Below are 72089 nucleotides of genomic sequence, written 5' to 3' on the forward strand. Positions count from 1 at the left end.
GCTCTTTAGATAAAATTGTGGTCACTGTGGGAAGCTAGTTCGATTTTGACAGACTGTACAGACATGACTATAGTTATTCTTAGTTATGTTATTAGGCTGTATTTTCATATATTTTGATCCACAATTTTGTGCACAGGGGCCTCTGCTTTCCAAATCTGTGCCTGGGCTCATGGCTTGTCATTGTCAGTTTGCTGGTTCCTGTTGCATGTAATCACTGAATTTGGACTGCAGTACCCATTTTAAACGCTTTATGTCAATGTTACATATTGCTCCTATAAACTAATATGACAAAAGAAAATAGACCATGATGGAAATATTACAACTTAGGCTGTTAGATGTTTGCACAACCTCTATATGCATCCTTTGAAGCTGGTACTTGCGTGTCAATGGCAAAAATAAAAAGGCCAGAGTCTCTATTCATATATTATCCATACTAAATTATGACAAAATGTCAGGCCAAGGAGAGTTTGTAGTAAAAATGTGATCTTCCCCAACATTGCGCACCATTGTGAGTAAAGAAACAGATCAATACAGATCTAAACCAAAACCAGTCAAGCTACTGTACAGAGTTCCTCCTCCTCGCTTGTAAACAGCGCTGCTCTTCTGGCTGTGATGCACTTTCCTAAGTTCTCGCATGATTACGTCACACATGCGTACTGCTCCTGACCGGAAGCATGATTTAGAGTTAAAAAGTACTTAAATATTTATCTTTTTTTGCACCGCGTCATTTTAGAAGACATTAATTCAACAGCTGGTGTTGTATAGATGAGGTTTATACTGACTGTGAATTTTGAAGCTTCCAAAGAGAAATCTCAGTTCACTTGCATTTTAAGGGCCTACTGAGCTGAGATATTTTTCTGTTTTTCTTCAAATGTGTTCTGGCGATGAAAGTCATACACACCTGGGATATCATGAGGGTGAGTATTTTCATTTTTGGGTGAACTATTCCTAACTGATCTCGAGGCAGTTCAGCAATAACTTAGGACATGAAATCAGACTGATTCAAACAAGAGTTCAACAGAACAGAACATTCAAACAGAACAGTTCTGTGGTAGCCAAAGTCCAGTTCTGCGTGTTTATGAAACTGTGCATTACAAACAAGAGATTGTCTCGACTTCCTAAATCATGTGTGTGTGTGTGGATACCGTTATGGGGCCATGTGGTGGCGTTGTCAGGCCCCTTCTGAAACCCACAGGTGTAAGCTTTATGTGAACTTGTTTGATTCCAGTGTGCATGTATACCCTCACCCAGAAAATTATTATGTCTGGGATCATGTGTGTGTAATTTTCCACATTGAGCCAGGCTGGCAATTGCATGTGGACAAAGATAGACCGTTAGAGTGATGTCACGAACCCCGCTCCCTCGCTCCGCCCCCTCGAGCTTCCACGCTCGTTCCGCCCCCTCGAGCTTCCATGCTCGTTCCGCCCCCTCGAGCTTCCATGCTCGTTCCGCCCTCTCGAGCTTCCACGCTCGTTCCGCCCCCTCGAGCTCGCACGCTCGTTCCGCCCCCTCGAGCTCGCACGCTCGTTTTGGCCCCTCGAGCTCGCACGCTCGTTTTGCTCCCTCGAGCTCTCACGCTCGTTTTGCTCCCTCGAGATCTCCTGCTCGTTAGCAGGTCTCTCTCCTCGGGCTCACATGCACGCTCCTATGGCCAGAACATTATGACCACCTGCACTCATCTCAATCACCCCTTTATTCATTTCACCTGCACTCATCTCATCACCTTTCATTGTTTACACCTGCACCTTCCCCTATAAATACCACAGCACATCCGTTTCACGGGTGTTGTGGTATTGTATTTAGTTTCCCGTGTCTTTGCCCCCGCTAGTCTCGTCTAGTTTTGATCTCCTCTTGAACTCCTCTTGATTACCCCCTTAGCTTGCCAGCTCCTCGTTCCCCTAGTACCCCTGTCTACTCCCTTTGTTAGTTTACCCGCCTCTCGATCCTGTTTACCCCGGCTTTGACCCTCGCTCCCCTCGACTACTCTCCCGGATTTGCCCCCTTTACTCTCTTTGATTCCCCGGCTTTTGACCCTACGCTTCCCTCGACAACTCTTCACTGGATTTGCCCGTTTGTACTTTTGCCTGCTTTTATTGTTAACAATAAAAGCAGTTTTTGACTTACATTGTGACTGTCTCATCTTGTGTGTGTGTGTCCGGGTTACAGAATAACCAACCTCACCGAAGACAGTCACAATGCATCACGCGGAGAATTTGCGCAGCTCACTAGAGCGGATGTTTTCAGCGCACTCTGCCCCAGGATCTACCGGTGGGAGTCATGATCACGTGCTCACAGCCCAGGGCCAGCAGGTACGTGCGATTTTTGATTTGTCACCCTGCTTCACCTGTGTCTGCCCCTGAGCCCGTTTATGCTTCCCATGCATATTTGAGCGCCGTGAACTCTCCACCCCCGGAGAGGTTTTTTGGCTCTTCGGACGCTGACCAAGGGGTTTTGATGCGAGGCAGCGTTTGTGTAACTCATAACCCCGCCCTCGACATTAAGGAGCCAGCGGCCCGACTCTTGGGGTTGCGTCAGGGGAGTCAACCCTTGGAGGTTTTTGTTATGGATTTTTGTGCCCTGGCGTACCAGGTGAATTTTGATGAGGTGGCTCTGAAAGACATTTTTCAATGTGGACTGAATGAGCCAACCTCATCATTCATGCCAGGTGGTCGCTGCTCTCTCAACCTGGCTCAGTTTATTGACCTCGCCCTACTGTACGCTGGTTCCTCGTTTACTGTGGGGGAGGCAGAAACTGAACCAGCGTTCCATACCACGGCCCCCGTCTTGAAGCCTACCACGGCCCCCGTCGTGAAGCCTACCACGGCCCCCGTCTTGAAGCCTACCACGGCCCCCGTCTTGAAGCCTACCACGGCCCCCGTCTTGAAGCCTACCACGGCCCCCGTCTTGAAGCCTGACACGGCCCCAGTCCTGAGGCCTGTCACGGCCCCAGTCCCGAAGCCTGTCACGGCCCCCGTCCCGAAGCCTGACACGGCCCTAGCCCCGAAGCCTGACACGGCCCTAGCCCCGAAGCCTGTCACGGCCCCAGTCCCGAAGCCTGTCACGGCCCCTGTCCCGAAGCCTGACACGGCCCTAGCCCCGAAGCCTGACACGGCCCCAGTCCCGAAGCCTGTCACGGCCCCAGTCTCGAAGCCTGGCACGGCCAGCGAGTCAACGCCCATGCCTGCCACGGCCAGAGAGTCAGCGCCCATGCCCGCCACGGCCAACGAGCCAGCGCCCATGCCCGCCACGGCCAACGAGCCAGCGCCCATGCCCGCCACGGCCAACGAGCCAGCGCCTGTAGCCTCGTCCATCCCCATGGCCACGTCCCCTGTTGGCCGAGGACACAAGAGAAGGAAGAGGGCCCCTTCTCCCCAGTCTCGTCTTGTGCTCAAGACCGCAGAGGCGCCCTCAGAGTCTTCCACGGCTCTGCCGGGTTCTGCTCTGCCCCCAGGGTCTTCCACGGCTCTGCCGGGTTCTGCTCCGCCCCCAGAGTCTTCCACGGCTCTGCCGGGTTCTGCTCCGCCCCCAGAGTCTTCCACGGCTCTGCCGGGTTCTGCTCCGCCCCCAGAGTCTTCCACGGCTCTGCCGGGTTCTGCTTCACCCTCAGAGTCTTCCACGGCTCTGCCAGCCTCTGCTCGCCCTTCAGAGCCCTCACGGCCTCCGCCTCACGAGCCTCCCAAGGCTCCTCCTCCCAAGCCTCCCAGGGCTCCTCCTCTCGAGCCTCCCAGGGCTCCTCCTCTCGAGCCTCCTAGGGCTCCGTTTCTGGAGCCTCCCAGAGCTCTACCTCCCAAGCCCCCCCAGGGTTCTGCCTTTCAAGTCTCTCGAGCCTCCCAGAGCTCTACCCCTCGAGCCTCCCAGAGCTCCGCCTCTCAAGCCTCCCAGGGCTTCTCCTCTCGAGTCTTTCAGGGCTCCCCCTCCCAAGCCTCTCAGGGCTTCTCCTCCCGAGTCTTTCAGGGCTCCTCCTCCCCTCGAACCTCTCAGGGCTCCGTCCCTCGAGTCTTTCAAGGCTCCACCCCTCAAGCCTCTCACGGCTTCGTCTCTCGAGTCTCTCAGGGCTCCTCCTCCTCTCGAGCCTCTCAGGGCTCCGCCCCCAAGCCTCTTGAGCCCTCCAGGACTCTGCCACTAGAGCCTCCTTCGGCTCCACCTCCAGAGCCTTCCAGGCCTTCGCCCCTAAAGCCTCCTTCGGCTCCACCTCCAGAGCCTTCCAGGCCTCTGCCTCTAGAGCCTCCCACGGCGCCACCGTCATTGGCTCCACCTCCGGAGCCTTTCAGGCCTTCGCCCCTAAAGCCTCCTTCGGCTCCACCTCCAGAGCCTTCCAGAACCCCACCTCCAGAGCCGCCTACAGTGCCGCCTCTGACGGCACCGCCTTTCACGGCTCAGCCCGGACTTCCTGACCCTCTCCCTGTCCTGTGGCCTCTTCCCTGGCCTTGATACTGCCCATTGACCCCATGGACTGTCTCATTTCCCTCTATGCCCCTTGGACTGCCCTCAATTTTGTTTGTGTGTTTTGTGGGTTGTCTGTTCAGGGTTTTTTGTTTGTTGGGTTCGTCCAGCACCACTTCCTCGCAACCGAGCGCGGCCGTCAGGAGCCGTCCGTTTTAGAGGGGGGAGTAGTCACGAACCCCGCTCCTCGCCTCCGCCCCTCGAGCTTCCACGCTCGTTCCGCCCCCTCGAGCTTCCACGCTCGTTCCGCCCCCTCGAGCTCGCACGCTCGTTTTGCCCCCTCGAGCTCGCACGCTCGTTTTGCCCCCTCGAGCTCGCACGCTCGTTTTGCTCCCTCGAGATCTCCTGCTCGTTAGCAGGTCTCTGTCCTCGGGCTCACATGCACGCTCCTATGGCCAGAACATTATGACCAACTGCACTCGTCTCAATCACCCCTTTATTCGTTTCAGCTGCACTCGTCTCATCACCTTTCATTGTTTACACCTGCACCTTCCCCTATAAATACCACAGCACATCCGTTTCACGGGTGTTGGTTATTGTATTTAGTTTCCCGTGTCTTTGCCCCCGCTAGTCTTGTCTAGTTTTGATCTCCTCTTGAACTCCTCTTGATTACCCCCTTAGCTTGCCAGCTCCTCGTTCCCCTAGTACCCCTGTCTACTCCCTTTGTTAGTTTACCCGCCTCTCGATCCTGTTTACCCCGGCTTTGACCCTCGCTCCCCTCGACTACTCTCCCGGATTTGCCCCCTTTACTCTCTTTGATTCCCCGGCTTTTGACCCTACGCTTCCCTCGACAACTCTTCACTGGATTTGCCCGTTTGTACTTTTGCCTGCTTTTATTGTTAACAATAAAAGCAGTTTTTGACTTACATTGTGACTGTCTCATCTTGTGTGTGTGTGTCCGGGTTACAAGTGAGTGCATGTAAAATGGCTCCACCCTGTCTCCTGAGACCCCCGGAGACTCTACTAACTGATTTTATGGCCAGTATGGTCAAGGCTATAGGGCATAATCAATCTAATGATAATGCCAGCAAACTTGTGATTTATATACAATTACACCAATATTGGTAACCCAATAGCAATTTAGTATGTACTACAGCAAACCTTTATATATTTCTTTAAAACAGTATATAGGCATATTAACAATTGTAAATGCAAAGTAACAGTGTATTTAGCAGCAGTACAATGAAGATTTCAGAAAATCAATTCACAATTCACACATGAAAGAAGACATCAATGTGTATACTTGAAAACCATTGGCCAGAGAAACCACTGTACTGCATGCTATTGAAAATCAATATACAGGAAATACTTGAAAGCCAATAAATAAGCTTAGAAACCAATATACAGTATGAGTGATCATACCAATATATTCTAAATCAATACCATTACATATTTGCACAATTGTTTTATTTTTTGAACTGCATGCCATATATTTGTATCTAATTGTTGCCTACTGTGCATCTTCGTAATTCTTTGAAGAACAAACACCAGATAAAGATACAATGAGGACTCACAAACCTTTTACGTTTTAAAAGTGCATTTACTTGGATTTACATACAGATTGTTAGTCATTGTTGATTTATATCTGCCATGAGATGCTGTAGTGAGAATTATCTGATTACTATTGAATGCAATATGTAATTTTCGTTCAAACCTGTACTTTGACTGCACACCAGAGATCAGTGTTGGATAGTTGGTTTTATAGAGCTTTTCAGCCATGACATCAATGTGTAGGCAAACCCAGAAATCTATTTTGCCATGGGCTCCCTCTGGATTTCCCTATGGGGTTTTATAATGTGAATTTTAGATTGGAGTAAAATAAGCTCTGTTGTAAACATTACATGATGATACGTGTAAATTTTGTTCTACAACATAGGCCTATATTACACACTTTCATACCTCAGACATGAATTTGGAAGCCACCATGTGATTTAAAAAAAGTATACAATTCAATACAGGTTCCAAATTGTTTGAGGTATGAAAGTGTGTAATATACACTCACCTAAATTATTATTAGGAACACCATACTAATACTGTGTTTGACCCCCTTTCGCCTTCAGAACTGCCTTAATTCTACGTGGCATTGATTCAACAAGGTGCTGAAAGCATTCTTTAGAAATGTTGGCCCATATTGATAGGATAGCATCTTGCAGTTGATGGAGATTTGTGGGATGCACATCCAGGGCACAAAGCTCCCGTTCCACCACATCCCAAAGATGCTCTATTGGGTTGAGATCTGGTGACTGTGGGGGCCATTTTAGTACAGTGAACTCATTGTCATGTTCAAGAAACCAATTTGAAATGATTCGAGCTTTGTGACATGGTGCATTATCCTGCTGGAAGTAGCCATCAGAGGATGGGTACATGGTGGCCATAAAGGGATGGACATGGTCAGAAACAATGCTCAGGTAGGCCGTGGCATTTAAACGATGCCCAATTGGCACTAAGGGGCCTAAAGTGTGCCAAGAAAACATCCCCCACACCATTACACCACCACCACCAGCCTGCACAGTGGTAACAAGGCATGATGGATCCATGTTCTCATTCTGTTTACGCCAAATTCTGACTCTACCATCTGCATGTCTCAACAGAAATCGAGACTCATCAGACCAGGCAACATTTTTCCAGTCTTCAACTGTCTAATTTTGGTGAGCTCTTGCAAATTGTAGCCTCTTTTTCCTATTTGTAGTGGAGAGGAGTGGTACCCGGTGGGGTCTTCTGCTGTTGTAGCCCATCCGCCTCAAGGTTGTGCGTGTTGTGGCTTCACAAATGCTTTGCTGCATACCTCGGTTGTAACGAGTGGTTATTTCAGGCAAAGTTGCTCTTCTATCAGCTTGAATCAGTCGGCCCATTGTCCTCTGACCTCTAGCATCAACAAGACATTTTCGCCCACAGGACTGCCGCTTACTGGATGTTTTTCCCTTTTCACACCATTCTTTGTAAACCCTAGAAATGGTTGTGCGTGAAAATCCCAGTAACTGAGCAGATTGTGAAATACTCAAACCGGCCCGTCTGGCACCAACAACCATGCCATGCTCAAAATTGCTTAAATCACCTTTCTTTCCCATTCTGACATTCAGTTTGGAGTTCAGGAGATTGTCTTGACCAGGACCACACCCCTAAATGCATTGAAGCAACTGCCATGTGATTGGTTGATTAGATAATTGCATTAATGAGAAATTGAACAGGTGTTCCTAATAATCCTTTAGGTGAGTGTATATTGTAGAACAAAACGTCCACATATCATCAAGTAATGTTTACCAAAGATCTTGTTTTTAATCATAAATCTAAAAATCCTATTATAAAACCCCATAGAAAAATCCAGATGGAACCCATGGTGAATTATCTTCTGGGTTTGTAGATTACAAACTGAACAGCTCTATTGCTTTGTCTAATAAGTGATCGCAATGCCATCTACTTATTTACATCTTGACCAAAACAAAGCATTATATTATCTGAACTGATATTATGGGTTTTAAGTTTGTTGCAAAAATGCAATTTTCTGCTATGTCTTATAGGAAAAGTTCACCCAAAAATGAAAATGCTCTCATTCACTTACCCTGATGCCATCCAGATGTGTATGACTGTCTTTCTTCAGCAGAATGCAAATTAAGATTTATGAAACATTTTGAAGATCTGTAGGTCCTTATAATGCAAGTAAACAGGTTCAAAAGCATATCTAGGCAGCATAAAACTAATCCACTCCAGTTGATCAATTAATGTCTTCTGAAGCAAATCGATAGGTTGTTGTACCAAACAAATCAATAATTAAAACTTTTAACTTTAAAAATGTCTTCCTGCCAGCATTCGACGCTTTAGTGTCGTAAGAGCTATGGCACGTTCACGCCAGAAGTCGGAAGTGCACACTTTGTATACAAAAGAGGAGCGAATGTCATGCGAGAGTTAGTTCATTTAAACAGAAATACAGAGCTGGGAGGAAGCAACGCTTTAAAGTTAAAAACAATTTATTTATCAATTAGTTTCTCACACCAATCTATTGATTTGCTAAAGAAGATATTAATTGATCAACTGGAGTTGTGTGGATTACTTTTATGCTGCCTAAATGTGACATTTGGACCATCAAAAAGCTAGCATTTACTTGCATTATAAGTACCTATAGAGCTTCAACATTTTTCTAAAAATCTTAATTTGTGTTCTGCTGAAGAAAGGCAGTCATACACATCTGGGATGGCATCAGGTTAAGTGATTAATGAGAGTCATTTAATTTTTGGTTGAACTATTCCTTTAAATCAAATTTGTACACTGTTGCACAGAAATGTCTGTTTTCAAACCTATAGTGTAGTTTTGAATCTGATGGTCTTGTTTGATTTGATCAAGTAACCAAATACATATATGTGCCGATGCTGTATGTGTTTAGCCTTTGTTTTCACAACACCCATTTAAGGAAATAAAACAAGTTAATTAAATAATTGCTGAGCTGAAGTTTCATTCAACCCCTAGTGACTACAAAGCAGAAGTTTTTATCTGGTACATAGATTCACACATCCACACCCACATGTATTTTGGCACAATGTCTGGACTTTTAATAACATAAATAGAATAAAAATGAAGTTACATTGCAGGATTTCATCTAGTTAGTGACATACCCTCTATGGATAATGGCTGTCATAACTGATAAGAAGTCAAAACATTTGTGCTAGACTTTTATTTTTTTATACATGCTAACAGCCAGATTCCACCCCCCCTTCTCTCGTTCCCTTTTTCCTCAGGAAAAAAAAAAGAAAAAGGTGATGAACTATAACATACCAACTTTAAACAGCTAGAGCTTAACTTTTAAATTCTAACAACCAGCCTAGTTCTGAGATATAATTGGATGAGTAGCCATCTGACAAACAAACAGTTTTCTTTCAAGTGTACATGCTTGTGCAATGTGCATTCTCTGGGTTTGGACTTGTTTTAGCTCAATGTCTCCAGCTGGAAACAGCAATGCCAACACCCATATATGGCCACATGGTTTATAAAGATGATGTCATCACCATAGTCCTGAGCAGAGAATCCCCTCTGCCCTTGTACACAGATGCAAGAGAAAGAAAGTTAAGTGAGGAGGAAAGAGAAAGAAAAAGAAGATACAACCCTTTTTTAAATGCTGTAAAAGGAGGCATTTGAAGTATGTTTTTAAAACGTTTAGAAATAAACATCAAGTGCATCCATTGCAGTGGGTGAAAAATTTGATTGCAGACCAAATAGAAAGAAAGAGAAAGGGGTGGAGAAAGAAGAATTGTTACAGCTGCCTGGAACTGTGACAGTACATACAAGCAAAAACACAACTAAGGGTACTTTTACCATGGGAAAGTCAGGTAAGTGTGCAATTCTTGTCTTTGCATCTGTGATATTATGGAATTAATATCTCAATTGTCTTTCACTGCCATCCTCTGAATGATGTTTTGTGAGCACAGTTTGTGTATATGCCAAATTGACCACGCTGTATGTGTGCTTGTTGTTGTGTGTGCCAGGGATTGTTAGTCACTCAGTCTTTTCTTTGTTTAAAAGAATGGCATCATGCTGTTGGATTATACCTCGGCAATAGTCACAAGCACATTTGTTTGGTAATATTCAGAGCTAACATTGCTTTCAATCAATTTGTACACTTGAATGTTCAAGCCCTATATAGCTTCACTCAAAATAGACTAACATGCTTAAATTAAACTTCAGTAAAATGATACATAGCAACTTTACTTGAGCTTAGAAAGGATGGCTGTGCCAATGCAAGCCAGAAAGGCTGCAGACATACCTGTACATAGATATGGCTTGGTGATCTTGCTGAAAGGAATAGTTCGCCCAAAAATGAAAATTGTCTCATCGTTTACTCCAGATTTGAGACTTTTCATTTTTGGGTGAACTATTATTTTAAGATATGTGTATATTGAGGATACAGGCAGTAAAGAAGAAAGTCATATGGGTTTGAGTAAATTATAAAATGTTCATTTCTTGGTTGAACTACCCCTTATAACACAGTGTGTGGCTTTTTAGTTTACTTAACCCAACCCCCCTCCCGCCACACAGTTAAATTTGTTTATTCTCAATCCAAACCCCCACCCGCCCCACAGTCGTACTAGCGTAAAATGAATACACTTATGACTCACATTCTTAGAAAGGATGTTATAGCTGTACATCTGTGTTTGCTTTATTTACACTAAGAGAAATTGTCCTGCTTTCTGATCATTGCAGCCTCCAGGCTTTTTTGTGAGGAGGTGCTGAAGACTCATAATGATTACAGGAAAAAGCATCAAGCCCCATCTTTAAAACTCAGCAATAAACTGAGTCGTGAGGCAGCCCGGTGAGACCTCTTAAGAGACCTCTCCAATATATGTTTGTTCTGCTCTTTGCTATTTAAAGGGATAGTTCATGGAAAATGTTAAATTCTGTAGTAATTATTTTCTTTCTCCTGTGGAGCTCAAAAGTCATCCAGGTTCAGAACAACATGAGGATTTTCACCTTGGGGTGATCTATCCCTTTAAATCCACCTTGTTTCATTTCCATGGGCTTCTTAGTCATGTTACTCCTGTTAAATGCTATTCAATTAAGCTTTCACCAAAGATTTATCCGGTTATGTTCTCAGCTTTAAAAGTTTTGTTTGTGTTCACATGCATGTGTCTTGTAGATATGCAGAGAGCCTTGCTAGCACACGGATTCTGAAGCACAGCGTTGAGTCTAGCAGAGGAAATTGTGGAGAAAATTTAGCTTGGGCATCTTATGATCAAACAGGTATGAACCCATGTCTAATGTGTCCACTTCATGTTTCCCGGCACCTCTCACAGAGAATGGCACAGTGTGTCTTAGGTCAAGCTTTATTTCTGCATGCAAACCTTTGATAACCTTTGATCGCCCTGTAGACAGGAGCTGTACTTTAATTTATGACAAAAAGAGACTTGCCTTGTTTATTCAGGTTCATTGATGGAAGGCTTGTGTGGGCTGCTGGTTTTAGGAGTTTGAGTGAGATATTTCACACCAGGTTTTTATATTCAGGCTATAATATAGCAAAGGTGTTGAAAAGTAATTGGTAGTCTCTTCTCTTCTCAACAGCTGGGACTCATTATGCATTGACTAACTTATGTTCGGCCTAATGTTGATTACTAAGTGGAATGGAATGTCTGACCACTCTAGGGTGATTTGCACTGTCAATAAATGTATAGCAGTCTGGGTCATATAAAGTTACATGAATATTCTAGGTTCAATACAAATCGACTACCGGTACATTTGTGGCATAATGTTGATTGCCACAAACATTATTTTCAACTCATCCCTCCTTTAATAATAAAATAAATTAAAAAGCAAATGTCTGGGTTGCAGACAATGGAAGCGAATGGGGCCAATCTGTAAATGTTAAAATACTCACTGTTTCAAAGTTTAGGCAAAAGACAAACAATTTGTGTTTTAACATGATTTTATTGTGATTAAAATCACTTGCTAACATTTTTTGTGTAAAGTTATTTTCAATTGCAGTGACAACATTGTCAACAAACCCTAAAACGACTACATAAATGCCAATTTAAACTACTTTAAGCTTTTATACAATTATAAGCTTCACATTTCTGCCTTGCTCCCCATTCATTTTCATTGTAAGTGCCTCACTGCATCCTTGATTTTTGCTTTTTTCAAAGAAAAGGAGGGATGAGTCAAAATAGCTTTTTGTGGTATTCAACTTTACACAACAAAAGCTGTCATTTGAGCTTAACTTGTCTTGAACCCAGAATGTTATTTTAAGCTTAATAGAAAAGTTAAAGATATCTGTATATGTTTGTGTGCATGTGCCAACAGGTAAAGACGTGTCAGATCGCTGGTATAATGAAGTTAACCAGTACAACTTTAACCAGCCAGGATTCTCCTCTGTCACGGGTAAGAATATTTACAGTAAACGACATTAAATACATACAAAAGATTACAGTGCAAAAGGAGGTGATCGTTATTTCCTCATTTATTTCTACTCCCATGTCTTTGATTTTGAAGACTCTATTTTGCCTCAGAGAGTGTAATGCTGTTATCTGGATAAAGCAAGTGATCTTTTAAAATATATACATTTTAATAATTTTTTCTTATCTGGAAGGATTTAAAGGGATTGTTCACACAAAAATGAAAATTCTCTCAATTTACTCTGGCCATCACAGAATTGTACGTAATCCTTAAGACTTCATTGGTTAAATCCACATCTTCAGAAGTAATATGATAGATGTGGGTGAGAAACAGATACATATTTCAGTCAATGTTTTACTATAAATCTCCACTTTCTCTTTCACTTCCAAATTCTATTTTATTTAATTTTTTTTGTCGATTCACATTCTTTGTCAGTGTTTTAGGTAGGTTACTCCAAATAAGTAATAAATGACTAATTAGATTAGTATTAGATTACTGTACTAATTATTCCGTCCGAAAATTAAATTAAATGACTCATTACTGTTCTAAAACACATATCAACTTTGACCAGATGCACAATAAAATATAGACATAAAATTATTATTTTAATTCTTTCAAATAGAATAATAAATTATTCTTGAACTGTTCTTAAACTGTGCCTAAATGGTTAATAAAATATAGACATAAAATTATTATTTTAATTCTTTCAAATAAATTCTATAACATCAAATAAATTATTCTTGAACTGTTCTTAAACTGTGCCTAAATGGTTAATAAAATTTAAAAAATGCGTTGACAATGAACAATGATATCATTAGAAGTTAAATTTCGATTTCCAATACAATATTGTTTTATATATAATTTTTGAAAGTCTATACAGTAATGCAAATACATCATAAGTAACTGTAATTAAATTACAAAAAAATGAAGAGTAATCCCTTAATTTTCATGGAAAAATACATTTAATTACAGTAATGCTTTACTTTCTAACGTGCTACACCCAGCACTGTTCTTCGTGCATATCGCCACCTACTGGTCAGGGCTGGTCAAAGGTGGAGCTTTATTGGAATAAAAAGGTCTTAAATATTGATCTGTTTCTCACCCACACCTATTATATCACTTCTGAATACATCGATTTTTACCACTGGTGTCATATGGATTCATTTTGTGCTGGCTTTATGTGACTTTTGTAGATTCAAAGTTCTGGTCACCATTCACTTGCATTGTATGGACCTACAGAGCTGATTCTTCTTAAAATCTTTGTGTTCTGTAGAAGACACATCTGAGATAGCATGTGGGTGACTAAATGATTAGAGAATTTTACTTTTTGGGTGAACTATCCCTTTAAGTTCTGAGAAATAACTCATTTTTATCAGAATGAGTCATTCTAAGCCCTCCCACTAACAGGAAGTTCCCTATAAATTCAGCTGTCAGAAGACTCTTTTACCACTTATAACTGTATAACATTCCCTCAGCTTACATTTATTTCACATCACCTCACTGGTGATTAATCAACTTCAGACTGCACCACAAGAGGCAGAACATATTTGAAAGATGATACAGTAAGAGTAACCAATCTAAAAAAAAAAAAAAAAAGACTCTTTGTACTGCCTCTAAACCTGTAAGATGAGGGAAGGAAACCTCTTCAGGAAAACCAGAATCTCTAACTCCACTCAAATGTTTCCAAACAGCCTTGCAGGTTATACATATTTAACTCAGTACTGACATAATCATCATGCAAGACAAACTCTTCATAAAAGCAACACAGACATCCTTATCCTTGCAAAAAATGCACATGAATTTATGTAAGAATCGTCTTTATGTTCTAGGTCATTTCACTGCAATGGTGTGGAAAAGCTCAAAGAAAATTGGTGTGGGTAAGGCTGTGGCCTCAGATGGTTCTACCTTTGTAGTGGCACGATATTTCCCTGCAGGCAACATCACCAATCAGGGCCACTTCCAGGCCAATGTCCTTAACCCTAAAAGCTGATCCAAATGTAACTTGGCACAATGAGAACAAGGGTATAGAGGGAAACTGAAAGCACTGAGGACGAAACACTATCCAACACGATGACTGCACAGTGCAGGCTTTGGTTGGCTTGAATGCACATTACTTGAATAAAGTAATTTAATATTATTCAAGGCATTTATTAACTTTAATTCTATGGGAGCTAACGTTAAACTCAATGCTGCAAGATGAACGGTTAACTGTTCAATGAAAGTACATTTTCTTAGTTTTAAGACCTAAGGTGAAACCAGTCCAGGATTAAAACTTATAAAATTGGTTAACTTCAAGTTGGTGCCAGATATCAATGGGAAAAAGGGGTGTCACAATAGAAGTATTTAAAATAATTCTATGAATGACATGGTAACATGTCTAACTACATACAGTACCTCTAACCTACTTAATCTGTTGTCAGTGTTTCTTTGGGAGACATGTTTATTCAGATTTTTAAAAGAATACTGAATTTTAGTAATGTTCACAACTTCATGCCATAGCCTGATAATTTTTAAGTGCCAAGTATGAGTTTTTTTTGTAATCCTTCTTGTATTGATGTATTAATGTTATGAATTAAAATCACAAGTGTTCAAATGGTCTAGAACATGTCATGTTTTCATTTAAAGTGGTTAAAATATTAATTTTAATCTGTACAAGATGGATCCACTAACAGTCGAGCTACAACTGAACCATAATTTGTTTGCATAAATCTGACTCCTACACAAGTACAAGCAGGTTCTCTATGTAAACCCCTTTCTAAAATCAATTTCAATTTAATTATACTGCCATCTGCTGGGTGCATAATTCTACTCTTGTGCCTGCCAGATCAAATATACTGTATTTATGTATCATAAAATGATCAGGAAAACTTCAAGTCAGATTCAAACCAGCAATCTTGAGGATACCAGCTTTTATTTCTACAATTTTCTGCTCTAACAACTGAGCCATTAAGGCAATATTAAAAGTAAGTTCAAACTGTATTATGATTTAAGAATCAAACAGCTATAGTTTTAACAGATTTATTTTCAACAGAATTTTGGGTGGTGCAATATAGCAGCATTACTAGGGAAACACGCAAAGGGCAGAGATGATGTCTTTTCCTCTCTTACATTGTCAGCTCCTAAAAACAGATACAAAAGGTGAAATATCAGGCCTGTTCAACCTGAAATCTCCTACATTGTATGACACAGCCAATGGTACCCATGAGAAAAACAGATTAACAAACATAATAATTAACACATTAAAAAGTAAAATGTAAAAGCGCAAATGTGTATGAACTAGTTTCTCTAGACTTGAAGGCAATTCAGTGTAAAGGGTAGTATTGCACTGGATATTGGAACTTTGAATGGCTTATATATAAAAAAAAAATCTCTCACCATGATGGCATTGACAATATCGTTCTTATTGTGACGCAGCGCATGGACAGCTTTAGCTCGAGACACATTGGCCTGTGCCATTACCAGCTCGATATCTCTCTGCTCCAGCCCACCCTCATCCAGCTTACAAATGGAGAAAGAGAATGAGGTTCACCTTAATGCATTCAATTTATTCAATCAATTATACATTTATAATTAGTTTTATATTTATATAAAACTGTACCTCCTCTTCTTCCTCACTCTCTTCTTTTATGGTCAGGCTGGGTGTGATGTCTGATGGCAGAGGTGAGGGGTCGAGAGGAACCTTAAATTTCTCTGCCGCTGCCTTGTGTACCTGCTGTGACAGGTCTTCGATCTTACAAAGAGAGAGACAGACAGACAGAAAGCACTGATAAACAACAATGGACACTGATCAAATTTTAACTTAATTTCTCAAGGAAATTGTGCCACTGTAGCAAGCTTTTGGGAAATATTGCTTATTGCATGTAATGGAAATCTTTCATGGGAAATACCAACCTTTGCCTCTCCAAATACTATGTAAATATCTGATGCAGGACTTTTGAACACATCTGGGCGTGTAATAACAAAGAGTATGTTCTTGGACTTCCGAATGGTGATCCGTGTCACTCCATGGATCTGTTTCAGCCCAAGCTTTGACATCGCCTTGTAATGATAACAATTACATAGAGGAAAGTCAGAGATTACCTGCACAATGTGGTTGCATAAAAATAAACTTGGTGTTCTCTTTGATGTGAACTTTAAGACCTCACCTTTCGTGCTTTTTTCTCACTTCGACTCTGCTTAGCCCTGCTCACCGATTCATCAGCAGGAGAGTGTGGTAACTGAGATAAGAGTACATATTGTACATAAACACTGTCTCTTCAGAACATTAAACTACATAAATTGCATAAAATACAGGTTCAGTTGTGCTTGTTTACAATGCATCATACACAAGTATATGTACAGATGCCATATACTGCTGTTTATGAAAATGGCTTAGCAGCTACCCACCTGTGGGTTTGAGGGTCTAAGCAATGTTTCACTGGGTTCCTCCAGCTCAGGCACTGAATCATCACTATCGGTTTCATTACCTGAACCTACTAAAGGAGAGGGAATATTTAACAGGGATAACCCATACAGAAATCTGAAATGTTACAATATTCATTATGTAAAACATATATAATATATTCAGGTATGGTTGTCACAGATATAGAAAATCACATATTTGATCATGTACATCTGTACAAAAATGGCAATTTTCATGTATGAAACTTATATTATCATAGTGGAATTGAATGTGAACACACAGTATATGCCCAAATGTGTGAAGTATAATTTTACAGAAATGTTCACCTATGGACATACAGTATATCAAATAATATAATATTATGTATAGAAATTATAATTTTCAAAGCAGAAAAAAATGATTTGCAAAAGTTAATAAGGTATTTCAAGAAAGATATACAGTATAAGAAAGATGCTGAGGGTAGATGATGTACATACTGCAATTTTTGAAGGGGAGATCCACATCCTCTGGGCTTTTTGATATGTAGCTAATTGGGCACACATCTCGTTCTTTACTCTGTTGCTTTTGAGATTTTACCAAGTCTGGTCTTGGACTGATGCAAGGTAGGGTCTCTCTTTCAACTGACTGATTCAATGATCTTTGAGCACAGGTACTGCCTCTTTGTCCATTGGATGTTGTGGACTGGGACTGTTCTGTTCGGTGTCCTTTACAAACTACTCAAAAATAAAAGAAATAACAAAGGACATGTAAATAATTTAAATACCTGCACTTCCTGGGATAAAACATGAAACACATCTGTAAAAGTACCCTGATAAAAAAAACAGTGGTTCACTGGTCTTAGAAGAAATTTGGGTAATTGTCAGACTGGGACTCCAGCTGGCCCACCAGCTTGGCTAGACTGAGAGCAGCGAGATTAGCTGCAGACCATCTTAGCCAGGCTGGGAGTCAGTTGAAAACAGCTAGATTATCTTAAATCAGCTAAGACCAGCAAAACAGCTTACGGTGGTTTAAGCTGTGTGTGTTCAGCAGGGTAAACAAACAAACAAAAGTTTACCTGGAGGGTTCTCATGTCTGGATGGCTTTGCCATCATGACTGTTTTCTCACTCTCATGATGGCATGTGTCTTGAATAGGAAGCAAAAGTGGTTTTTGCTCCTCTGATTCCCATGATTCTAATTCCATAGTGCTAACTCCAGAGGACTGAAGGGCACTTTGAAAGTCAGAAGGGCTTGGTTTTTCATCTGGATCTAGTTGAGTATGTGAGGAGAGAGCACATATTTTGGAGATGTCATGTATGGGCTGTGACTCCTGTTTGTGGGTTGAGAGGTCCTCCTCCTGAATAACTTTGGATGTACATCTGGGAGAGACCCTGTCTTGTTCTGAGCTTTCCACACAGAGGGATATACTGCCCCCTACATGATTGTCATTGTTGTCTCCTGTGCTTTCCGTCAAACCTACTACACACTTTGGAAGTTCTTTTAGCCCATCAGGACTTGTAAGGTCTTTTGTCTGAGTTGCAACAACTGACTCTGTACGAACAGAATCGTTTGGTTCAATACAACTACTATCAGGAAAGTGAAAAATCAAATCTTCTGATGTTTGAAAAGGTTCAGTGTTCTCTACTATACAGACAACCTCTTTTTGCTGCACTTCAGCAAATACCTCTCTCAATGAAAATATATCAGAGCTTGATATTTGATTATCTGTAGCCTTCATTTCCTTATCTTGGCACTGGGTCTTTTCTTTATCCTTTGAGACTGAAACTGCAATGTTGGTTTCAAGAGCATCAATTACCTTTAGTTTTGAGGCATGAAAATAATTGGTATCTGGCACTTCTTTTAGTGTTGCCTCTTCTCTTTCATCATCAAGAAGAGCTGATGTATTTGAACCTTCATCAAGCTTTATGTTGCTCTCCAGAACTTGAATTTCCTCCGGAAAATCTTGTGCCTCTCTGTTCTGACATATTTTCAATTCATTTTCTATGTCCTCATGGGTGACAAATTTAACACTCTCCTGAACCTGAGTGCCAGCTGTAGTATCTTGCTCTTGGTGTTGTCTGACAGTGGATTTAACATTTAAAATGTCATTTTGGATGTTTGCCCCTACTTGACTGACATCCTGCCTTACTGCTCCATTTTGAGCCCCATCTTCAAAATATGATGTTGCCTCTTTATGAGCAACAGATATTTGTTGGAGAATTGTTGCTTCTGAGGTGCCAACAATCTTTACATTGGTTGATTTCTTTCTAACTGTAAAATTGCCAAATGATCCCCCTTGCAAGTTGAATGTCAGCTTGTTTTCTGAGAAAGTGTTTGCTAGGCTAATTTGTTGAGGGTTTGAATGACACTGATTTGAAGACAGACCAAGATTGTCTGATTGGGTTGAAATCACTGTTATAGAATCACTTTGTTCATGGGAAACGGTCGATGTTGAAATGGAGACCATGTCAGGTTGTTGACCAGATTCATGATCCTGAGATGTCAGTTTAGACGTTATTTCAGCACTTCCTTCACTAAATATGTCTGAAGACAAATTCTCTGGAATGTTGAAGTCTGTGTTTGGAATCTGATCTTTCACATCTCTCCCATCACTTGAAAGCATATTAAATGTAAGTTTTGATGGAGCACTTAAAATTATGGGTTTGCAAGTTTTTTCAGGATCATTCCATGATGCAATCAGACACTTTTCTGAACTGCAATGTATGAGTGGATTGCTTTCTGGATTTTGAAGGTTATTTGCATCATCCTCACCCCCTCCTGCCTCTGAAAGATCCTGAATGGATCTCCAACTGGCAATGTTTGACTCAACCACGCCAACTTCAATATCAGCCATCTTCTCTTGGAGGTCACAATATCTGTTGTTGTCCTCATCATCACCCATTATGTCTTCTCCAGCAGCAATGTTATGAGCAACAGACAAACCCTTACTGTGCACTGTTCTGGCTATCTCACACAGCAGATTTTCAGCCTCAAAGTCACAGCATTCACCTAAAGACAAGGGATCCCTTGGTCTCCAACTCTCAGAGTAAAGTTCATTTTCTGTCATGTTGATCTCAGCATTCTCTTTCTTTGGTGAAATGACAAGTCTGCTGTAAGTGGAGCAAGACATATTTGAAGAGCTATGGTTTATATCATCATTGCCAGGTTGATTGTCTGTTAGATTGTCTTGATTCATGGAATGTTCAAATGGTAGAACATCAATTGAAGTTAAGTTATCTGGTACATCAGAAAGTTCAGGATATGCACAGACTGGAATGTTTGTGGGGCTGCAGTCATCAAGGTATGTTAGCTGGGGGTCTCCCTTATTTAAGTCATTGGTTGCCGTTTCAGCCAGCTTTTGTGATGTGTCCATCAATTCCATGCTATTTCCATTTTTCATATCCAGTTCCTGGTTAATGTCTACATTATTTTTGTAGCATATGTCAGCGGCTGAGGCCCCTTCCACACATGAGTGAATTTTACTATATTTTCCTATTGCATTGTCTTGATCAACTGTTGGATCATTGATGATGATCTGCTGTCCTTTCTCTTCAGTTAATGTGACTGTTAAGGGATCTGTGCTATGTTGGTTTTCCTCTATTGCTTCAATATTTACAGGTAATCCTTCTGCAAGCTCAGCCTTTGTTTCTGGGGATTGTGGTGTGATTATGCTTTCATCATGAACATTGCATTCTGCTAAATTTTCTTGTGATTCTACATTTGGGGACTCAGATGATCCAGAGGATATCTCCATTTCACTGTCTCTGCTTGAGGATTCTGGTTTGGGGTAGCTCACTGACTGCACAGGTTCATCTAGACCAAGAAACTGATGTGCAAGTTCAGCATGCTTTTCTGTGCTATATAGTTGGTCATCTTCATCCCCATTATAAGAAGTGGAATCAATAGACTCCTCTGTGTCATCCTGATAAGCAAAGGACTCATCTACTCCCTCATTTATTGAGTTCTCTGAAAGGGAATTTAGGAAAGAAGCTGAGGTGTCATCTTCATTTGGGTCTTCCACACCCCTTCCATCCCTCCCATCTGCCTCTTGCTGTTGTGCATCATTGCTGAGATCCACATCTTCATTATCATCACCACCATCATCATCTTTATCCTCCTCATCATCATACTCATCTACATCTGCTTCCTCCTCTCCAGCAGCATATGCATCAACATCATTCCCCTGCTCATCCTCTGTAGGGAACAGTGTTATCTCCATGGAATCAGCCTGTAATATCAAGCTTCCATGAAAAGGCAACATGGAGGCAGGAATCATTGCATCTCCCATGGGTCCATCCTCTCTGGAGTAGCCATGGAACAGTGGAGCAGAGGATCCAATCTCAAGATATAAACTGTTGCTATCTATGTTTCCAATCTCTGAGGAGAACGCAACTGGGGTTTCGCTCCCCATGTCATGTGCAGTAGACAATGCTGTCAGCCTCTGATTGAGGAGAAAAGAAGTTGTATTCTCTTCTGGTGTTAGAGGGGGGTCCAGGCTTGCAAATGGCTCTGGCACACAAGCATGAAATTCCAGTTCCAGAGTATGATGTAGATTATCCGAAGCATGGGTTACACCAGGTGCTCTCTGGAAATCTTTTGGCCCTGGAGAGCCCTCAGACATGCTGGCCTCTTCCTGGTAGTCTGTGTGTCTCCTGCTGCTCTCATGTGTGGAAACATGTTCCATCACCCAATGAGGCTTACAGGTCTCCCTAGACAGCATATCATCTTCAGAGGCCACATCTTCGAGCAACTCTTGTATATCAGGATTACACATGCAAGCATACCTCTCAGTTCCAATTCGCTCATCTCCAAGCTCATCACCGATCTCTGACAGGGACCCCACGTAGCAAGCAGGAGCCTCTTGCAACTCTGCCTCAGCTGTTATATTTGGGGAGCAGGAATGTGAGGTGCTGGAGGTGTATGAGGTCCAGCTTCCTCCCTCAGCTGTGATGTAGGAGCCAGAGGGAGATGTAGGAGGGGAGCACAGATCAGATTCATCAGTTGGGGAACCAGGACTTTGGCTCTGGCTCCCTGAGTGCCATTGTTGCTTTAGATGTGAGCAGTAAGCCATCTTAATGGGAGTTGAAGGGGCTGTATAGTATTGATCAGGATCCAGACCTGGAAGGACACCAATGCATCGTGGGTCAACAATATAGGGAGGCTCGGAAAATGACCAGGAAGGCACTTCACCCTGAGATAGAGACAGTGGCTCTCCCTCATTGTCTGGGAAAAGAGTACTGCTGCCTGTCAGTTCATCATCTTTTACTTTGGATTCTAGGACTGGACATTCATGTAGGTGACCGATGGTTGTCTCTTGTTCTGGGTTTGAAGTTAATCTCTTACCCTGGTCTACAATGGGACTCAATTGACCAGTGTCTAGTTTTGCTTTCTCATCTAGCACAACCTGATCTTTCTTGAAACATTCTGAGGGCTGGTGTCCTGAACTAGGTGTTTCTTGGCATATCTGTTTTCCTAGCAGCATTCCACTTTGTGTCTCCATATTTCTCAGTAGAGCTTCTTGCCCCATTACAACCCTTGAGTCCATGGTCTCTGGCTCCTGACAGTCACTCTCTATTTCTGCTCCAGTTAGGACTTTTATACGTTCCATTTTCACAGGACCTCTTCTATAGGCTCCTTTACCAAACCGCCCCATTGGTTGGCTGATAGTTCCAGACCGCCCTTCCAGTTCAAAACTTGCACCTTCAGGCTGTGGACGAGGAAAAGTGGTGGGTTTGGCCATGACTATACGGGGGCCAAATGGAGTATATAGTGGGGAGAGTTTGGGAGGGCTGCTAGGAGAAGGACTGGAGACACCGTCAGTTGGAGTTGAGGCTGAAGAGCTGGATGTTTGACCAGACAGATCTAAAAGGTTGAAGAATGGAGAAATATGACATTTAGTATCTGCTTAGATTGACCATTTATGCCCAAATGTTATGAGTTTTATAAATACATTTTGATACATTTCTGTATGAATATTCAGGGTAAAGGGGCCTGAATCATCAGCACCGTGGGGAGCATGTTAATGTCAGTGTTGTAATTAATGTCTTCAGAAAACAAGGCTCTTTTTGCCTGCATGGCAAACTCAGACTGACATCATGGATTTAAAAGGGAGCAAAATAGGCAGCAGTGTCAGTAGAAAACCCTCTTATTCCTCTCCGGTTTTCTAATACTCCTGCATGCATTCACATAATATATTTACATGAAATGGATAGAAAAGTAAACATTTTAGGAGATGGATAGAACAGATAGGAGTCTTATAGAACAGATAGAAGATAGAATATCCAACAGTCAATTTATATATATTTTAGAATTGTATTATTGATGTAATGCCCTTACTGTAAAGACCAGCTTAGACCTGGATGAATTTCCATGATGGTCCTGACTGGTTTATGCTGACCTAGCTGGTAGACCAGCACAGCCATAAAAACAGCCTGCAAGCCTCAGCAGAAAGAACATGCTATTTGAGCAGGATTTTTTGTTGCAGGTAAAAATCTTGGCTGTTGAAGAAGTCTTGCTAATTAAGTTAGTTAAGCAGCCTATCTGCTTAACTAAGTGTGGACACCAGCACACCACCATCCTATGTTGGTGACCAGCACCATACAACGTGGTGACCAGCAATGTTTGCTGTAAAACTGTGAAATGCAATATGTTTAATAGTCTGTGGGGAGTTATTTAACAATCATTTTGCCAGGCAATGATAGTCACAAAGTTCATTATATTCAGTGGACCCATGACATCCAATACTGTGCATGTGTATGTGTGTTATATTTGTTTCTAAAATGATTAGCACATAGTTATCTTTCCCAGCTCCTTACACACTACACCAAAATGATGATGTTATTCTCCCTACATCCAAATAACCTTCCACTAGACCCTCCAATACTGTGGATTATCATCACCATCTCTTTTTATTAACTTTGTCTTACATTGCCATTCATCGTTCATGTCCTCAGTTTTATTGCTTAATGATGTGTCACACATACAGACAGTATTATGATTTTCGAAATACAGCACTTAATAGGTTGTTGACAAGGGATTTGAGAGAAAGATATCCTAGTATTGTCCTTACAACAACAATGACTTTGAGGCCTAACATAAAAGCAGATTAGAAACTTCAACAACACTCACACAGGCACAGTTAAAGACAAATGACATGAAGTCAAGTTACATAGGATTGGGGATGTACACATGCAAGCACACGTCCTGTCTTTATAGAGTTTATCTATTTATTTGTAGTTCTTAAATCTGAAAGATAATTATCATGGATTTTTGAGCCATGGATTCCCTCTGGAATGTCCAATGGGTTTTTAAAAAGTGATTTTTAATTAGAGTAAAACAGTGTTTGTGGTTACTAATACTTGAGGAGACTTTTCAAAAGTGAACTTTGAAGCTGTTGTGTGCTTTGCACGATGCAACATAAAGATTACAATCATTTTTAGTTCCTAGAGATTTTGTTATTGATGTATCAGACAACCATTGTAGACCTTGTGTATATTATGTAGCCTACAAATTGATGTTATGAACGAACAGCTCATATATATATATAACATTTTCATGTTTTCTCACACATCTATACTTATTATTTATCATGTTTTTCTTTTCTCATTTGTCCATTGTCTTCTTTGTCTCACCATGCGCATCACTCAAAACTGCTTTAGGCCTCTCTGGTTTCCCTCGGAGTATCACAGTCCTCTCCCTCTTGTCTCTCCTTCTAAAAATGTCATCAATGGCCAGAGCCATCATATTGTGTCATAACTGTGTGTATCATTGTGTATTTCACACGCCCAAACCTTTTGAGCTATATTGTATATGTATTGGTGTATACTTGACAGTGTGTTTGTGTATGTGTGACAGAAGGTTGATTGTTCTGCTAAGTCATGACTTGAAAAGATAACGTCACCCCTTCTGTTTTCTGCACAAGGCAGCACTGTTTTGGAGCTGTATGCAAAGTGACTGTGTGTATGTGTGAGGAGCCTTTTGTTGCATAACAATTATAGAACAAAATTACAGAACAAAATCACTATGGGGCAAAGGAAGTCTATATAATTGCATGTGCACATCATGGGTGTATTGCAAGTAACTGCACAAATAGCTTCACATGTAAATAGGTTGGATACACCCAACAAAAAGAGGCTTTTGCTTGTGCCGATTGGATCAAATGCATGCTCATTTACAGTACAGTCCTGAGAAGACTACATTAGTAGATCAGCTCAGACCTTTTTTGTGTGTGCTATCAAGTTTGCACAGCTGTTTTTAATACTTCGGTAAATCAGGCCCTTTGTCTTCTAAAGTTACACTTGCTTAAAGGGATGGTTTACCAGTTTTCAAATGCCTTCCCAAAAGTGTATAGACCTTATTCACACTAGCACCATCTTTGCTTCCCTTTAATGGGAATCAAAACGAGGCTGTGAGGAACAGACTTGCCATCTCTTCAATGGCACAAATGGTAAAGCGGTATAAAGCTCCAAGATCAAATCTTATTTTCCACAACTCAAGTTGTCTGGAGTTCTTTGTATACTGAATGTTCTTGGACAGGTATTTAATCAATTTGTTGTCTGTGGAATGATCCAAAAACACTTTTAACTACAGTACAGCCCATTGAAGAGACTGTAGGTCTATCCCTCACAGCCTCATTGTCATTCCAAAGATGGCCCTATGGATAAGGTCTATGACTTTCTTCTGCTGAACACAAAGAATTTCATAAGAATATTCCAGTGCTGTAGGTCCTCACTGGGTCTGTTCCAAAACTTAGTGAGCTGCCTCGCTGTGTCCTGCCTACATACAGTGTTCTATTGCAGCATCCTTTTCTTAAATGATGCCTCATAAGAGGTGGCTACATAGGTGGCTGCTCCATGCATCATTCATATAACGCTCCTCAGTGCATGGGACACTCGAATTGCAACTGATTTCAAAAGATATCTTGAATTTATCTCATCACAGTGCATTCTGAGATCGTCTACCCAGGAAAGGATACATACGATGCTACCTTAGAATTTGGCCAAAACGAGGTTCCTTAAGAGGTAGTATAATTAAGATACCTTCCTTTTAGAACAGCCTTTGCATCGGGTGTGCACCTATGATGCCTTAAAATGCTGCCTCCGGTGGACGTTCACTAGGTTTTGGGACAGACCCTATGTATCTTATTGCCCTCTAGCGGTTGAAGCATAGAACTGAAAGTTACTTGCGGAGGAACAATGTTTTGGTAATTATGCGAGCAAGGATTTGGCTCTGCTCTTCTGTGTGGATAAATCTGATAGTTTGAGTAGTACTTATCAGAGCGAATGTCTCTAACGATAACAAAACTCACCCCATCCCCTCAAAAAATTAAAATAAATAAGTAATGAAAGGAAGGAAAAGATGGATATCCTAAAAATATGTCTTATTAGCAGGTAAGCAGCATATCTTCCACTGTTGTTTTGAGTATTTGAAGACAATTGTTTCAAAATAAATAACATTACAAACTTTTTTAGGCAACGCTGATATTAGACAACGATTGCTAGTCAATAAAGTAAAACGGTGGAAACTATTATAATTTAGCTAGCAGGCAAATAGTCTAAGGTAGTAGGAGGGTACAACGCGGCTAAATGCACCCCTTAAGGAAATTTAGAATTTTTCATGATCACAAAATGTGTCAAGGTCAAAAATGAAATTATTTTTTACTGAATATTGATGGAGCAACATCATTTGTGTGAAAAGAAATAATAACGGAAGGTTGTTTCGATTAAAATTTTTATTTAAAAAAAAAAGAAGCCTTTTTAACCACACTAGGGGTAAAAGGCCCCCCTCTTGGGTTAAAAGGCCCCTAGGGGGTTTAAAGTGATATTGTGTACATAACGGCACAATTTTTCAAATAATACAAATAATTTTGAGACACTAAGATGGCCTTTAAGATAATGCTTACTTAGCTACTTAGAAAAAGTAAACTGTTTCCTGTTAATTTCAAACAATTTCATTCATTCAAAAATTTAATTTGGCATTTTATTACATCTTAAGTATTCCTTAAACTAATCTCTATTATGATTGGATGAGTCTATGTGAGTCCACTTTTAAATGTTTCTCATAACAAATCTATTCGCCCCAGTTAAAAAAAAAACCCTGTGTATTATAGGGGCCTCTGCAACAGGGGGGCTTTTAACCCAAAATACTTTCCTTTCACTAATTGGACAGTTATTGAAATTGTTTTGATTTTAAAACCTTAAACAAAACTGAAAATGATAAATTAGTATTTTGTCTCAAAAGAACTGTTAATTTCAGGGATTTTCATTAGCTACATAAATGTGCTAAATTTGAAAAAATATTAAACATTAGATCAATTTACCTAAAAAACAACCTTTAGACATCACACACATCTCATGGAACATTTTCCAGTGTACAGTGACAAACAGGTGTTTAGGAAAGTGCAGTGGTAGTTTTTGTTGCAGTTTTGTGTTTTGGGAGAAAGTAAAATCAACAGAGCCTTTTACCCCTCCCAGGGCCTTTAAACCTGTTGTACCTTAACTGGTTTAGAGATTGTGTAGTTACCAGCATAAAGTAAAACATTTTCCCATTGTCCTTCCTTAAAAAGGAAATCAAGCACTTCAGTACCACTATCCATAATAAAATGCACCATTAGAGTGGAACTACCACACTAAGTGATCTACCGTGCTAACTATCAGTAGGCCTACAATACAATTTCTTACCTGTCGAGCGAGGAAAACTACATCTCTGGGTTTGTTTTAAATCCATTTTTGGAGTTGTCGCCACTTCTGAAAAAGCCAAGTCGATGTTGTTTTGTGTTTTCTTATTAAGCTTGCAGACTCTTTTCAGTTGGAGGTTTCTTTATTTAGAAAAGGAGTAATTCCCCAGAAGGTTAGCTTTCTGAATGATCCATGGTGAATGTTGCTCATGTGTTGTGGCTACAAGCTTTCAGCTTCAAACTAATGCCATACCTATCCCCGCACATACAGGGCTGGATGATATGACGATATATATTATGGCGACGATATAAAGTGTCAACCGATAGAGATTTTGCTACATCGTGTATATCGCGATATGTAAATATCCATATGCCCAGTGTGGGGTTATCTATCAGTGAGCAGGGCTTCACGTGAAACAGAGAATTAAAAAAACATAGACAGGGGTTTTCTGTGGCCACCCAAGCAAATGCAATGACCTTCATCGCGTTTTGCACTTTAAAAGCTCTAAATATTCTTCTAATCTGACAAGCGAATGTTTCACGTGACAGTGGTGCGCGTTGCCTCTGGAGATCGGAAATGTCTGCGAATCCAGCAGGCTTTCCGATATTTGTGCTCCAGAGACAGGAGTCAGGAGAGCTCAGAGCGGGAACATTCGTACTACTCAATCATTTTTGACACAGAAAAACCCCAAGTGGATAAATACATTTCCAGAAAAATTTAATCTGTAAACTGTTTCGAACTACGATAATAACTCGTAATACAAGCAAACTGTTTTACCACCTCAAAAACGAAGCACGCAAAATAATATCATGAAAGCCAAAAGAAGAAATCGGCATTAACGTGGTCATTTATTTATTTAGCAAGAAGTTATATTTATTTTATATTTATTTTCTTTATATTATAAGTTCCTTGAGCAAAGTTTATAATTAAGAAAATATTGGTCAACAACATTTTAGACATTTGGCATACTTTGCATTTTGGCAAGGTTGATTTTTGAAAACAAGTTGATTTTTTATGTATTTATTTATTTACTTTGACATTGTTTGTCTTGTTTGTTGTTGGTGTACTTTCTCATTAAATAAATTTTGTTTTTTCCTAACAAAATTAATCTTACATAGTGTAGCTTTAAATCCATATCTTCAGAAGAGATATAAGTGTGTGTGAGACAGAGATTGCTATTTTCTTTTTACTATCAATTTCCACTTTCACATTCTTCTTTTGTTTTTGGCGATTTGCATTCTTCTTGCATATCGCCACCTACTGGGCAGGGAGGAGAATTTATAATAAAAAAAGACTTAAATATTGGTCTGTTTCTCACCCACACCTATCATATAGCTTCTGAAGCTATAGTTTTACCACTGTAATCTAGATTTATTTTATGCTGCCTTTATGTCCATTTTGGAGCTTAAAAATGTTGGTTCCTTTTTACTTTAATTGTGAGGACCTGAGATATCCTTCTAAAACATTTTTAAATTGTTAAAAACAAATTTGTGTTTGGCAGAGAAAGAAAGTCATACGCATCTGTGTTGGCATGAGGGTGTGTAAATGATAAGATAATTTTCAATTTTGGGTAAACTATGCCTTCAAGACATCTCAAATCTCCTCCTCAAGTGTGTATGTGAGTCTTTGTCTGACCTCTATCTTGACTGCATTTTGCTCTCAGACCCCTGCTGTTTTCCATGTAGGACGAGCAGATGATGCAACCACCTCTTTGGATCCAAAATCTAAAACGCTTTCTACCCTCAGCCATGGACAGGAACAACCGAGCAGACAATTATCTCCTGCATCATCACCATAACTAAATGCAACATACTGGGCTATTCACATAGTAGGTTTAGCTGTTTTTCTATGTTAACAGGTGCTACGGATGTCTTTGACCATGTCTCACTGTCTTCAGCATCTTGTGTCATGAGCCGTGATGCTGACTCATTTTTTAAGACGTTGTGTCATATAAAAACTGTAGTAGTTTTTTCCCATTGAAAAAGTTTTACTCCTAAAGAAAATAAATGTAATTTTGACATGAGATGACTCTAGTCATATCAGTAACCTAATAAAAGCTTTTTTATTCTACAGTACATGGGGCAGGGGCACCCTCATGGGGCTGCCATTTTAGAATCACAAGACCGTCTGAATACTACTCGCTTAATCTCAGTAACCATCTTGTTATTGGAAACTTTCACTCTTGGATTAAAATAATTATGGCTGATTATGAATAGTGAATTTCTACAATGCCATCTGTAACTGAAAACGATTGATTTTGTATGATGCTGCATCCACACCACTAGGTTTCACTGTATGTCCAAGATGACACAAGCAAAAAGTTACTGAGTGCACTTTTAAAGGAAGTTAATCTTTTAAAAACATGTCTTGAGACATTTGTGTTCTACTCCATTCGGTTGTGCTTTGTTTAGCTGTTTTTGAATGCAAAAACACGTCCTGGTTGAACAGCTCCTTACTTCATTTTACTATGTCGGCTTGAACATTGATCTCAAGACCGGATTTTTATCAAGGTAGAAATGTTCCTGTTTTCTGTACTGGAGTTTATTTAACAGTTATTAGGCTATATAATGGGAAAAACAGATTGTTCAAATTGAATACAAAATTACAAGGATAATTCATAATATAATGTTTGAGTGGCTCACTGAAGCCGAGCACCGATTGATAAAAACAATGCTGTTGTCTTTAGAGGCAAGTGTGAAACATCCCTGGTATTGAATTGATTTCCCAATGGAAGGTCTCTTGTGTCAGTAGCAGCATGGTACTTGCAAAAATAAATAAATAAAATACTTTAACATATAAAGTTTTAAAAATACTTTTTAAGTTTCATTACTTTTAGTCTGTCTGTCTGTGAGACAATAATTGTCGGTTGTGTTTGGCAGTGGCCTCGTTAACACACATGGTCAACAGGAATCACACAGATCAGCCTTCAACACAGACACATTAACCCCCCTTGTCTTCCAGTCTAATGCCTGACCTGTCTGATTCCTTGGTATGTATGCATGATGTAACTGATGAGGACTGAATAGAAGCAGGTCAAGTAAACCCTCCTTTCAGCTTATCTAGCTCTTATATTGCAACTGTGCCAACAGATTTTATTCAATTAGTGATTAGACCAGTAGTCTTTGATAGTTTCAATCCTTTCATAATGGCTTTAAATATTTAAAAGCAGCTTAAAACCAATGAAATATAAATAAACCCATATATCAAAGAAATAAAATCAATTAATCAGTTTTGAAGCAAAGTAGCCTGTGTCTAACAAACAAACAGTCAAACCAGTAGCCACACTTTAACAAGCTTTCTTCCTCCACTGCACCAAAACTATTAACTCCACACAATCAGTGACCATCTTCCCAAATACAAACCACCTTTACTATTACAATAAAACAGCATAACAAAAACTGTGCATATGCATAAGGTGCAGCAAAGTTTATGTTAGAATTAATTATTAAGCAGTTAATCAGTTTAGTGTAGTTCAAATATAAATTGAACATTCTTATGCTAAGAAAAGCCACCTGTAATTTGCAAGAATATTTATTTTTCTTAAATAACGTATGGGTATCGTTCCCACTCTTATTGCCTTTCAAATCAAGCAAACAGACATACAGTACCCCTAGCATGAAGATGTTATCCTAAACAAGTAACATATTAGCTCAAGGTATTTCAAGCAGGCATGTCAAGGACACCTAAGCACTTGTCCTAATACGGCCTTGATTCCAAGTGATGCTGTAACTTTGGGGCCTGAGAGTGATGCTGTGTCATGCTCCTGTATTTGCTGGCAGGATTGTGTGTATATGTATGTGTGTATGAACTACAACTGCTTTTTGACCATGCTGTGTGATGTTTCTGGGTGTGGCTGACCTCTTCCTGTTCTCTCTCATCTAGGCTCACTGTCCCAGTGGATTAATTCATTAGACACATGATTTCAGCCACGCATGACGCATCCCATCATGCACAAATTCAGCCTACCACTCATTCCACATTTCTCCTTCTCTGTCCCTGGTGTATTATGCTGTAGTGAGGTGCGAGCTCACCTGCTCCTGGTAGCTCTGATTGTGAGTCTCCAGAATCCATCTGGCCCTGTGTTGGGCCGCTCTGATGTGCAGTTTCACCAGGCATATCCGTGTGCCACAGCTTCTGACGCACTCCCTAAAAACAGACCTCAGAGGAGAGGAGCCAGCAAATGCAGGAGAGTGAAAATAAGTGTAGGCTGATGCCTGCTCAGAACAAAGATGCCGTCCAGTGAATATGCAAGATGATCCGTGCTCAGTGCGTGTGCGTTTATGTCAGTGTGCATGTGTGAAAGAGAGCTGCAGAGCCACACTGGTAACAGCATGGGAAATCTGAGCTTGAGCTGCAGTATTCTCTCTGATTAGGAGAGTGCCCGCCCCAATCCGACTCTCTCTCCTCCTCTTCCTCCCTCCCTCTCTTGCTTTTCCTCCTGGTTTTTCCCTTCGGTAAGTGGTCTTGGACAATGATGTCAGCAGATTTCTGTATCTCTTTGGAGGCTGGAGGAGAGTAACACAAAACAGCGCAGACAAAGAGAGCGAGGGAGGGGGAGGGAGAGAGAGAGAGAGAGAGAAAGGGAAAAAGAAAGAGGAGGGCCTTTATATGAAATGCAATCTAATATACAGTTTCATGAGAGATATACTGCAGAGAAACAGAGATCTCATTCTAATCTCCACATTTCTCTCTCTCACTCTCTTAGGAGTGAAATGTACACCATTGCTACTTTGGGAGTATGGCATCAGTTTTGGCAACACATCTTTAAAAAACAAAACAAGAAAGTGCACAGGCACAGATGAGTGCAATTGGATGCTCATCATGTTTGGATGTGATAGGTAGTTAGAGTGAGATATATCAGCCTTGAAAATCATTGTAACTGAGCTTTACGAAAGTGAGACTGAGGACCACTGCAGCGCTATGTTTCCACGGCAACCATGGGGGAGAACTCATGGATGTTACAGAAAGGGAATCCAATATTTAGCAGGTTCCGGCACTGGCAAGACTTGGGGAATTTCCTGAGTCTTTCTTTTCTCTCTCTCTCCCCCCTTCTCAAACATTATATTCTTATACTGAAATTTTAGGAATTTTCTTTGTCTGCAAATAGTCTGTAAAAACACAGAAATAGTTTGAAAATACTAAAATACTGAAGAATAAGCGAACTATGCTAGACTACAGACAGACAGACAGACAGATATATAGATATGTTCAACATGATCATGTGGGAAGTAGGAATGTTGTTTTCAAAAGTTCCAGAACTCGACTGGCAAAATTATGATTACTCACTGACAAGCCCCCACTCCCATCAGACATTTCTGCATCGGCTCAAGCTTGCTAACCTTTCCTTTGTGGTGCAAACAGAAGCATGTTGTGTCAGCAGTGTGGGAGACCTGGGTTCGTATCCTGCATTACCACTTGGAAGTAATCACGTTTTGCATAATCTGTGAGGACTGCAAGTCAGCATCCACATTTTCCCCTCTAATTTAAAATTTTTACTCCACTAATGGTTAGGTTTGGGGGGGTACGGTTTATAAAATATGCATTCCTCTTCAATGTTTTACATAGTATACATCTGAAAACAACTTGCATTTGGCACCACTCCATGGAAAATATACCTGGAAAATGACGCTCACGCATGCCCATACTCCCAACACCTCGAACCGCTTTGGACACTTTTTCAGTATACTTGTCATTGCAGTCTCAAGGCACAATCATTATTTTCAGATTGATTACACTTCCTAGTGCTTGATGCATGCACAGAGCACTAGGAAATGTAATCATGCTTGAAATCTGGATTGCCAAAGAGACTGGTGATGATTTATAGTGAAAAAGGAGTTCTATTTTGGTCTGTTCTTACCCAAAATCGATAGGATTTAAATGATATGGATTAAACCACCGGAGTCTAATGGATTACCTCTATGCTGCCTTTGTTCTTTTTGGAGCTTGAAATGGTCACCATTCACTTTCATTGTATAAACAAACAGACATCAAAGCAGAATCAAAAGTGAAATGGGCCCTAAATGCTGATATACTGTTAAAAAGAGATGATAGGAGAGCTCCATCTGTCATATATATATATATCACACATATACATAAAATCCAAAAAAAAAAAAAATCCAAATAACTTGACAGATCTTTATTATAAAGGGTTTAAACAATGTTTTCCATGCTTGTTCAATGAACCATAAACAATTAATGAACATGCACCTGTGGAACGGTCATTAAGACACTAACAGCTTGCAGACGGCAGGCAATTAAGGTCACAGTTATAAAAACTTAGGACACTAAAGAGACCTTTTTACTGACTCTGAAAAACAGCAAAAAAAAAAGATGCCCAGGGTCCCTGCTCATCTGCGTGAATGTGCCTTAGGCATGCTGTATAGAGGCATGAGGACTGCAGATAAACTGCAATAAATTACTATGATACGCCTAAGGAAGGACAGATAATCGTCCTTGCTGTAGCAGACCACGTGTAACAACATCTGCACAGGATTGGTACATCCGAATAATCACACCTGCGGGATAGGTACAGGATGGCAACTACAACTGCCCAAGTTACACCAGGAATGCACAATCCCTCCATCAGTGTTCAGACTGTCCGTAACCGGCTGAGAGAGGCTGGACTGAGGGCTCGTAGGCCTGTTGTAAGGCAGGTCCTTACAGACATCACCGGCAACAACGTCGCCTATGGGCACAAACCCACCTTCCCTGGACAGGACTGGCAAAAAGTGCTCTTCACTGACGAGTCGTGGCTTTGTCTTACCTTGATGGACAGCGTTGACACTTGGTTAGGTCAGTTCAGTCAGACGTCAATATGCAAAAAAAAAAAAAAAATCCTTGAAGAATGAGGAAGTGGACCTCTGAAGAATGGTTGGACTTATGTTTATCGTCAAAGGAATGAGCCTACACTGAGGCCTATACTCTGGAGCAGGATCGATTTGGAGCTGGAGGGTCCGTCTTGGTCTGGGGTGGTGTGGCACAGCATCATTGGACTGAGCTTGTTGTCACTGCAGGCAATCTCTACGCTGTGCGTTAAAGGGGAATACATCCTCCTCCTTCACGTGGTACCCTTCCTCCAGGCTCATCCTGACATGACCCTCCAGCATGACAATCCCACCAGCCATACTGCTTGTTCTGCACACGATTTCCTGCAAGACCATGACCAGTGAAGAGCCCATATCTCAATCCCATTGAGCACGTCTGGGACCTGTTGGATCGGAGTGTGAGGGCCACCCGGTTACTTTTGACCTCCCTTTGTTCAGGGATACATTATTCCATTTCTGTTAGTCACATGTCTGTGTAACTTGTTCATTTTATGTCTTAGTAGTAGAAAATATTTATGCTCATACAAAAATGTACACGTTAAGTTTGCTGAAAATAAAAGCAGTTGAAAGTGAGAGTTTCTTTTTTTTCCTGAGTTTATATATCTCTGAGGATATAGCAGCTCCTGTCACCTTCCCTATAACCTAATGACAAGAGGAGCCAGTAGAGATCAGCTTCCTCATTCTTCAAGGATTTTTTTTTTTAACAGGGTCTTTGCATAATAACCAAGTGTCAACTCTGTCCTTCAAGGTAGGAAGAATAGAAAGGCAAAAACAATAATGCAGCCAGTCTGTTTCCTTTTGAACTGATTTCCCTCACTTGGCCTACAAACAACTACTGTTTATTTATGTAAAAGGAAGCGAGTTAAATGGTACTCTAATAAAAGATGAACAAGTGATTTCATGGGGTCTTTAAGATAACATTAGATACCGATTTATAATCTAATCTATTTATTGTTGATGTATAAGCTCAGTATTTGAACACTAACAAAAGGATATTGTTGTCTGTTCATTATAATCTAAAGTAGTTCAACAAAGACAAGTTTCCTCAGAATGGTATGCTCATTTTATACAAAGTATATTGAAGACGCTGAACATCACAGTCTGACTGTAGACTGACAGCCAACACTAGAAGAAAACGTCTGGCAAAATACAGCAATGAGTCACTCTTTGATGACAACATACAATTGATTTTATTGATACCACACACTGACCTTAAGCACGGTGAATGTATAAATGGAAAATTCCATTCTCTGCACTACCTCAAGTAAAATATAAACCTCTGAGATTTTCTTTCACGAGGACGGTCTATTCTTCAATAAAGTCCAACTACAGGAAGGACCTCCAGTTTGACATGACAGCAAATAACAGGAGCACAATACTGACAACAGGTCTTAAGGACTGAACATTCCAGAGCTGGGTAATTAATGGGTTATATGCTAAACAAATGTTCTATGGAATTTTATTTCATCCTATATGTTTAGGTAAAATTGTTAAGACAGCTCTTTATCAAATAACAGGTACATCCGTAAATGCACATATAACATGCAAGTCGAGTAGAGTTGATATAATTATTAAAGGGACAAATCACCAAAATATAAAAAATCTGTCATTTCCATTTTCTGGAACACGAGATGTTAGGTAGAATGTTAGGGACTGACAGCCTTAGTCACCATTCCCCTTCATGGCATCTTTATGAAAGGTGAAATTCATTGAAAGGTGGCGTAGGCTATCAGTCCCAAACTTTCTGCCTAACATCTCAAGAGTTCCACGGAAGAAATAAGACATATAGGTTTGGAACAACATTCTGGTAAATGAAGACAGAATTTAACATGTTTGAGAACTACACCTTTGATATTATTTTCCACCTTTACTAATTAAGAGGAAATGCAGAGGGGTACTCTCTGTCTGTAATGAAAGTATCTTTTAAACTGAAAATCTCAGTTTCTGAGTAATCCCCTCTCTGTAAATATTTTCAACCTTAACAACTGTCTCCTTGGAAACAAGGAAAGCCTTAAGTGTTGTCTAGGTAACTGCATTAAAAAGGAGGTGTATGTATTTATTATTAGTGGTAGTAGAAAGTGGTTGTCCTGGTGCTTTTGAGGACAACAATGGACAATGTTTTAGACAATGGAAGCAAAGATATGATAATTGAACGTGGTTGAAGAAGAATGGTTTCCCCTGTGGTGAACATCACTTATGTCAGCTCAGTCACACTCTTGCACTTTAGAGCATATGCTTGCCTCTTTGGCTGCAAGAGTGCTTTTTGGGAAGGCAATAGATTCCTTAATGTTTCTTCTAAGCATTTACTGATTTATGGAGGTTCTGATTTTTCTGCATGCAGAGATTACAGCTCCCAGACATATGTTTGATTTCACTCCTTTATTCCACCCTGATGTTCAGATTTTGCCATCATGATACATGTGGACAACAACATTTCAGTCACAGTTATATATGTGTTGTAGTACTCATTATCCTTCCCTCATATGTAATGTTATTGCCTGGGTCAGTAGTGCCGCCGCCTGTCTGAAAGCATTTAAATGTATTGATTGGTTTGATGAACAGTTGGTCCATCATCTCATTTTGCCATGTCCTCAGCCACTGCCTTCCATAACTTGTCCTTTAGGTAGGCCACTTTCTGCCTATCAGACTTCAGCTCCTGCCATTCAAAGTACGGCACCTGCAGGGAAGGACACATGAGAAGTGAAGCTCTGTCAAATCAATATGCTGGACAGTGAGAACCACTAGAGTCCAAACCAAATTAGGCAAAATCAATTACAGAGAACAAAGGAATGAAAGAACTGAATCCTGCTCAATTAAATGGTTGCCGGATCTTCTCATTACTACTCAGAAATGCTACAAATTTGTCAGCCATGTGCTCTACCCCAGGACCTAACAGGATTGGCCTACATGCTGCAGACAGAGATTGAGACCTGTTCTGCAGTTCTGTCTTACTGACGCTATTTATATCCCAAAGCCTGAGTGGTCTGCCTGCCATGTAACTGCTGTGACAATAGGGATAGAGCTAATTAGGCTAACTGCACTGGTACTATAAAAGCTTTTAAGAAAATAAGATCATGTTCTTGTGTGAACTGGACACAGTTGTTATGAGTTAGAAAGCCCTTAGTAAATGATGGACAGTTAATACTTCAGTCTAACCCCTAATGCCCACGTAACTGATCCTAATTAAACAAAATTAAAGGAAAAAATAAAGGAATAGATCACAAAAATGCATCCCTTGCACATGAATGAGCACTGTGAGAAAAGTTCATTCACAGTGTCTCGCATGTTCAAGCTAGAATTTGCGTTGTTTTTAGCACTAAACAACAGAAGTTCTCATGTGAATGTGCATGCCACTGTGAACGAGCATATCTCACAGTGCTCAATAATGTGTAACAATGTCAAGACTTAACTTGTGGGTAGTTTTCTAACCAAAGTTGATTTCATGCCTTAACACTTGGAATAGGTTGCTTGAGTCACATTGTCTACTTTTATAATACTTTTGTGTCCTTTAAAGCTTTAAAGTGAGGAATTATTATGGCTGCACAAGGATGAGAAAATGAATATTTGTTAATTATTGCCCTTGATATTGTAGCTATGATTATTAAATGTCAATTAATAGAAGCTACACTGAATACTTATTTGTTCAATTTCATGCCACATTATTTACTGTATGTAGGCTACACATCCAAAACAAGCTGAGAACTGGTGAGATAAATTATTGCCATTTTATACATCAGTAAATCAACTTCACTTTGGCCCACTTAGTGGCATGTCAAAACTAAACTGTTCTTTTTTAATGAATTGTACACAGATATTGTGCAACACCTCAATTTCAGAACCCTCCCATTATAATAAATAAAGCTGCAACTAACTGCAGGTTTGCTGTTTGAGTACTACAGTTCAGCACAAGCTTACTGATGCTTCGCATTGAGTTCTGCATATGTTCAAAATAAAGCCGTTTACGCCGCACAATAAATAATTTATTTTCACTGCCTCTATGCCATGATTATAAATGGGAGAATTCTAGTTTTGTTGCATTACTCTTTGCAGTGTATTTATTACCATCTACACATAGAGAAAGTCAAACATAAAGCATCTGGGGATCAGTTTAAATCTTGTGCAAAACTTGGGATTGGTTGTCATTACTTATAGGACTTTAGACTAATTTAAGCGTCTCTGATTCTCCATTGCCATTTCTTTGCTCAATGGACATGTCTGAGGTTGGTTAGTGTACTCAACCGCTGCAAAACACATTGTAAATAGAAACCTTTGATGCAACAAAAGTTAACTTTTTTTGTAACTATGTAACCGTCAGGGTTTACGATTATTTAAGAACGTGTTCTTAGGGGGCCTGGGTAGCTCAGCGAGTAAAGATTCTGACTACCACCCCTGGAGACGCCAAGTTCGAATCCAGGGCATGCGGAGTGACTCCAGCCAGGTCTCCTAAGCAACCAATTTGGCCCGGTTGCTAGGGAGAGTAGAGTCACATGGGGTAACCTCTTCATGGTCGCTATAATGTGTGGTTCTCACTCTCAGTGGGACACGTGGTGAGATGTGCATGGATGCCACAGAGAATAGCGTGAAGCCTCCACGCATACTACGTCTCAGCGGTAACACGCCCAACAAGCCACGTGATAAGACGGTCTCAGACGCAGAGGCAACTATGCCACCATGAGAACTTAAAGCACTTTGGGAACTGGGCATTCTAAATTGGGGAGAAAAAAAAAAAAAACTTGCATTCTTGCCATAATTTAATTAATTGTGCAGCCCTAGGAACCACCCACTACCATTACATTGAAAGATGGCCCGCGACATTCATTAAAGGAATATTCCGGGTTCAATACAAATCAAGCTCAATCAACATCATTTGTGGCATAATGCGGATTACCAAAAAAAAAAAAAAAAAAGAATTAAGGGTTTTAGGGTTTGTTGACTAAATATTCATGGCAACGAAGTTGTACAATTGGCTATAACTTCACACAGAAAAGGTTAGCAAGTAATTTGATAACACTAAAATCATGTTAACAGGTATATTGTTTATGTCTTGTGGTTAAAATTTTGAAACAATGAGTATTTTACAGTTAAAAAATTGGCCCCCATTCACTTCAATTGTAAGTGCCTCACTGTAACCCAGATTTTTACTTTTTTTTTTTAAAGTAAATGAGGGAAAAGTAAAAACTTTTGAGGTAATCAATATAATGCCACAAATGATGTCAACTGAATTAAACTTGTATTGAACCTGGAATATTCCTTTTAAACATCTCTCTCTGTGTTAAGCATAAAAAAGTCAGTCATATGGCTTTGGAACGAATCCTCCATTATTACAGAATTGTATTTTTTGGGTAAACTACTCCATTACAGTATGCTTACAAATATAGCTTAGACCTATTTCACGCATGTTCAAACATTATTACACGGCTCTCTAGAATACTTGCTTCTAATCAAAATATTTGTGAGAATTTGACCATTGTCCCTGGCAACCAATCTCCTACAATGTTAGTTTGACTGAACTGTATTACTGGCATAAAACGATCAATGAGTTGCATGCACACATTAAACTGCTGACCTTGCAGCTTATAAAACTTCCATTAGCTATGATAGAGGATAAGAGATGAAAACCTCTCTTTACTCTGTACATCTCACCTCCACCACTATAAACCCAGCAAGCTGTAGGTGACGTTTCTGCATGGCAAAGCGTCCCAGAAGATCCTTACTCCTGAGACAAAAATTAGGAAAATCCCAAGCCACAAATGCTATCCTGCAATATACACAAACACATTCACATTCAGAAAATACATATATTCAATTGAGAACTTGTGGAAAAATCTGTAAAAACTTGCTTCATACGTGTGTTTTTACTTTTACTTTCACACCCACCGTCGTGCACCAGCAGGTAAGACAACAGTCCCACCGCCTCCAGGTAAATGAGGGGCTTTTAAGTTCTCCAAGTCTATAGGCTTATTTTCTGAATCTACAACAAGCTCTCCATCTGTAATGAACACATCAAACTCGCAGATTACCAGGGGCTGCTAATGAACTGGATGTAAACATAAGCTAAAACATAACGCTGTACGTATGCAATTTCTGGCACGAACAGTCCATATTCACCTATTGTCCAGCCGTATACTGTTTTTACAGCAGTACGGAGAGCCTGTGTACGTGCGTTGGTCAAGCTCTGGAGGGCTGTGTATAGGCCACTCCGTAGAGGGTTGTTTGAGTCCACTTCGCGATGGGAAGTAGGCAGCAGCACAGCAGAAGTGACAGTTGTGACTCCAAGAGGCTCCAGCTGAGCATAGGCAGAGATTTGCAATAATTTCTGTTGATAGTTCTCGGTCCGGCCCACACTACCACCTGCTGGACAGGTCAGGAGATGATGTAAGAAGTCAGTGCAAGTAGACATTGAAGATGTCATGCCATCATGTGATTCAAAAGACTTTTAAACTTGTATCCTAGTGTGACATAGAAACAATTGAAATGCAGATATAGCAGTAAACCACCAGAGAATTGTTTTCTCAAAATTGTATCATTACATTCAATCTAACACACCTGACAGTTTCTTCTGAAAGGCAGGCTTTGTAACAGAGGTGATGTAATCAGGCTTGGCCTGGTTCAGCACACACAGTGACCAAACAACATCTGTTTTCAGAAAGGGCTCTAAATTTTGAAAGGAATTGTCCAAAGCTGTATGCACCTACAACCATATAATAAAATACATATATTATCAATCCTGTGTAAATACACACACATATACAGTTGAAGTCAGAAATTTACATTCACTTAGGTTGAAGTCATTAAAACTCCTTTTTGAACCACAGTTTTTATATTAGCAAACTATGGTTTTGGCAAGTCGCTTAGGACATCTACTTTGTGCATGACAAGAGTATAAAAACACCATGGGACCACGCAGCCATCATACCACTCAGGAAGGAGACGCATTCTGGCTCATTGAAACTAGCGTAGTTTGGTGCAAAATGTGAAAATCTATTTCACAACAGAACAACAGCAATGGACCTTGTGAAGATACTGGAGGAAACAGGTAGACATGTATCCATATCCACAGTAAAACAAGTCCAATATCGACATAACCTGAAAAGCTGCTCAGCAAGGAAGAAGCCACTGCTCCAAAACCACCATAAAAAAAACCAGACTACAGTTTGCAAGTGCACATGGGGACAAAGATATTACTTTTTGGAGAAATGTCCTCTGGTCTGATGAAACAAAAATGTAACTGTTTGGCCATAATGACCATCGTTATGTTTGGAGGAAAAAGGGTGAGGCTTACAAGCTGAAGAACATCATCCCAACCGTGAAACATGAGGGTGGAAGCATTATGTTGTGGGAGGAACTGGTGCACTTCACAAAATAGATGGCATCACAAGGAAGGAAAATGATGTGGACATACTGAAGCAACACCTCAAAACATCAGCCAGGAAGTTAAAGCTTGGTCACAGATGGGTCTTCCAAATGGACAATGACCCCAAGAATACCTCCAAAGGCCCCACTGAGAGCGAGAACCACATTATAGTGACCACGAGGAGGTTAACCCAACGTGACTCTATCCACCCTAGCAACCGGGCCAATTGGTTGCTTAGGAAGCCTGACTGGAGTCACTCAGCACGCTCTGGATTCATACTTGCGACTACAGGTGTGGTATTCAGCATTTTTACTTGCAAAATTTCACATTCTTAAAATAAAGTAGTGATCCTAACTGACATAAGACAGGCAAGGTTTTCTATGATTATATGTCAGGACTTGTGAAAAACTGAGTTTAAATGTATTTGGCTAAGGTGTATATAAACTTCTTACTTCAACTGTACATACACCAGATTAATGCAGTTACTTAAAAAAAGGATATTGCATAGACATACCCTATAAACACACATACATCAGATTAATGCAGTTCATTAAATCAATAAGAGAATTCTAGAATTATTTATTTAGAACAGCTTTATTTTACCCCTCTTATTGGTTACCTTTGTGTAGAATTCCTCCCCTTTGCTGAGCTGGAAGTTCAGTTTGGCAAAAGACATGAGGAGATTACACACCTGCAGAGTGCTGTACTTTTCACTATTACTTGCGTAGTGCTGAAAAAAAAAAAAAAAATGTCACAAATACATTTGACTGAAAACAGGTTGCATTATGTGCAGTGTCAGAACAATGCAGCAGATGATGTGAGATGTTGATGTACCTGAGCAAAGCCTTCAAACAGAGGCAGGTGGAGCCACTTGAGGAAGGCCAGAGACTTGGCACAGCGTGTGACATCAAGTGAACTCAGTTCAGATAACCTAGGTAATAACTCCGCAGCTATTCTCTGGAGTACCTGTGTCTGGTGAAAATTCAGCTTACCTTTATTTGCAAGAAAGAATGAGAAGACAATTAGGAAGGCATTTTTTATATTTTCTTTGGAATTATTCTATGCTCAGTCCATGGATTCATTTCAGAACTAAACTTTTATAATGGTTTTAGTTAGTATATTTATAGTTATAATACATACCAGGAGTGGGCAGTATGGCCAAAATCACAGCAATTTTGTATTTGGGCTGCGAATCACGATTATACTTTTTACTAATTTACACGATTTACTAATTAATCACACAGTTTTCTGTGATGAATCATGATTAAATTGGTACATGATAATTACAACAAAGTGAATATTATATTATTACAATCATAAATATTTTATACTTTATTTATTTTAATTATTTAAATGTTAATTATTTTGTATTTTTTTGCAGATAAGAGTTAGACACATTTGACATGTATTAATCTTTGATACAAGTAAACTAAGCAAAAAAGTAACTTGTGCAGCTTTTATGTTCAGCAAAGTTAACGTGTAAATATTTGTATGAACAAAAAGATTTAACAACTAAGACAAACTAAACTGTAACTAACAGAAATTGAATAATGTGTCCCTCTCCCTGGTTTGCCAGTTCTTGCTGTGAGATGTTACCCCACACTTCCACCAAAACACTTGCAAGTTCCAGGACATTTCTGGGGGGAATGGCCCTAGCCCTCACCCTCCGATCCAACAGGTTCCAGATGTGTTCAATGGGATTGAGATCTAGGCTATTCACTGGCCATGGCAGAACACTGACCTTCCTGTCTTGCAGGAAATCATGCACAGAACGAGCAGTATGGCTGGTGGCAGTCATGCTGGAGGGTCATATCAGGATGAGCCAGCAGGAATGGTACCACATGAGGGAGGATGTCTTCCCTGTAATGCACAGTGTTGAGATTGCCTGCAATGACAACAAGCTCAGTCTGATGATGCTGTGACACACTGCCCCAGACCATGATGGACCCTCCACCTCCAAATCGATCCTGCTCCAGAGTACAGGCCTCTGTGTAACGCTCATTCCTTCGACGATTTATGCAAGTCCGACCATCACCCCTGGTGAGACAAAACCACGACTCGTCAGTGAAGAGCGCTTTTTTGCCAGTACTGTCTGGTCCAGAAAAGGTGGGTTTGAGCCTATAGGCGACATTGTTGCCGGTGATGTCTGTTAAGGACCTGCCTTACAACAGGCCCTCAGTCCGGCCTCTCAGCCTATTGCATACAGTCTGAGCACTGATGGAGGGATTGTGCATTCCTGGTGTAACTTGGGCAGTTGTTGTTGCCATCCTGTACCTATCCAGCAGGTGTTATTTGGGTGTACCGATCCTGTGCAGGTGTTGTTACATGTGGTCTGCCACTGCGAAGATGATCAGCTGTCCTTCCTGTCTCCCTGTAGCGCTGTCTTAGGCATCTCAAAATACGGACATTGCAATTTATTGCCCTCACCACAACTGCAGTCCTCATGCCTCAATGCAGCATGCCAAAGGCACATTCACGCAGATGAGCAGGGACCCTGGGCATCTATCTTTTGGTGTTTTTCAGAGTCAGTAAAAAGGTCTCTTTAGTGTCCTAAGTTTTTATAATTGTAACCTTAATTGCCTGCCGTCTGTAAGCTGTTAGTGTCTTAATGACCGTTCCACAGGTGCATGTTCATTAATTGTTTAAGGTTCATTGAACAAGCATGGAAAACATTGTTTAAGCCTTTTACGATAAAGACCTTATAGTTATTTGGATTTCTAAAAAATTATCTTAAAAAATATAGAAATACTGAAAAAGGGACGTTTCTTTTTTGCTGAGTTTATATGTATACATGCCATAAAATTAGTGGACATGTTGCAAATACAATGTTGGCAAAATTAAGAAACTTAAGTGTACATTGACAGTGCATTATTAGTCTATACATTCAGATATAAGTTTAATTTGCTGAAGTTTAAAATCTGAAAACTAATATTTTCTCTGGATCTTATTCAGTCTCTACAAATATTGTTGAAATCAGAAGTTTACATACACCATAGCCAAATATATTTAAACTCAGTTTTTCACAATTCTTGACATAAGCATAGAAAACATTGCATGTCTTAGATCAGTTAGGATCACACATCTTTTAACTTGTCAAACATTTTGGGTAGCCTTCCACAAGCTTCTCACAATAAGTTGCTGGCATTTTGTCCCATTCCTTCAGACAGAACTGGTGTAACGGAGTCAGGCTTGTAGGCCTCTTTCTCGCACACACTTTTTCAGTTTTGAACACAAAATGTTCTTCTGGATTTAGGTCAGGGCTTTGTTATGGCCACTCCAATACCTTGACGTTGTTGTCCTTAAGCTATTTTGCCACAACTTTGGAGGTATGCTTGGGGCCATTGTCCATTTAGAAGACCCATTTGCGACCCAGCTTTAACTTCCTGGCTGATGTCTTGAGATGTTGCTTCAATACATCCACATAATTTTCCTTCCTCATGATGCCATCTATTTTGTGAAGTGTACCAGTCCCTCCTGCAGCAAAGCACCACTACAACATGATGCTGCCACCCCCATCCTTCATGGTTGGGATGATGTTCTTCGACTCACAAGCCTCACCCTTTTTCCTCCTAACATAACAATGGTCAATATGGCCAAAGTAAAATTTTTGTTTCATCAGACCAGAGGGCATTTCTCCAAAAAGGAAGATCTTTGTCCCCATGTGCACTTGCAAACTGTAGTCTGGATTTTTTATGGTGGTTTTAGAGCAGTGGCTTCTTCCTTGCTGAGCAGCCTTTCAGGTTGTCGATATAGAACTTGTTTTACATTGGATAAAAATACTTGCCAACCTGTTTCCTCCAGCAATTTCACAAGGTCCTTTGCTGTTGTTCTGGGTTTGATTTGCAATTTTTGCACCAAAATACATTCATCACTAGGAGAATGCATCTCCTTCCTGAATGGTGTGAAGACTGCGTGGTCCAATGGTGTTTATACTTGCGTACTATTGTTTGTATAGATGAACGTGGTGCCTTCAGGCGTTTGGAAATTGCTCCCAAGGATAAACCAGACTTGTGGAGGCCCACACATTTTCTGAGGTCTTAATGATATCTTTTGAGTTTGAAGGTAGGCCTTAAAATACATCCACAGGTACACCCCAAATTCAGTACACCTCTTATCAGAAGCTAATTGTCTAAAGGCTTGAGATAATTTTCTTGAATTTTCAAAGTTGCTTAAAGGCACAGTTACCTTAGTGTATGTAAACTTCTGACCCACTGGAGTTGTGATTTAGTCAATTAAAAGTGAAACAATCTGTCTGTAAACAATTGTTGGAAAAATGACTCATGTCATGCACAAAGTAGATGTCCTAAGCGACTTGCCAAAACTATAGTTTGCCAATATGAAATCTATGAAGTGGTTAAAAAATGAGTTTTAATGACCAACCTAAGTGTATGTAAACTTCTGACTTCAACTCTATACCTGGCTGCAGCTTGCTGAATGGCCACGCACTTCTCAGTCTCTATTGTGCACACGCCGGGTGTCTCATTCTCGGTTTTGCTTTTGACAGTGGTTCAGATGGAAATGCATTTTTGGGTGATGCAAAGAGATAAAACAGCATGCCTGTATATCTCGAACAACTGGTCTACTGCTTGTGGGTGAAATCTTCATTCTCCGTATCGTAAATTGCTCCCATGTTTATTATGACCAGGACATGCATCGTGCATAATGAACACGCACTGCTGCAAACGATCAGTTTCTGTGTTAGGATATGCTGTTGAGTTGAGCGTGTAACAATATATATATGCCAATGTTAGCCACAGAAACTGGGGAAAACCATAAGTAAAGTTTTGCTCTTACAAACAGATGTACAAAGGTGCCCGAGTTAGTTCCTGGCAGGCAGCAGATGCCCTTAACCCTCCCTAGAACCTATAAGGATAAGCAACCTGCCAAGAACAACTCCAAAAATCTCTCTCTTAACACATGAAGTTTCAGGAAGTAAAAAAATGGATACAGCATTAATTGCGTACGTTTTTTTATGCGTTAAACAAATTATATTAATCACTGCGATTAATGCGCTAAATTTCCTAGCCCTAATTTAAGTCATATCATGAGTATTTATTTTAATCAGGCAAATTGAATATTTAACAAAAGAGAAGTATATAATTTGATAATTTTCCATATGAACGCAGCAAGGTGCAATATTTCACCACAACCCTACATATTTGTCAGGTGTCATAACACCCCTTATGTATTCAAGATTCAATACAAGTTAGGCTCAATCAACAGTAAATGTAGCATAATGCTGTTTACCACAAATTAATTTGTATTCATCCCTCTTTTTCTTAAAAAAAAAAAAAGCAAAAATCTAGGTTACAGTGAGGCACTTACAATGGAAGTGAATGAGACCAATTTTTGGAGGGTTTAAAGGCAGAAATGTGAAGGTTATAAAAGTACTTTAATATTTTTTTTCTGTTAAAACTTTAGTCATTTTAGGGTTTGTTGACATTACATTGTCATTGCAACCAAGTTGTTAAATTGTCTTTAACTTTACAAGAAAGGTTTAATAAGTGATTTTGTCGCACGTTTGTGGCTATACTTTTGAAACAGTGAGTATTTTAACATTAAACAAATTGGCCACATTCACTCCCAATGTAAGTGCCTCACTTTAACCCAGATTATTTTCTTTTTTCCTTCTTTTTTTTAAAAGAAAAGGTACAAATAATTTTTTGTGGAAATCAAGATTATACCACAAATGCTTTGGATTGATCTTAGCTTGTATTGCACCCGGAATATTCCTTTAACAAGTTCTTCATCATCTTGACTTGTTTTGGACATGTCCTGCTCTGTTTTTTTGCATTGCTCCACATTTCCTCTACATTCTCAAATGTAAATGATGCCAAGCATTCCTGCCCACTGAAAGCTATGCAAATACACAGATTAGCCACAACATTAAAACCACCTGCCTAATATTGTGTAAATCCCCCCCTGTGCCACTATAACAGCGCCAACCCAAATCTCAGAATACCATTCTGAGATGCTATTCTTCTCACCACAGTTGTACAAATTGGTAATCTGAATTACCATAGACTTTGTCAGTTTGAACCAATCTGGCCATTCATCAGTTACAGATATACACAAACCAGCTCGCCTGGCACCAACAATCATTCATGTGATTATCTAATCAGCCAATCTTGTGGCAGCAGGGCAGTGCATAAAATCATGCAGATACGGGTCAGGAGAGTCAGTTAATGTTCACATCAACCATCAAAATTGAGAAAAATTTGATTTCAGTGATTTGGACCATAACATGATTGATTGTGCCAGATGGGCTTGTATATGTATTTCTGTAACTGCTGATCTCCTTGGATTTTCACACACAACTCTCTAGAATTTACTTTGAATGGCGCCAAAAACAAAAAATATCCTGTGAGCGGCAGTTCTTTGGACGGGTATGCCTTGTTGATGAAAGGTCAACAGAAAATGGCCAGACTGGTTTGAACTGACAAAGTCTACGGTAACTCATATAACCATTTTGTACAATTGTGGTGAGAAGAATAGCATCTCAGAATGCTATTCTGAGATGCGGGTTAGCGCCGTTTTGATGGCATGATGGGGACCTACACAATTTTAGGCAGGTAGTTTTAATGTTGTGGCTGATCGGTGTATTTTAACTGCTATATAAAACAGCCCTTGTTTATACAAGTCTAATCAAAAACTCAAATAAGAAAGAGCTCAATAATAGCATATAAAAACCTGCTGACCATAAGCATATGCTATGTCAAGCAGCAGTGGTGTATTCAGTTCAAGGGAGGGTTTCTGGTTCAGATGATATGAGAGTGCCCGCAACAAAGAAACCGCTCTTCTGTTTTGAGAGGCCAGTGCAAACGCCACCTTGCGGATATCCTCTGCGCTGAAGTTTTCAGACAACTCCAGGGCCTGGACAGCACAAGGCACAGCTAGGTGTTAAACAAGCCTAACACAACAATGTTAAAAACTAAAAAAAAGTGTGTATTCACCTTGTCCTCTAGTTTGTCCATGAGTGAGGGGGTGAGGAGAGAGGCACGGCTCATGAGAATGCTGATGGTACGAGGATCGCACAGCTCAGTCCAGCGCAGCTCAAGTTGTTTCAACAGGGTATTGGTAAGAGCTTCATTTTCCTGCCTATCAAAAACCAAACCCCAATATTAACAGAACATACATGCACTGTCAGGGCTAACCTTTTGTCTCATGATTTATTCCATTTAAGTAACAATATTGGTTCTATACTTTTTCAATGCCTGAATAAATCAAATATCCCAATCATATACCTGTAAACCACACAGAAATTACATTGTTGACATCAAACATTTTAAAAACTTAAGATTTTTAAAAGTGAGCATAATAATTAAAATATAAAACAGTCCTAATATTTGATGTGCTAAAATCTATGACCAACATATGAAAGCATATGAATCCTACCCTCTACTGCGCTGAAAGGCTACCCAATCCACCAGGTAGGCCAGGTGACGGTAGGTGAGGCGTCGAATCCTCCAAAGAACTTCATTCTGGAGAGAGCGGAGCAGAGGGGCATCAAAAGGGAGCCCCAACATGGAGAGAGCACGCAGAAGAGCCACTAGAGATCCATTCCATACTGAAGACACCTGATAGACCGGGTAGAAGAGGAAAATATTCACCAAAAAAATATTCACCATTTTCTCCATCTTATCTTGATCACTGACAAGTGGATAAGAACTGGTTGTCATGGCTACCTGAGAGTTTACGGTCTCCAGCATATTTTCACAGCGTGGATCCTGCAGAATTCCGTCACTACCCTTTTCCAATACCTGCAGACTGAGTTGGATCAGACACCTGGCTGCATCACCAGCAGATCCGCCTTGCTCTGCCCACAACTGAAGCACTTCCTGTGGAGTGGCTGCCTTTTCAACAAGTCCCACTAGTTCTGTGCGTTCGTATGGAATTGGGGTCTCCTCCATCTTGGCCAGTTCACTGCCCTGACAGAGGTGTCTAGGAGCAGGCCGGAGCCAAGACAAGGACAAAGAGCACCATGGCTCTGTAGAGTGGAGTGTGGGTGACTGTAATCGGGCTGGAACAGCAGCAATCTGAGGGTAGCGTGGAAACCGTCGGGCCCATCTGCACAGCCTGGTGGTCATTTTGGAAATTGTACATCCGGTATTCAATAAAACAATCAAAGCATTTGCACCCACATCTCACCTGGCCACCTGAGAATTAATGACATCACAAGTAAGAAAATACGCAATTCTAAAAATAATAATTTTAAACTAGTTTTACAGCTTACATTAACCACGACATAAATAACACCATTAATATGTGCTGTGATGTTGTGGTTCTGCAACATTGCAATCTATTATTTTATTTTAATTTTTTTTATATTTACACGAATACGGTTGCTTTTAACAGAAGGATACTGAGCTTCAACACTTACCGACTATACAGCATACAAACATCGTGCACAGATGTGTCAAATGTGTGACAGTTACCTGACAGTCTGTCACAGAGCAGGAGACTATACTGACCTTGCCAATTTGGAGGCGCCGCAATGAGCTTATGAAACTGTCAACATTACCAACAAGAACCTTCGGCGACCCAGAATGCATTTAAGTTCAATAAATCTTTTAACCTAGCTGAACACAAATTGAGCTGTCACCACCGATAGAGCAAATATTGCTTTCTTACCTTGTAAAATGTAGACACCGGCGACAACGACATTCACATGGGCAGAAGGATTAGAAGGCGTCGCGTAAATGTTGCGTCAGTGGCTGCAACACGTGGTTTCACGATAGCTCATCTTGATTGGTCGGCATACTTCTGAGACCAACCCTGCGTTCGAAACGGCCTAATTTATGACGCATAGGAGAGCACTTTGAAAGGAGAACAATAGGCTTGTTTGAGATGAGCAAAATCTGCGCAGAACCGATCACCGGTGATCAGCGCGTAATGCATGCCGGTTAGAAATGTGTCCGAGAGCAGTCCGCCTTGCTCTGATGTCATGCTGACGTATGTCAAAAAACACTCGCGAGCGCAAGGCGCACGTGTCGGATTCTGCAGTCGCGCGCAGTTGCTCTCCACCGACTGCGCTGATCAAAAGCATGATGGGAAACGACTTGCTGACGACACAACTTAATGCTCATTGGCTGCGATTGTCAGCTGATATTTTTTTCCCTTAATTCTAAGAAGTCCATTACCTATAGCCTAATACTATTTACTTTTTCTATAGTACTTTATTAGTAATTAGTACATGTGCTTTATTTATCCTTTTATTTTTATTTTCTTGGTTTTAAGTCCTGTTTGTTGTAATTTTCTCTTTATTGTATTGTATGCCTGTGTTAATTTTGTACATTGACATTTTTGTACCACATTATTCCATTAAATAAATTAGTCAATCCATCAATACATGCATACATACATCTAATGTGACGGTTTTACAATTAGGCCTCATGTTTGTGTGTTTTTATCTGATATCTTTATCTGGGTATGTCTTATTCCTGGAGTGCAGTAAACCCACACATGCATGCTAATTTCTTAATTTAGAATGTGTTTTTGTTTCATATTATTTTTGAATAATAATTTGCTGTACACACTTTTCCTAATCATTAAACATGAAATTCAAACTTACATTAAGGTGACAAACAATTGTGTAATATATTTATATAGAATATTTTTCATGTAAAAAGGGGATAGTTCACCCAAATATTTTTTTTTTCTTTGGGTAAACTATCCCTTAAGTAGGATACACATCATTAGGTTAATCAGCTGTGCCATATCCCACTCTGAAATGTTTAACCCATAATTAGGGACAACAATGTAAACAGCATCTGTATGCTCAACATTTCTCATTATGGCTTTGATTATAAGAGGCACCCACAAAGTTAACAATTGTAGCAAGATGGAGAATGTGTTATTAACACTATCAGACTCCCAGGGAGCAATAACATTAACAGTAAGCAAAGAAATTGCTGAGACAATAAAGAATGGTGAGGGAAAAAAAAAAATAAATTTGGATGCTTGATGATGGAATTAATTTTATTTTATTGATTTAAATTCCTTTTTACAGATAAAAAAATATGCAGCATATATAATGCAACAAGTGAGAAATGCAGAACAGAAACAAGGTAAGGCATTTTAAGTAATGAGCACTGTTCACTTTCGGTGATTCTCCTCATCATAACCATCTTCGTGTAAAAACAGTGGTATTTCAATTGCATCCACTTCGTCTGCGATAAAGAACGCGAACGCGATCTCTTCCATTGCTGACGTTTGCATTTGCAGTCCACAACACAGCGAGATTCAGGAAGTGTCCGGCTTGCCTGCACTTTTTTCACTCCTCCCCTCACTGCAGCCGCCTACTCTCACCTACATTTCAGGCGAGGCAAGGCGCATCTCAAACAAGCCTAATTTCTATCACTATGCTGTAAGTTTATTCCGAATCCAAACAGAATTTATAATAAAAAAGCGAGTTTCAGATGACCGTTATTTTTGAGCCCTCAACATATTTTTAGCTCTCACTATTGCTGGATCTCAAAATCTAGCGAGCTGAATACTAGACATCATTATTCAAACGTTGGAAGCGAACGCGCTTTAAGGATTCAAAGAATAATGGGTGTTTCTGCAACTACGGGCACTTTTGACTATCCCAGTTTAAAAAAAATCAACCTCTATGAATTTCAATTTTAACCATCACGGTCTGTAATACATATAAAAATGTACACAAAATAGAATGTAGTCGTTAAGATTTTTATCTGGAACATGTTTATTTTTTATGTTTTTCGGGTCATCTTCTTAAAAAGTTACAATAACATTAATTTTATACATTTTTCTTTAGTAATTTCTATTAAAAAAATAATATATTTAAATAGCTTTTTCAAATTTGATGCAGTTTTGTAAATACTGATATAAAAAATTATATACAAAATAGGGAATTTCATGTTTTTTTCTATGCCATGTAAAAAAATTACAGTAACCTTAGATGTCAATTGTTTCCATACACACAAAAGATAACATATTTAACTTTTTATGACAGATGTTGCAATTTCAATGTGTTAATCATCTCAGCTTAAGTGTAAAAAATGTTTTTTTTGCAAATGAAAATGTGAAAAAAATGAAAATAGAGCAGTGATGCGGTAATGACATCTTGTTGTCGGTAAGGACACAATGTTAAACTGCCACGAAATCTTTTAACTGCTTCAGAAATATTGTCTCCTAAAGTTGATGTTGCACAAACACTAATAATATACTAAACTAACACAAACCCATAACACTAACAGCATCTCACCATAACATTACATTTTTGTACCATACCCAATTATTTCTCATTTCAGACTGAGAAGTAATCTCATTGCAACATTTAGGCTTTTGGTACATGTACAGATAACTAATTAAAACGAGAACAGTTCCTTCCAAACTGAGTCGGTAAGCTTCATGTGTCTTGATGTCACTGGTTGTGGTTCTGGCACAAGCCCAACAACATTCTCATGAGTGTACCAGATCACATCATCCTTCATTGGCCAAAAAAACCTATTGGCCCCAACCCTGTGCATTGTTTTGACGAAAGCACAACTTTGAGTATCAACATCTTGGATGATGCCTGGATATGGGTCATTGTCATACACAGTTACACACCATTTACCAATCAGCCCCTCGTTTATATCAGAAATGTTTTTTATCGCATTGACTTCCTGGAATGACGGATGATGCTGATGGAGGACTCCTGTGGAAGGCTCAGATGCACAAGCAAAGGTGACGCACTGTGGGCTGAAGCAGGTGCATGGATCATCTTTTGTGAAAACCCAAACTCTTGGTGTGCATATTTCCCGAGCCGATATTTCGATATTTCTTAATGATCTTTCCTGCAATCACTTTTGAAAGGATCTGCTTCTCCTTGGGGTTGGTCAGTGACTTGTTACCCTCTTTTAGCTCTGACATAATGACATTATGAACATTATGAAACATTAAGACCCGTTTAATTTGGTGTTGGGATGTGCGAATCTGGTGGCTAACTTTGGTTTGGGGTGAATCTGTTGGGGACAGTTTTTTTTGAAAGCCTGAAACAACGCTTCCTGTATTTTTCAACTGAGGCCACTGACTTCTTTAGCTTGTACTTTGCATCTCTGAGTTCGCAGTACATCTTTGACTGACACTTTTTTACTTTTTTATGCCCCCTCTTAAAAGCAGCTTCCACATTAGGTGAAGGTTCTAGTGGAGCAGCAAGTAAGTCCTCATCAGATGGGGATATTGGTGGTGTGTTTGTTGATACAAACTTATTTGAGGCATTCAGTACTATTTGTTTTGCCCTCTGTTTTTTTTATTTATCCTCCACTGCCTTCTATTCAGGTTTTTCTCTCTTTTTGTTAGCTGGGAGACAGTTTTTATCTGCCCACTTTCCTTTCTCTTTTGTAGCTCTTTTTCCTTCTGCAGATAGTCTGCATATCTCTCTGGGTCTTTTTTCATTTCCTCTCTGCATTTTTTTGATCGGATTGTTGATAAATTTGGTGTCATCTAGGGTTAAAAATGGCATGTTTATATATATACTAATATATATACTAATATATACTTCAGTACTAATAATATATTGAATATTTGTAATTTAATATACAGTAAACCTTGAATTTGTCTCTACCGCAACACAAGGTCTTTACCGCAACACCTAAATTTGCTGCGGTAAAGACATGTTGCGGAAATGACATTTTTGCAAATATTTTAGCTAATTGGCAGTTAGCAAGGCCTACCACATTAGTTTTGACTCTTAGCATCTTAATATACATGAATTCAACAGTAAAATTAATTATTTTTAAAATGTAGTTCAAAATACACAATTATTAAGCTGAATGGTAAGGACGCACAATAATTACTAGAGCAGAAAAGATGATGTTTACCTTATTTTTTTGGTATCTTGTGAGTGAGGTAGTGTGGTGGCCTAGTCTGTCAGCAATGTGCTCAAGTGATAATTTCTGTTTCCATAGAAACTAGACTTGTTTGTGTTCGATAAAATTTCATAATAAAAGCTTTTTTTCATTGTTGCGGTAAGGACTCAAAAGTGTGGGACAGGCACATTTAGTTAAAAAAATCATAAAAATGATCAGTAAATAATACAAAGAATTTTAAGATGCTGTAAATGAATCTGTATATTAAACAATTCCATTTGAAATAATGTCAAATTGTAATTAAATTATCTTATTTTATGTATCTCAACATTGAGACCACAGGTGTGGGACATTAACAAAAATGGTGTTTTGAGCTATAAATGCTTCATAATATTATATTTAATCACATTAATCAGTAATTATATTTTTTGTCAAGGTGTGTAATGGCACTGTGAATATATTTATGAAACATCAAATGACAAATTTTAACATAAATCTAAAATTTCACTGCTGGGACTTAAAAGTGCCCGTAGTTGCAGAAACACCCTAACAGACAATAGGTAAATTCTGTCTATGTTGGCAGCTCACTAGATTTTGAGATACGACAAGTGGATGGTAAAGTCTTAGAAGGGAATAGGGCTTAGGGACGATCACTTCTAAATGGAATGCACCCCAATAAATTATTGAGCAATACAATTGAGCAGAATTTGAAATGAGGTAGAGAGTTAAAGCAAACAATTTGCTCTGTTCTATTCCAAATGCACTTTCCCGCCCTGTAATGTTTTGCTGGAAACAATCACGCAAATAATGGTTTATTTTGCTCTGTGAGAGACTGAACTAGACAGTTCAAACAAAAATTAAAATTCCATCATCATTTACCCTCATGCCATCCCCAGATGTGTATGACGTTTTATCTTCTGCAGAACACAAATTATGATTTTTAGAAGAATATTTCAGTTCTGTAGGTCCATACGATGCAAGTGAATGGTTTCCAAAATGTTGATGCTCCAAAAAGCACATAAAGGCAGCATAAACAAAATCCATATGACTTGAATGTGAAAGTGAGAGTACTGAGCAGGGAGGAGAATATATAGTAACTTCACATAAATATTGATGTGTTTCTCACCCACACCCATCAAATCACTTCTGGATATATTGATTTAACCACTGGAGTTTTGTGTATTATTTTTTTGCTGACTTTTGGCCCCCATTCACTTGCATTTTTTGAACCTACTGAGCGGAGATATTCTTCTAAAAATCTTCATTTGTGTTCTGCTGAAGAAAGAAAGTCATAGACATCTGGGATGGCATGAGGGTTAGTAAATGAGAGAATTTTTAAATTTTGGGTGAACTATTCCTTGAAGAGCCAGGCATGGAACTAGATAGCCCTGCCCACTAGCTTGCCTCCATATAAACTAAAGATTGGACAACTTTCAACTTTCAACTTTCCCAAAAGCATTAAGACATGAAGAGTGGTGGGAATGTTTTTGTATGCTGTGTATATTTTACCTTTCAGAACAGACCATAACCATATGGATTTTAGTGTTTGTTCTTTGGTAACACCTTGTGCAAAATAACTCAGCAAAATTAGATGGGTGAACTGAACAGTGTTGTCATGAGGAAATTATTGTGAGATCTGTACTGCGCTGAATATGCATAGATCCCTTTAATAGCGCCGTGTGTAACATTCCACACATTTTGTAGGGTACATTTTTAATTGTATCTTTCTCATTTGTAAAGGAGGATAAGGAGCTCACCCTTATGTCTGCTACTTGCCTAACCCCAAGGAAAATGTAAAGGTTGTAAGAAAAGAAGAAGCTATTCACAAAGACCACCAGCTGATGGCGACATTGACTAGTTCATAATGCAGTTCTGGGTTTCCCGAAGCACTAAATTGAACGTTCTTAGCACTTAAGTAGTAGGTAATCTCTAAATCGCGTTTCCCAAAAGCATCGTTTTCTAAATTTAGTTCATATAAACGTTCGTAAATTAACGAGAGCTCTTACGTCCATTTAGTGCAGCATAAACATATCTTTCTGGCATCTTACACAGTTTATCAAAGACAATGGGACATTTAATACATTGTATTTGACTAATATATTTTGATCATTAGCCATTGTAAAATATTTCATAGGATAAAAAAAAGTGTAGAAAAATAGCACGTAAGACACGTAATAGCAGTCTTCTTTGATACGCATAATGGTAATGGCAATAGAAAGATGATATGTTCTTATTAAACGGATTATTTAAGACACGAGTAATGTAATGTGACCATGCAGTTTAAAACTTAGGTAAATAAATATGCCTGAATAAATAAAGTATGGTTAACAAAGGAGATTAGAGTAAGAGTGTGCAATGAGAGATTCCCTCTCTCTCTTCCTCCTCCTCCTCTACCTCCCTCCTCTAATGGTTGTTTCAAATTGACAGGCCTATAGGCTAGTCTTTATACAAGGCTACAAGTACACAGTGCCTCGCACTCAAACCAGACGATCCATTAATATTTAGATAGGTCTATGAGTAGTTCAATACTGGTGCTCATAATTTGAATCCTGTTCTGTGCGCATTTCAGTTTGCAGCCAAAATAGGCCTACTTTAGACTACGTGAGAGTCGCTTATAATTCACATCTCGTACATTCACGTTACATGCATTTATTGCATCTATTTCTTTCATCTCTATGAATGAGCATCAATAAATCTGAAACTCAGTCTTTCTAAAGCCATCATTATTTCTATCATTTCATTCGACAAGGTTACAAACGACTTCCATTTTTGTTAGTATTTCCATATTATTTTCAAGTTGAGAAGACAAACTCTGGACATACTGTGATTAGCACCTTTAGATGGGACAACTCCCGCACTTAAATTCTATTTTATAATGAGCGATCTATTGTGCTGGTTTGGGAAACCATACTAAACCGGTTCTCCATACTAAAATAACGAGCGACGTCAGTTAAGATAATCGTAAAAGTTGCAACGCTTTCGGGAAACCCAGCCTAGTCTGTTTTGTCCAAAGGTAATTTGATATTGTTGTGTGATGAAAGTAGACATAGAGCTATCACTTTCTCAAAAAGCTTCTTGATCGAAATCATATTTGAGCAATTCTAGTGATTGGTAAGCTCAGACCTGAACAATGCAACTGATTTAAATGATCAAATCTTTCATTAACTGCTCCAGTAGTGTTATTCCTGAATGGGAACAGGCTGTACATGCACAATAGAGGTCTATTTTGGGTTCAGTAATATAATGAAAGCAGCAAATGATGAAATCAACCTTTTGCATAATTTTGCTTAACATAATTTCCAAGAACATAGAGAATTATAATCTGTTCCATCAGAGAGATACTAAAAGTACATTGTTTCCAGAGGTAGATATAGTACATTTATACATTTATTTTACATTTAAGTTTAGGTGATTTGAATGGGATTTTTTGGTTTCAACTAAAATGTTTAAGATATATTTGTAGTAATGTATAGTAACATCCGGTACAGTGTAGAAGTCATAGCCTAGAGTATTGTTTTGAAATGGTTGTGTACTAAAAGGACAAATTGGATTGTGACTGTGCTCAAACTGTATCATTTAGGAAAATGTAGTGTTTTGTAGGTCTAAAGTGATATATTCGACAACATGTCAGCATCTAGTAACATCTCAAGGAAGTTCAGATTTGGAGTGGTTTCACACTGGTTTGCATCATGAGTGAAAGAGCAGTACATTTCACCAGCTTTCTTTTTTAAACAAGTCATAAGTCAGACAAGAAAGTAGGAAAATGGTTCAATTTCATACCTTTTATTTTAATTGAAGAAAAGGGCATGTTTTTTTTTTTTTTTTAGTAATGAGAAGGCTCAACCAGAGATGAATGGAGAATGTAAAACTTTTAGAGGTAGTGCAGTGTGGAGCAGTTCCATTAAGTACCTTGTTAGAGAGAGAGAGAGAGAGAGAGAGAGAGAGAGAGAGATATCTTAGATGCACTTAAGAAACTAAAACCCAGAAAGGCATGTGGTTTAGACAACATTAGAACAGAAATGCTGAAGCACAGTCCAGCAGTACTGCTGGAGGCCTTGTTAAAACTCTTCAGTCTGGTTCTGCAGTCTGGTTACTTTCCTGACACCTGGAGTATGGGCTTAATACGCCCATAATAAGAGCGGAGACAAATTCGACCCCAATAACTACCGAGGCATTTGTGTGAGCAGCAATATGGGGAAGACTTTCTGCTGTATCCTGAACGCCCGGATACAGGCCTTCCTTACCAAGCACAATGTCTTGAGTAAGAGTCAGATTGGATTCCTACCAAACCACCGCACCACCGACCACATTCACGCTACACACGATAGTCAACCAGCACGTACACCAAAAAAGCAAAGGCAAGATTTATGCATGCTTTGTTGATTTAAAAAAAGCATTCGATTCCATCTGGCATGATGGTCTATATTATAACATTCTAAAATCCGGCACTGGGGGTAAAATGTACGACACTATCAAATCTATGTATTCAGACAACAGGTGCGCAGTTAAAATTGGCAAAAAAAGAACAGAATTTTTCACTCAATGGCGAGGAGTGAGACAGGGCTGCAGTTTGAGCCCAACTCTGTTCAACATTTACATTAATGAGTTGGCAGTGCTACTGGAACAATCTGCAAAACCCGGTCTTACTCTAATCATTCTGAAGTTAAAGTTCTTCTCAGATTACAGGACACCAGATACACATTCACTCTGGGGAACACTGAAATACAACACACCAGACACTACGACTACTTCGGTCTAAAAATTAGTGCTTCAGGGGGTTTTGGTCTGGCAGTGAACGCACTAAAAGAAAGCTAGAAGAGCATTCTATGCTATTAAGGGCAAATTTACCCAAGTTGACATTCCTGTAACAATCTGGTGTAAGATCTTTGATAGTATTATAATGCCTATTGCTCTGTACGGATGTGAGGTTTGGGGTCCCCTCTGTATGGCAGATTACTCGAGATGGGACAAACACCCCATAGAATCCCTGCATGCAGAATTCTGTAGAAACATTCTAAGAGTTCAGAGAAGAACACCTACTAATGCATGCCGGGCCAAACTAGGCATATACCCCCTTATTATACATATTGAAAAACGATCCCTCAAATTTTGGGCACACCTAAATTCAAGTTTCCCCTAACACACTGCAACATGAAGCGCTTAAAACCCAAGAGATGAAGCCTAAAACCAGTCCCCTTTGTCAGCTGGCTCTGAAACTCACAAACCCACTAACAACAAACAAACACCAGTTTCAGACCAGCACTGCTGAACAAAACCAAATCAGAATAAACCAAATCATAAAAGAAAGCAAAAATTCACATTTGGACCATTGGGAAAATGAAAGTAAAAACCAAAGCAAATTGGAATGTTATCGGGCCCTAAACAGAACATATAATCTGGCAGAATATCTCCACACTGTAAGAGTTCAAAAACAGAGACGGATCCTCACCAAATACAGACTCGGTGATCACAGTCTGGCCATAGAAAAAGGCCGAAACAGACAAACATGGCTTCCAAAGGAAGAACGAGTCTGTGCTCACTGTGACACGGGTAGGTCGAGACAGAGACACACTTTCTCCTTCACTGTGAGAAATTTACAGAGGTGAGAGAGAGATACCTCCACAAACTCTCAAACCTCATGCCACAGTTTTCCAGTTTGGCAGAAACCGATCAGATGCTGGTGTTACTGGGGGAGGACAATCATGCATCAGTTGCAGCTAAATTCATTTAATTACTGCCTTAATGTACTTCATTTACAGTACTTTTCTTCTCTTATGTTCATAATGTCCTGTTAAATGCTTATTTTATTTTATATTGTATACTGTATATTGTTATTATAGTTTTAATTTTATATGATTCATTACCTGGCACCTTATTTTAATTCTATCTTATCATTATTATTTGTCTTGTCATTATCTGTTTTGTGTATTAATGCTTTGGCAATATTGTATGTAAACACAATCATGCCAATAAAATACTTTTAAATTGAAATTGAGAGAGAGAGAGAGAGAGAGAGAGAGAGAGAGAGAGAGAGCGAGAGTTACAGACACAGGTTGAACTTTGATGTCCTGATTTACACTGCATTTCATCAACTCTCCTCAGTGAACACTCATCTGGTTAATGGTGTGCTTTACAGCCCCTTTTTTATAATCTTTTGCACACATGAGAACTTTGACATGCTTCACAGTAAGTCAAGTCAGATGTGATTTGCAAAGGCTGAATATCATCTATGGATATGTACCTTCAGGTGCATCCAAGACATCTTACTGAGCCCTTTAAATGCCATTTTTGTAATATCTCATGGGATTTGATGAATGCGATATTTTAGACGTCCCTTAAAAATGCATATGTTCAGTCCCATCTTGTAAATTTCAGGAGCATCTGAATGTCTCTTAAACAGCAGGGAGGAGTAGTTATTGGGATGGGTTAAGCAAAGTTGAGTATCTGTCAGTCTCACTCATTGATGAGCTGAGATACTGTGATGAGCTGAGAGCTCTGGCCTTCTCTAAGGATCTTATACAAGAAGTCCCTTACAGACACCCTGTTTGATTTTTATTGCACATTTATACTTCAGAAGTTGAGCGGGTTAAGCTTTGGGGATCCTTTTTTATATCGAGACTGAGCTGAGTTCAAATCGAATGCAGTCTGACATTCTGATTTAACTGAGACGGTAAATCTGTAAAAGGCTTTAAAGAACACAGTCAATGCAATTCTAAATCCCTTTAAGAGTCTTTCACCCCTGGAGACAGGCTGGGTTCACACTTAATATTAGCCCATTGACCTCTCCATCTCGTGGCTTATATTAAATTATCACTCTTATAATTCTGAAAAAATTGTGTGTGTATGTGCTATGAGAGCAGGTTCTTGTGATCATTAGCTGTTTACCTAAGATATAAACATATTTTTTCCAAAAATATTAATAACATGATTAAAATAGCTTAGTCGTGTCAAAGCGAATCCATTAAAATCTATTTATTAATTTATTATAAGTCTGAATCCATATGAACATTTATCGCAACATGATCATATCACTTTTTGATGACTGTGTTGGATTTCACTTGGACTTTGTGCTGTATAATTAAACTAATTTCAAACAAAGATTAATTAAAGGGACAGTACACTCTGTCATCATTATCTCACCATCATTGTTCCATATTACTTTTTTTTTAATGTGGAATACAATAGGCAATGCCAGGGAGAATGTGAGCCTCAGTCACCATTCAATTTCATAGCATCTTTTCCATACAATAAATGTGAATGGTGACTGAAACTGTCAGTTGATGCTTACGTATCCCCTTGTGATCAACAGAAGAAAGAAAGCCATACAGTTTGGAATGACATGAGGGAGAGTAAATGACAACAGAATTTTCCTTTATGGGTGAACTATCCCTTTAAGTTGAGAATAGGTGTCCTGGTTTAGTATCTTCAACAGAGCTGCTTTCCTTAAATTCACCAGTCAGATGCCCTGCAGATGTTTTATTTACTCGCTCTCTGCAGTGTACAAAGGCTTTTGCATCTTGCTGTAAATCTGCTGTGTATGTGTGCTTGTACGAACGCTGTGATTTTTGAGTTTCACATTGTGCTTTCAGTTATGATGACCAAACACTCTCACACACCCAGATAGATTTTCTTGGGTAGTGTGAAAGCACTATATACATATCCACTAGAGTGAACCAGACCTATGTATTGTTGTATACCTCCCCTCCTGTCTATTTTTGTCTGGTGTCCACAAGTTCCATTATACTGTGATGATGGCCCTGTAAGCCTTCTGATGTGGGTCTTGTCTATGGCTCAAAAGTTTGTTTTGTTTATCTCTCTGGAGAATAGCACAGGATTTATAGGCAATTGGAAGAGTTTTATATATATCAAATATATCGCTATCCCTACAGGGAAGGTGCCGCTCTCCTCTCTAGTAATTTGGCTCATAGTATTAATAGTGAAATGAGTCTATGAGTGAGACCCCCCCACCCCCCTTCATGTTATAAACATGAGCCTCATCTGAAAGAGGTGTTGCTACAAATTATAGTGATGTTTTTGGTGTTTCTTAGGACAGGATATAGGTTTAAGTCTTTTGAACTAATAATCAGAATAAGAATCAGAATGAGCTTAATTGCAAAGGCTCTATGATTTCGATCAAGAAGCTTTTTGAGCAAGTGATAGCTCTATGTCTACTTTCATCACACAACAATGTCAAATTTCCTTTGGACAAAACAGAATAGGCTGGATTTCCCGAAAGCGTTGCAACTCTAGATGCCTAGAGACACTTCACAGGATGTGTAAAAAAATCTTTACAGATATTTGGAGATTTTTGAACCCATCTGGTAGGGACTATACATTTTTTTCATCCGTCCATAAGATTTATTCTAGAATAGATACAAAAATAATAATATACATTTAAGTCCCTCATTTCATCTGTTGTGGATTGCTCAATTGGAAACAACAGTTTAGAGGTGTTGCCACATATGGCGAAAAATAAATCATATAGCTGGTGCTTTAATGTATGCTGAAAAAAATCCTGAATTCCAACATATGTTAAAGGCTGTAATCAATGTTTATGGAGACCAACTGGTCCTCAGTATCCTCTGTGGGCAAGGCTCATACTAAGCATGAAAACACGTGGAGTTGGAAGGGAATATTAAAGGTTCTTACGCAGAGCTAGAGCACAGAATGTCATCTGATGGCCTCAGAGAATTGACCTGGTTGAAATTCAGATATAATAAAATTTTTGGTGGAAAGTGGAGTTTTGGCTATTCAGGGAAAGACAGTCATACTTTGAGTCAGGGGATAAAGCAAGGAAGCTTTTGGCCAAATATATAAAGCAGAGAGAGTGAGAGTCTTTTTCCACCATTCCCTCTGCTGGTGGTGAAATATTTAACTCAGCTATTGATATTAATAATGCTTTTAAAGATTTTCATCTTGATCTTTATAGTTCCATATTTTCATCTACCGATGAAGATATTAGAAACTTTATGCAACATTAGAACTCCCTAAACTGACGACTGAGCAAAAAATGCTCTTGATTCAGAAATAACCTGGGAGGAATTGCCGATTTAATTAAGGCCTTGCCTCCAGGCAATGCTCCAGGGCCAGATGGTTTTGCCGCTGAATTTTTGAGATCTTATGATAAAGAACTGGCTCCACTTTTGTTAGAAGTTTATATGGAATCATTAAAGAATGGAAAGCTTCTGCCAACAATGACACAAGCCCGGATCAGTCTGATTCTTAAAAAGGTTAAAGATCCAAGAGAGTTTAAGTGTTACTGTCCAAGTTCCCTAATCCAGCTAGATGTACAAATATTGTCAAAAATTCTGAAAGGAAGATGATTTTCCAGGGGTGATGGCAGGAGGTGAGCCCACATAAGATTCTGCTTTACACAGATTATATTTTATTGTTAGTCTCTGACCCTTCTAGATCTATGCCTTGCCTCCACAGAATTATTAATTCCTTTTCTAAGTACTCGGAATACAGAATTGGTCTAAATCCGAAGCATTGGCTCTGCGTACTGCCCAATAATGGCTTTTCAGCCATGTGCCATTCAGTGGCCCAAACAGGGCATTAAGTGTCTGGGTATCGAGTGATGTGGGCAGGTGGGCTTCATTACATTTATCGATGATTGGGAAGGTTAAAGTTATTAAAATGAATTGTATTCCAAAATTCAACTACCTTCTACAGTCACTCCCTATAGATATCCCTCTCTTATTTCAAGCAATTTGGTATCATAGCGAAGTCCTTCATTTGGAATGGGAAACATCCCAGATTACATTTCAGTAAGTAGGCCGATTGACAAAGGTGGGCTAGGCCAAATGTGATGTGATGATTACTGCTTTTGGAAAAGGTCATGAGGCATCAGTGTATTACTCCCTGCTAATTCAGAGTCTGAGGGACAGACCTTCAACTTCTCTCAAGAGAGTATGGGAGAAAGATTTAAAATTGGTATTGGAGGAGGGAGAGTGGGCTCAGATTCTAAAAAACCTCAAGTCTGCACCTAGAGATGCAAGGGTGCACTTTATACTATTCAAGATTGTACATCGATTTTATTGGACCCCCTCTAGATTGTATAGGCTTGGTCTTAAAGTGGTAAAATGTGACAGAACCAACTCATGTCCATAATCATATGCTATATTTAATTCTGTCATATGGAGTTGATGTTGATATTATAGAAATTCTACTGCAGAGTGATGACATCTCAGATCATTACCTTGTCTCTTGTTTGCTGCGATCAGCTAATGTCACATCTACACCACACTATCATTCATGTAGAACAATTATTTTGACCACTAAAGATAGCCTCACTAAAAATCTTCCAGAATTGTCTCACATACTCAGTAAGCCAAAAAGTCTAGAAGAAGTTTACATAAAATATGTATACAGCCTTCTCTAGCTCCCCTTTGATTAAAGAAAATGCAAGAAAAAAGCCCCACATCATGGGACAATGATCACACTCATGCTGTCAAGAGAGCAGCTCGGAAAATGGAGTGCAAGTGGAAGAATACAAAATTAGAGGTATTTCATGGTGCATGGAAGGATAGTATCTGTAACTACAGATGGGCACTAAAAGCTGCCAGGTCAATATTTCAGCAATCTCATAGAAAATAACCATAACAAACCTAGGTGTTTATTCAGAACTGTGGATAAATTGGTAGGGAATAAAACATAGATCGAATCAGATATTCCGCCACAGCACAATAGTAATAACTTAATTGAAATAAAATTGAAATAATCCGAAATATGCAATCAATTGCCACAGCACCTCAGATCCAACATCAACCCTTCGCTGTCATAGGTCATGAAGAGCTAACATAGGGGTGTTAAACTCAGTTCCTGGAGGACTACAGTCCAGCAGAGTTTAGCTCCAACCCTAATTAAACACAGCTGAAGCAGCTAATCAAGGTCTTCAGGAGTGCTTGAAGATTATGAGGCATTTTGCAGCAGGGCTGGAACTAAACTTTGCAGGGCTGTGGCCCTCCAGGAACCAGGAATTTGACACCCCTGAGCTAACAAAACTTATTAAAAAATCAAAAGCCACAAAATGTATGTTAGATCCAATACCAAACTCTTAATAGTGGTATTCCTTGTAATCTCACAACTTCTTAATATTATGAACTCCTTGCTATCCTTAGGACATGTCCCAAGAAACTTTAAAATGGCAGTTATCAAACCACTTATTAAGAAGCCACAGCTTGTGCCTGGAGAATTGGCTAATTACAGACCAATTTAAAATCTATCATTTATGTTGAAAATACTATAAAAGTAGTGTCCTACGAACTATGTTCATTTCTACAGAGAAATAGTACATACTTTATGAACAATTTCATTCAGGATTTAGGCCCCCATCTCAGTACAGAGACTGCACTTAGTGATACTAGATCTTAGTGCTGCCTTCAGTAACATAGATCACAACATTCTCTTGAATAGGCTAGAGAATTATGTTGGAATTAGTGGACTTGCATTAGCATGGTTTAGGTCTTATTTATCAGACTGCTACCACTTTGTATGCATAAATGAGGAATTGTCAAATCAAACAAAAGTTAAGTATGGAGTGCCATAGGGATCAGTTTTAGGGCCTCTGCTTTTCTCCTTATACATGCTTCCACTGGGATATATTATCAGGAATCATGGAATAAGTTTCCACTGTAATGCCGACAATACCCAACTTTATATTTCTTCTAAACCCAACAACAACAAAAAAGATTGGATGGCCAGAAATTTCCTTCTACTCAATTCTGACAAAACAGAGGTACTAATTATTGGTCCAAAAACCTCTAAAAATATGCTGATAAAATATAATTTGATTCTTGATGGATGTTACTGTTACTTCTACAGCAAAGAACTTAGGTGTTATATTTGATACCAATCTGTTCTTTGAAAATCAAATTCCCAATGTTTGTAGAACCTTAGTAATATTGATAAGTTATGAAACATGCCCTCTGTTGCTGATGCATAAAAAATAATTAATGACTAGTTCATGACCTCAAGACTAGATTATTGTAATGCATTACTGGGAGGATGTACTACAAGTTCAATAAATACATTTAAATTGGTTCAAAGCTGCCAGAGTGCTGACTAGAACATGATCATACTAGCCCCATTTTATCATTGTTACATTGGCTACCTGTTAAATTTCATGATCATTTTAAAATTCTGTTAACTACACACAAAGCTTTAAATGGTCTGGCTCCACAGGTCTTAAGTGACCTTCTGACATGCTATATTCCATCAAGTTCAGTACATTTACAAAACTCTGGCTTGTTAATAGTTCTTAGAATATCAAAATCCACAAAAGAAGGTAGATCCTTTTCCTATTTGGCTCCTAAACTATTAAATAATCTCCCTAACCCTGTTCGGGATGCAGACACACTCACTCAGTTTAAGTCTAGACTAAAGACTCATCTATTTAGCCAGGCATACACCTAATTTAACTCACAATTAGGCTGCTATAATAAGCACTGTCTGAACCAGAAACATTTATCATGATCTATAACTCTGCATAAAATTTAATTGCATCTATGCTAATATTACAAACTAAACTAACATTAATATGTTGATGTTTATATGTCTCAACCTCAGGTATACCAGAGCCAGCCAGATCCAGCTCCGTTCGTGCTTGATGTCAGGCTCCACTGCTATTTACTATGGGGCACATACTCTATTATTACAGGATACATGAGGGTTTTATTCTTCACTACACTCATCTGATGGAGTTCCACCTGCCTGCAGTTTTTTCATTGGAAGAATTCATGGGGGTCCATGAATGAGCCAGTAAGGCTGAAGTTGATTCAGACACTGTGGCTGTTCCCAAGGAAATCATTCCGTTCAAGTCAGAGGGATTAAAGAGACTGACTCTTAAGCCCAAAGTATACTTGGATTTTGACGTGAATGCTCAGCATCTTCGTACAGTCGGACACGAGCCAGTCAAAATATACTCCATCTGATTGTGAGCGCATATGTGGTTGGCGCATGGACGCTACAACTGTACGAAACACCAGACTATTTCTCTTCAGGAGTTTAGACCCATGAAGATGTATTTATTTTCCTTCAGACTCGAGTTATAGAAATGCAGGTATCTCCTGACCCCCTCACTTACATACAAATCCACTGTTGACATTCTTACCTTCGTCTCCTTTTGTTTACCAGTGATTATATTATCTTCTAATCAGTGTTATTATAGTTTAAAAAAAAGATTTCGTTTTTATTTCCATTTTATATTCAATTTGTCATCACAATTTAGTTTAGTTTTCATTTGTTTTCACAGTTTGACTTAGTTTTTGTTTAGTTTTCATTTTCTCAGTGGTTTTTAGTTTCAGTTTAGTTAGTTTTTATTTTAGTTTTAGTATTTTATATGGCTGCCAAAGTTAAGCATTTACTGGTGTAATTTAAAAGTGTAACATCATTACGTTTCTCTGGGCAGTCTTGTGTTACGTCTATGTGAGAAATATAAATTGTACATGCTGTCTTTAGTTTGACATCTAACTCTGTATGTATGTGTGAGAATCACACCACACTCACGAAGAGTCCATGTCCTTCATAGATGCTGTTAGTTTCTCTTGTCTTATCCTCTTTTGGAATGGTCTGTGCTCCAACGAGCACATACTCCTTTCCTTGAGCTAAATATCTCAGTCGGACATAACAAATATCTAGGACTGCTTGACCTCATATTCCGGTCAACATTTATTGTCCTTGGCTGTCTCGCAAGTCTTGCTATCACTGTACTATTGGCTGTTCGTTGTTCTTTGTTCTATGAAAGGTATAAATATTATGCTTGCTGTAATAATCTGAGTAGATTGAATAGAAGCAACTGTGTGTTGTCGTTCTTTGTTCTCCCTTCATGAAGTCTTCAGATACGCGGACTCCCGACTGCACTTAGCTGGACATGCAATGAAAGGGACAGAGTAATTCTTGATGGTAGAGGTGTTGTATTCTAGACTACAGCGAGATCCAAGTTTATTCCTACAGAGGAATTCTTGATGGCAGAAGTGTTGTATTTACTACAACGAGATCCAAGTTTCCTACAGTCTATCTAGTGGTATTTTCATGTTTAATGTGGATTGTAAATATTGGAAAATATATAATATAGGGCAAATATAGGCAAAGTGACAAAATACATTTAAGCTTGATCCACATTGTATCCATATGTATTTCAATAAATAATTATAAATAATTACTAAACTAAGCTTTGGGGAGTATATTCACCCCCCAAAAGTTCTCTCATCATTTTCTCAACCTCATACCATCCCAGATGTATATGACTTAGTTTCTTCTGCTGAACACAAATTAAGATTTTTAGAATAATATTTCTCTATACAGCTCTGTAGCTGAATGAATTTGGACAAAATCCAATTAAATCAAAACTGTGTTATATTTTAGCATCTTCAAAGTAGTCACCCTTTGCCTAGAATTTACAAACATGCAATCTTGACATTTTCTCAACCAACTTCTTGAGGTATCAACCTGGGATGCTTTTTAAACAGTATTGAAGGAGTTCCCATCTATGTTGGGCACTTATTGGCTGCTTTTCTTTATTATTCATCAAGTCATCAATTTCAAAAACTTTTTTTTTATTTTTTATAAAATTTTAGTTTATAAAAGTTTAGTTAATAAAATAAATTAATATGGTGGCACAAATATATTTTTGTATACAAAACTAATTTAAGACATTTAAGCATATACGCCTTGAGAAACATCTTGACATTCAGTCAAGTGTTTCAATACTTTTGACCGGTAGTGTATATTTTCTAGAGAATAGGTTTTCCTCTGTCCCACTTCACCAGTAGGCCCTGCTGCTTAAATGCATCTGGGATTTAGTCAAAATGGAAACAAGCAGGAGGCAGCAATTTTCGCACATTTTATTCACATTTTTACTTTGTCGATAACAGAACAGTGCAAAAAGTGGATGGAAACTTACTTATAGTTGCTTCCAGCATTGCTCCACTGTCAGGCATGGGAGGGTTACTTTTAAATTGTATTCCACTATAGATTACAGAATACATGCTGTAAAATGGAATTTTAAATGGAAAATTACTCAAGGTCAGTAAAGTATATACTTTGGATTGCTTCTTCAGCACTGGTAGATTTTTTCACTTGTTGTGACTATAAAAATTCTGGCAGTACAGTAAGACAATATACATATGTTAAAAATACATTCTCTGAAAAAACTAAATTTCTTATACAGTGTTGTATCTAAAACAAGATAAACCAAATTGATCTTGTTTTAAGAATTTTTAGATATGTTTACAGGAAAACAATACAAAAAATTATTATCAAGAATATGATTTTTGCCCTAATATCAAAGGTCTTACTAGAAAAAATGAATTATGATCTAACGTGAATTTACTTGACAAAAAATATGATTGCGTCTGGTAACATGTGCATGAAAAATGGCTAGAAATTTCATTTCAGCGTAGTGTAAAGCTTACACAAGGTTTATTTCTATTTTTCTGCTCCAAACTTTCTTCAAACTTATTTCTCTATCTGCTCGTAGGAATGTAACACTTCATAAGAAATTGTTTCACCGCTGTTCAAACGCACTTACATTTTATATGTATAAATGTTTTCCGTCTAAAAGGACTAAATATTATATGAAACAAATGACAAGTACAACTCATTTTCAGCATACCTTTTTGTATTAATAGTGTAACTGCACAGTATATACTTGTAGTTATAAGGGAACAATATGCAAAGTTTGGGGAATAAAGGGGTAATAACCTTGAAAATGACAAATAATTTATACTGTAAGTATATTATAACTAAGGGGTAACTATTCTGATATTATGTGGTATATGACCTTATACTATGCTAAACAACATCTTAATTGAGAGCAATTAAGCAAGAACATACAAAGCATACATATTTCTAATAATAGTGTACCAACACATATGGGCTACTTTAGATATTTATTTAACTATGGGGCACATACTCTATTATTACAGGATACATGAGGGTTTTATTCTTCACTACACTCATCTGATGGAGTTTTGATTCCTTGCCATTTTTGCCTTCAGCTTGCTCATTGGGGGCTTGAATGACTATTAATATTCAGAAAATATTATCTAACTAACACTATTGACACTATCGGATGAGAACACAAAACTTGAACTGGAGTTGAATAATTACATTACCGTCTTGAGCTGCTTTATAGCTGAAATTGAAGTATTTTCATATTTGATGCATTTTGAAACATTACTGTTATTTTTCTGTTTACTAATGTGAACTGCTTTGAAGCCTATAGTATAAAGCGCTATATAAATAAATGTGATTTGACTTGACTTAACTTGACATGATGGAGATATTATGTGGTATATGACCTGCTATGCTAAACAACAATCGTTTGGGAGCAATTTAAAATGAACATACACTGCATACCTTTTGTAATAATACATATTATATTATACATATAGGACTAGGTGTTGTTTTTATCTACTATTGTATTTCTTCTATCTAATTCTATTATTACAGGATACATGATGGAGGCTTTTGCTCTATGATTTTATTTATCAAGGCTACTTATCTGATGAAAGTGTGTGTATATAGCCTATATAGTATATTAATAAAAATACATGCTTTTTAGCAAACTATTACTTTAAGTGGCTTTAGTAGAAAATGGGTTTCTTTACCATGATTTGACAAAAAAAAAGAGTTTTCAGTGTCCAGAAACAGAGATCACTTTGACTCCGAGTCAGTTACTGTGGTATTATTAACTGTATGTGGCTAATCTGCTAGTTGGCTTTTTTTTTTTTTTTTCAACAAAACCAGAGTTTCTTTCGGTCTCTTTGTACCCTCAAAGAGTCAGACTTTGAGGGTACAATAAGAGGTCTGCAAAAGAACTTTATCTATTTGATTTTGTGTTCTGTTGCAGTGTTAATTTTGGCATCAGAATTTGGTTTATTTTCCAGCTCAGTCTTTTGATGAAAATGTATGTTTTATAGTTATATGTATATAGTTTGTCAAATACAATTTTAGTTTTCAAAAAAAAAAATAATAGTGGTCTGTTTTTCATACTTTTTAACCTGCATTTTTAATGTTTATATATTCCAAGAATTGTGATGGTACAACTCTCACCATCTTTGTTGTGTGCAGTTACCATGGTTACCAATTTATTTATTTATCTATTTCAATGTTTATGGAAAAGGATATTTATTTGTTTACACACAGTGTCCATGTCGCTTTTCTCTACAGAGCAGTGTTATTTAGAGGAATGATTCATCCACATATCCTGTTCACTTGGTTCAGCTTGAGTGTAGAGGCTAAATTGTTGGATAACATTTATGCATCTACATGTCTATTTCCCAACATGGAAGATAGAGGAAGATGTAGATAAAGGCTTTTCAACTCCATTCCTGGAGTAAAATTATGTTAATTACTCCTCATTAATTAGTTTACTACAAAGCAAACATATAGTTGTTCTGACAGCAACCAATAACAATGAAGCATGAAACACATCTGAGGGACCTGGCACTGTAGGAACAGTAAGGATTTGTGACATTGCAGATGGGACAGCAGGCTTCATCTTTTCAATCCCCTTATTCAAAAAAATCACACTTGTCTTTTAGCAAGGTGATCTCTGCTTTTAGAGTAGCAATCTTAGCTTTAAAAAAAAAAAGGAAGAAAAAAGACAAAAGTTAGAGGTTTCATTTATCTGTCCACGTCTCTTCTCTTGGACCCATCATTTGTAGTGGTGGCGTAGTGGGCAAAAGCACATAACTGTTAATCAGAAGGTCGCTGGCTCTATC

At 39.0% G+C, this 72089-nt stretch overlaps 3 protein-coding genes across 5 annotated transcripts; 1 reads left to right on the forward strand and 2 right to left on the reverse strand.

The window, feature by feature from the left end:
* Positions 1-9447: 9447 nt before the first annotated feature.
* Positions 9448-14905, forward strand: LOC127658117 (Golgi-associated plant pathogenesis-related protein 1-like). Its single transcript, XM_052147221.1, has 5 exons — positions 9448-9761; positions 10633-10741; positions 11066-11169; positions 12223-12300; positions 14145-14905. The coding sequence occupies exons 1-5, from the start codon at positions 9749-9751 to the stop codon at positions 14303-14305; spliced, it is 465 nt and encodes a 154-aa protein (XP_052003181.1). The 5' UTR covers positions 9448-9748; the 3' UTR covers positions 14306-14905.
* A 263-nt stretch (positions 14906-15168) lies between these two features.
* Positions 15169-31731, reverse strand: LOC127658101 (uncharacterized). Of its 2 annotated transcripts, none has more exons than XM_052147201.1 (9): positions 31402-31731; positions 17772-22556; positions 17194-17430; positions 16702-16787; positions 16461-16532; positions 16207-16353; positions 15914-16045; positions 15691-15813; positions 15169-15434 (listed from the first exon to the last, which is right to left on the reverse strand). In XM_052147201.1, exons 1-9 carry the CDS (start codon positions 31484-31486, stop codon positions 15420-15422), a joined length of 5682 nt encoding a protein of 1893 aa, XP_052003161.1. In that variant the 5' UTR covers positions 31487-31731; the 3' UTR covers positions 15169-15419. The 2 variants fall into 2 exon arrangements, with proteins under 2 accessions (XP_052003161.1, XP_052003159.1); XM_052147199.1 differs by having other exon boundaries at positions 15176-15434; positions 16702-16790.
* Positions 31732-35373: 3642 nt separating this feature from the next.
* Positions 35374-50781, reverse strand: LOC127658107 (FAST kinase domain-containing protein 4-like). 2 transcript variants are annotated; one of them, XM_052147209.1, is made up of 12 exons: positions 50180-50781; positions 49234-49704; positions 48944-49125; positions 48502-48646; positions 48247-48421; positions 42383-42540; positions 42168-42278; positions 40741-40885; positions 40303-40548; positions 40072-40183; positions 39838-39952; positions 35374-36871 (listed from the first exon to the last, which is right to left on the reverse strand). In XM_052147209.1, the coding sequence occupies exons 2-12, from the start codon at positions 49633-49635 to the stop codon at positions 36770-36772; spliced, it is 1893 nt and encodes a 630-aa protein (XP_052003169.1). In that variant the 5' UTR covers positions 49636-49704; positions 50180-50781; the 3' UTR covers positions 35374-36769. The 2 variants fall into 2 exon arrangements, with proteins under 2 accessions (XP_052003169.1, XP_052003170.1); XM_052147210.1 differs by having other exon boundaries at positions 40303-40545; positions 50180-50780.
* Positions 50782-72089: the final 21308 nt, after the last annotated feature.

The sequence above is a fragment of the Xyrauchen texanus genome, chromosome 17 (assembly GCF_025860055.1).
Source record: "Xyrauchen texanus isolate HMW12.3.18 chromosome 17, RBS_HiC_50CHRs, whole genome shotgun sequence".
NCBI lineage: Eukaryota > Metazoa > Chordata > Actinopteri > Cypriniformes > Catostomidae > Xyrauchen > Xyrauchen texanus.

Bases quoted from the DNA above. Each gene is read 5' to 3' on its own strand.
- LOC127658101 (XM_052147199.1), bottom strand. From the start codon at position 31,486: ATGCCTGGTGAAACTGCACATCAGAGCGGCCCAACACAGGGCCAGATG. The intron at 17,431-17,771 runs GTAAACTTTTGT...ATTTTTGAGTAG, and splicing joins CAGACATGAGAACCCTCCAG to TTTGTAAAGGACACCGAACA. The intron at 15,814-15,913 runs GTACAGTTTTAT...TCCATTTGTAAG, and splicing joins AGAGTGAGGAAGAAGAGGAG to CTGGATGAGGGTGGGCTGGA.
- LOC127658107 (XM_052147209.1), bottom strand. From the start codon at position 49,635: ATGACCACCAGGCTGTGCAGATGGGCCCGACGGTTTCCACGCTACCCT. The intron at 49,126-49,233 runs GTAGCCATGACA...CCGGTCTATCAG, and splicing joins TGGAGACCGTAAACTCTCAG to GTGTCTTCAGTATGGAATGG. The intron at 42,279-42,382 runs GTACATCAACAT...TTTTTTTTTCAG, and splicing joins TGTTTGAAGGCTTTGCTCAG to CACTACGCAAGTAATAGTGA.
- LOC127658117 (XM_052147221.1), top strand. The intron at 11,170-12,222 runs GTATGAACCCAT...ATGTGCCAACAG, and splicing joins GGCATCTTATGATCAAACAG to GTAAAGACGTGTCAGATCGC. The intron at 12,301-14,144 runs GTAAGAATATTT...TTTATGTTCTAG, and splicing joins AGGATTCTCCTCTGTCACGG to GTCATTTCACTGCAATGGTG.